Genomic DNA, 72,089 nt, shown 5'->3' with positions numbered 1-72,089 from the left:
TAATCTTGTTACACATACTTGTTTTATCCAGGCTTAAAAAAAGAAATTGCTCAGCATCTCGAAAGAGAAAGACTGTGAGGAGATCCATGATTGGATAAAAAGCATTTCCAACCATTTGTACTGGATGGCGGCCTCTACTCCAAATGCTGATCCTGAAACCATGTGGCAGAAGTGGGCTTCCTTGGAGAAGCACATCCAAAATATCCACGAAGGACACGGAACCAAGTTCCCTCATTGCCTCCATCCCAGTCTCAATGGACGGGAAAGAAGGAGGAAATGGTTAAAACCAGGTAGAATATCTTATGATATTGGAGAAGACTTTATGAATACCGGTTCAAAGATATTCCAATCATTTCAAAAATACCAACATTTCAACCGAATCATAATCTAATCTCAAAGTCAATTAAACCAGGGCAAAATATGAACAAAAGAAAGATTTACACTGAGACTCCTGAAAAAGTGCAAAGACAATAAGACCAGGTGTTCCGAAAGTTATTTTTGTTGGTATAATAGAGTGGATTTTACCATGCAACCTTTTTCAATTTTGATTTGTAACATTTCAAAATTTTATGCTTATTTTTTTTCCTCTTTAATCATTACCAGGGACAAAAAGCATGGTCCAGATAGAAAAAATTATCGACTCGAGGCAAATGAGACTGGACATCCCAATGTTGTCCACAAAATACCAGACATCAGAGGTTGAGGGATACCATTCGGTAATCAACCAATTTGCCCCCAAAATGCATAGGTTTTCCTTCAATGGAATGAAGTGCAGGTAACTACAATTTGTATTTATTTGTTACTAGGAAAATTCCACTACACAATTGTAAAAGAAAGAATGAAGTAAACTATAGATGGTTTAGGATAAAGAAAGACATGGCCATTTCTTTTTATTGAATTATAGAATTTTTCTATTTGTTTTATTTTGGACTTATGCTTATTTTATTTATTTTTTTTTTTTTATTTATTTGAAGGCTCATTTTAGCTGCACTCCATTTCAATGAAAACAGTGGCAGAGAGCAGGCTCAAACAAAACAAGGGGATCTGTGCTATAAGGTTACATTTCCCAAACACAAGAAAGGCGGTTATACCCTGAGGGAAGTCAAAACTGAATCAACATTTAGTAAGCTTAAAATTATTTATTCACAATGAACACAAGCATTTAACAACATATAGAAAATATAGGACATGTATGTCACTACAAATCAAGTAACATTTGTAAATTTACAGTTTATCATTCCATAACCAATCAGAATATAAGCTACAAATACATTGCATTTTCTGTTCACAGATTATGCCAAGGTCCTGATTGACAGTGTTATGTCGAGGACAGAAAATGTGAGCATATTAGTCATCTCGGGAACTTCAAGAAAATGCTCCCCCACCCCTGTGCAGTTCATTTGAAAGACCAGATAAACAGGATGCAGTATGGCTGTTTCAGTCCAGATTTCGTCAATTTGAATAATTGAACCCTGTGTACTTGTCATCTTCAGCAGGAAAAGTTCTCCTAATCAGTGAAACAGCACATGATGGATGAGGAACTCTCACATTTTTCCCTAAGAATCCCCAACACCAACGAGCCAGTTGTCTATAAGCTGTGTATCTGTATCGCCTGGAAAAATAATGTGTTATGTTTATTAATTTAAAAATACATTTATATAAATTGTGATATAAAAAGGCATTAGTAAGATAATAAACCTGATGGCCTTGACAATTTACATTCAACAGCATTAATTACAAACATTATCAAAAGCTTGCAAGTATATATTTGTATATTTGCCTGGTAATAAGCCCACCCATGTCATTTTCATATCCAATGTCCTATATAAACTATATCCCTGCATAAGCCCACCCAAACTATTTATCCAATGTTAAAAACTGAACCCTGTGCTTATTGCAGGTTAAATACGGTAGATGACCGTGAATACCAAACACTTACTTCAAACTTTCTGGTATATTCCTATTGTGGTACTGTCTGTAGCCTTCATATGCTGTTCTCAACACAAAGATGTCCAAACAAATTGTTTGAAATCCTGGATGGTCAGTGATACATCTTATACCATCTACTTCATCACGGACATGCTTTACCTGAGATATCTCCTCGCAACACACACATTCTGATGTAGTTGGCATTAGTTGGCATCTGTTGCATTGGCACCTGAATAATATGAAGACTGGATTGTTACAGTTGTTTCCTATTAAAAAGCATTAAATTGTCACACTTGTTATTTATTGATGTTTTTAGTTATGAACATGTAAGATCTCCAACATGAGATAAATAAGGTATAGACTTACAGATGGCCTAATTATACATTAGGGGACCAATTCCAAGCATGAAATAAATTGAATGGACAAAAGATTTTCTTGGCGACCTCCAACTGTATAAAGGTCACGATCGTGGAAAAGTTATTGAAGTTTACAATTAAAGTTTGTGTTTGATTTCAATATTAAATATTGCACACATGTTTTATGTATTCTTAAAAAAAATGATATGAATGAATTTTAAGTTTGATTGTTGATTAAATAAAAGTATATTTGTTAGTTTGATATTTTGTTATTAATTCTACAACTTAACACAAAATTGACAGGCTAGCCTGTGGCTTTGGCGGTCATTGGAATATTACTCCTTCGTAATCGTGAACGCCTAATACACGGAGTAGGCCTAGTCGTGAATATTTGCATAGTCTTGCACAAACGCGATCTCCCGACATCAGAAACTGTTGATCGAGAGTTAAAGATAGTAAAATTAGTCCAAAAGCACACCCAATTTTATTTTGTTTCTTTGAAACGATGATTCACTGTTAGATGCATACATTCACGACTACTGGTAAGGCCTAGTAAAGTACGTACCAATCTATGTTGGCCAAGCGATCGTCACTTTCCGAAGGGTTATTTTCCTCCTCACTGGATACATCCTCTTGTAATTCCGGTTCAAATCGGTAGGGCTGGATTCCGTCTTCAGAAATATAATCCACACCATAATCAGACTCCTCAAAACTCATGTTTAAATCGCTATCAGATGCGGTGTCGTTGTCACTGTCGATCATGTTGGCTGCCATTTCTGTTGAACTTATGACGTCACGAGTAGAAGAACCTCGATTCCACAGAAATGACGATTCGGCTGATTAGGTCTTGGCGGACAGGTGAAAATCGACAACTTTGAGCTTTAATTACTCGACACTGGGGCGACGGATTTTGACGGGGTTTTCGTTATTATTTTTACGGCATTCTTAACATTATATCTAAATATAAAATTACTCTCAGGGTACACTTTAAGATACGGACCTAACCATTGAGGTTGCAATATCGGACTCTTTCCTACGGTCGGCAATCATTGAGAAGATAAACAACATCTCCAGGGGAATAAGCTATTTCGTTCTTTCGCAGATCGTGATTTTCCTTTTGCAAACGCGCCGCGTCGTTAAGAGCTCTATGTGCCGTTTGATGGCAAGCTTGCAAAGGGTTCTCAAGCTTCTGCACATAATCCTCAATCTCTGGTGGTTCCTCTTTAGGAACGTTTTGTGGTAGCCGGATTTCTCGGCCAAGATCAGTCGATTCGGCGTCAGTCCATTACTGATATGTTGAGTCGCTCTATATGTTTCTGTCAGCAGAGGTAGTTGCTCATCCCAGTTGGACTGGTTAGATTCCACAAAACACCTGGCCATTTGTAGTAGAGTTCTGGTAAACCGTTCTACTATGCCGTTCGAGGACGGGTGGTATGGGTTGTACGCGTTTTGGCCCATCCGAGCAACTGACCTAGCATTTGCATCAATCCACTTTCAAAGTTCCAACATTGGTCAGTGTGCAACTCCAGAGGGATGCCGAAACTAGAAATAAACTCCGAGACAAAGGCTTCAGCAACAGATTCAGCTGTTTGATCAGCCAGGTGATAAGCTTCTGTCAACTTGCTGAACTGATTGATGAGGACAAGGATATATAGAGATTACACAACGAGTGGTTGTTGGATACGGCGTTTATTTCGAGATCACAGGCGGTAGGCGAAGACCAACACATGTTGCTGACGTATGCAAATGTGATATCACTCGGAGTGAACAGGCTCCAATTAATATTCAAAAATATATATGATGATAAATAATTTATTTCTTTATTATTTTCACAATTTTAAAGTTTACATATAATAACACAATGACGATGAGTTGTCTTATGAACTTGAACTGTCCATGTAGTCGTAGAAAATCTCGGACTATATTAGACGCGCTTTTATACAGACACATATAGTGGTGTCATCTGGTTCTGGTAACTTCAAACTCAATCACTGTCACAATCTTAGTACAGCACCCTTGGTCTGGGACGTTTAAAGACGTTTGTGTTGTTAATGTTTATTGTGAACCACCGTGAATAGGACCTGCAAATACTGATGTAAGGGCACCGATGGGATTTGCAGACACAGTTGATTCAGGACTGGAGGTCTGACGATGACTTCGCTTGCACTAGATGTGCTTTTAGCTCTAGTGAAAGGCCTGTCATCAACATGATCCAAGCATGATGGTATCGTTCTTGAAATCGCCCGGTGCTGGATTGTGTTTTAAAGTTGAGTAACTGTTGATACCCTGGATATTCTTGTGCCCGGAAATCTGGAGGATGCAGAGAATTACATAATTAGGCAATGTTTTATAGGACCAATGGAGGTAGATATCTAGTTATTGTCTACTGTAAACATGACAATGATGCATTGCCCTGTATTATGAAAGCAGGAGATTTTTTTTATAAATTTATATTAGCGTTAAACTGTTTGGGATTTAATTTCTTTAAACAAAGATAAGTGTTCATTTACTCGTAACGATTATAAGCCCTAATGATCAAGTTGAGATATTTCAATGTGAAAATAGTTTGAACCTGCATAATCTGATTGGGGGTAATCTTTTGTCATTGAGTTTTTGTACAAGGTACTTCCTGGCACTATGGTTTGTCAGTATTTCCCCGTTATTGTTACTCCCAGACTTGTTCATCAGACCTGGTTATATAAAAAAACAGGCATAAATCTAAACTCTGAATATGAACTGAATAAATAACAAGCAATTTAAACTAGGCCTATATATGCACCATTCCGACATCAGAAATAATTAAAGAAATTTATTACTTTGGGCTGGAATTATGTTCAAAAGATTAATTTTGACTTCAATCGACTAAAATAATGAAACGGCTATAATGTTAGGCCCAGGTGTAAGCAAGTGCAACATTACAAATGCATTGTACTACAATGCATCATTGACGTAAACTAACGTAAAAGGGGCGGAGTATATGCATTTGTAAACATACAGGCTACCGCTGACAGCCGGTATCACGTCGAAACGATACCTGGCTTCTGTAACAGTCATTCCCGAATTAAACGCTATTTGGAAACGATCAAACCCAACATTATTATCTGCTTTTGAAATTGCCCGGATTACACCCTTTTCCCATCACATAGCCTTACTTTATCACCTACATTCACCTCAAGCCTATCCTTTTCAGCCATGCTGACAGCAGACGATATTAAACAAATCGCACGTGGAACAAATCACGCGAGTGAAAAAAGTAGTTCGGGTCAAAGTTCACCAATTATGTATCCAAAAGGCCATATACCACTAGTAGAATATCACTTATATTTATCCAACACCCGCCATATGTACACAATGGCCTGAGAGTGGAATAAATTAAAGTAGAATGGCAGGAACTTGTTTCCTCTGTTGGTCCTATTATATCCAACTGGATTCTGTCCAGTGGAGCCCCAGCGTAGTATATGTGCATTCCGGCTTTCTTTGGACGAGTGCTTTTCTTGCTGCTGGAACATGTATTACAACAAGCAACATATTTCTCGACATCATCCTTCATGGTTACCCAGTAAAAGCTTTCTTTTGCTCTGGCCAAGGTCCGCTTCATTCCAGGATGTCCCGCGAGAACAGAGTCATGACACAACTCTAATAAGTCTTTCTAAGCTCATCTGGAACAAGAAGGAGTTCTTGGTTGCTATAATTAACCAGCCAGCTGTTTCCTTCGTCATTCTGCGGTTTAGCAGATACAACGCGAACACTTCCTGTGTTATCTTTAGCCAGCGGAAGCACATCATCTGCATCTGCTTAAAACCTTGCTCGCTGTTCGTGTACCTTCGACCAGTATTTGCAGCCACCACATGGAAGCTTGTTTAGATCTGTCCCTGCTTTGTAACAGTCGCATGTTTCCGATTCTGATTGGCGAGACAAGTCGTCTGCGTTACAATGAAGGGATCCTGCACGGTGCTGGAGTACCAGGTTAAACTGGCTGAGATGTTCCATCCAGCATGCAAGCTGTCCTTGAACCGACACAGCCAGGTTAAGCACCCGTGGTCAGTGCACAGAATAAACTCACTGTCAAGGAGATCATTTTTAAATCTCTCGAAAAACGTGACAATTCCCAGAAGTTGAAGCTGAGACATCACCGCTCCTATGGCGAAGTTGGAAGCATCAGTATCCAATATGAAAGTCTCTTTTGGTAGAGGATATTTAAGGACTGGAGAATACAGGAGACACTTCTTTATTGTTTCAAAGGCTTCCAGGTAGGTTTGGTTACAAACAAACGCAGCATCCTTCTTGACGAGAGAATACAGGGGCTCTGCGATATCGGCATACCGGGAAATGAATCGTCGATAGTAGTTTGTTAATCCCAAGAACGTCTGTACATCCTTACAGCTTGAAGTCTTCCACTCTTGAATCGACGAGGTAAGGGCAGGATTCTCGTTCACAATATGTCCCAGAAATAGAACTCTGTCTTGGAGAGTGTGTCATTTTTGTGATTTTAATTTCAGGTTGGTTGACTGAAATCTGGATAGGACCTGTTACAGATGGCTCATATGCTCTTCAAATCCATGACTGGCGATGATGACGTCATCAAGATAAATCAAAACTATGTCCCACTGCAATCCTTTCAAGACAAATTCCATGGCTCGTTGAAATGTTCCTGGTGCTCCTGACATACCAAATGGCATACGGGTGTATTTAAAAAGCCCAGATCTGGTTATGAAGGCAGTTTTCTTCCGATCTGATTCATCTAACTCGATTTGATGGTACCCGCTCTGGAGATCAAGGGTTGAAAATATCGTCGCACCAACCAGAGTATCCAGACAATCTTCTACATTTGGTATAGGCCAGGAGTCTTTTTCTGTGATTTCGTTAATTTTCTTGTAATCTATACACCTCTTGAATCCGCCATCTTTCTTTCTAACCAGATCTACAGGTGAAGCATAATCCGATTTTGTCTCGACGACTCTTCCACTCCGCAACAATTTTTCTACATGTTCTTTCTCTTCATCCTTGAACGCAAGTGGTTCTTCTTAATGGTTCTTTGACCAACCTTGACGTGGTGGTGGGAGTCCTATGCTAAGTGTGTGTAAAACATCCGAACTCATCATCGTTGCGAGCAAACACATCCTGGAAGGTAGTCACTAAATTGACAAGTTTTTCGACCTGTTTAGTGTTGAGATTTGCAGTGGCCTCACTAAGCATACCTCGCATATGTGACGGACTTTCAGAAGCAATGTCTGATTTGTTGTTAGACGTCAATGTGTCCTGACTAGAACTTGTTTCCGCCACTGGTCCAGAACAAACAGATTCATCCATCTCGTCCAACTTGCCAAGTTGAGTCCCCTCCTTCACAGCGATACCGTGATCTGTAGGATTAAGAATTCATCACGGAATTTTATGGTTCATACCCACCAAGACCGAACCTGTCTGTGCTCCATTATCAAGTGATGTTGGATCAGGAAAACCTATCAGGTCTTCACTGGACTCATCAACTCTTGTCGCAATTACTGTTTCACTTCAGGGTGGAAGTTTTATGGTTGCATCAACGCAGACCCTGACATGGGGCATCTGGTTTGATTTGTCCCGGGACCAGTGTACCTCGGACAAGAATATGACCTGCCGTGCCATCACAGCAGCAGGTCCATTCCCAGCAGAACATCACTTCGGATTGGAGCAATACATATTGGCCAACTCACCACTGCTTTTCCAATTTCGATTTTTACTGGAATATCGCACGCCGCGTCCATCATTTTGGGCGTTTAGAAGAGTGGCCGTTTTAAAATGGTCATATTGCAAACCGATCCTTTTCGCAAAGTCATCAGATATCACAGTGACATCTGCTCCTGTATCCACGATCTCTTTGGTTAGATGACCATTTATCTTCAGTGGGACAACAATACTTTTCCCCTTTCCTGGCTTTCCAATACCGTATACTGGTTTGTTGTTCAACGCGGTATTCCCCTTTTCGTCCGGCAGAATAAGCTGCAGGTTTCGGCTTGACCACTGTCTCCATCATTTGACGCAAAGTTTTGTTGTCTTCTTGAATTTACTCTTGCCACAGAGTTAACACAGGGATCTTCATCTTCGGATTCCCAAGTTACGCGTCGGGTTTTTCGAAAACTGTCACGCCCTACTGTGGCCTTATAATTGTGTTCAATCTGGGTAACAAGATCTAGTGCTTCGGAAACTGTCTTCGGTTTTAGGTTTAGGGCCTGGTTTGCTACTCTAGAGTCCTTCAATCCCCTAAGGAATGCTTCAGCTGTGAGTTCCTCTCGGAAGTCTAAACCAACTTTGGGATAAGCTAGAGCTGCTAGGCGCCTGGCTTCCTCCGCAAATTTCTCATTTTTTCTCTGATGTCTGTCGGAAATCTACAAGTTTCTTTCGGGCTGTTCCAGCAGGATCTTTTGCATTAAATTTCTTGTCCATATGCTTTATTAAGGTGTCGAAATTATCCTGCTCTTCCTTTGGTAGCATAGACAAGAATTTAACAGCACTTCCTCTGAGACATTCTATGAATCTATCTAATTTATCCACTGGCTCCCAGTTGTTTCGGGTAGCTGCTCGATTAAACTGCAGAATAAATCCATCCCATGCATTGCCATCAGATCCATCGAATAATGGAAGCTTTTGTCTAGGAATGTCCTGCTTAGTGGACCGTCCAAATTGTTGAATTGTATTGGGATTGGAGCGTTGTTTCTTGTGGCCTTGGATGGGTAGCTTCCCAATTTTGAATGCTGTCTAGAAGTGGCTTATATCCATCAGATTGGGAATTGACGAAGGTACACTGTGGGAAAACTCAAGTGAAGAACCAGAAAGTTGGCTAGATGATAACCCATGGGTAGGAGGATATTGGTGACCAACTGCACTATGCAGTGACATGGTGTCTCTTTGACTCTCCGTTAGTTTCTGGAAATTATCATCTTGTTGGTCTCTGGAATGCCTCTTCATTTTCTTGGCGAGCATTCATCATGATCTTTCTTGTTTCCTCACATGTTTGATGCATATATTGTACAGATTCGGCCAACGATCCTGATTAATTCCTTACCTTTTTGTTCTAAAACAAGCAATGCCCTATCATTAAACTGGACATTTGCTGTATTGGTGATGGTTTCATCGAGTTCTGCAAAATTGTCAGTTTCATCCGAAGCTCTTGCGTCTTCCATTTTGTCCATATCGCTAAACTACAAAGACAATAACTCTTGAGGGTCAACCGAAATGGAAAACCTATCTACAATCCAGCACTCCTTGATGACATCAAGTGCCAGTCGGCGGAACTACCTTTTGGCTAGAACTGTGTCTGGATGGATGCCGTCCTCCATTATATGAAAGTTGATGGTTTTCCGGGTCCTAGAACGCTGTTTCACTAAGTCTAGATTAAAATGTGGCGTATTACGTCCAAACCTGTCGTTAAGACGTCTGATGTGAGAGTTCAAATTTTCCGTCTCCTGAATAACTGCAGAATCTGAAAAATGTCCAACGTCCGCGTTTTTGTTACTTTTTGTTTTGTTGTAAATTGAACATGTATATGCTGGCGAGCAAATAAATTTAGTAATTCCACCAGTAGAACACACAGCTGTCACTAATTTTCAAACTGTTCAATAATGCGTTCTGTAGCTTTCCCGTCAGTTTTGTACCGTAAATCAACAATACCCCGAGCGTTTTTTCATAATACCACATGTACCCGTCCACACATAAACAGCAATTTGTTGTTTTGTGTTCTTTACACAATTTTGGATATTCCTTCAAAAATTGTCAACAACAACAACAACAGAAGTTTGTGCTCAAGAAAAAGACAAAATAGTCAATGGAATGTTAAAATCAGACCGACATTTCTTCAAATATCTGCCCTTACTGTCAATTATTAACAGAGCCACACGAACTGATTCAGTTTGCGGTGTACATAATGGATTCTCATCCAAATACGATTTTAAATTCGCTAAAATACAATTGGGTATGAAATGGTTCGTAAAAAAGCTTTTTCTGAAACAGGCTGTAACTAATTTTGTTAACGGTGAGCATGCCTGGTACTACACCAGTAAGAAACAAATAGTGATATGAAACACACTATAGTGCACAATGAAATATCTATGTTAAACGAAAGTAAAATACTAAATGCAAATTTCCGTGTAATTTCTGAAATACTAAGGAACCGTCTCACCCGATCTGTTGATACTTCACTAAAACCGAGGATTTCTACTCGAGGTGTCCTATTGGGCTAGGCGAAGCGTCATCAGCTGTGAAATCGCACGAATGCGGTATCTGTGATAAGCTGCAAGGAAACACAGTAAAAACACAGGTTTTCTGTGAAAGTTCGTGTATATATGGTGTCTTCTCTCTTTGCAGCACCGCTGCCACCAGTGTAATGCCTCACGCTGACAATAGTTTGTCACCGAGGCGATGTGGATCCGTTTTGGCACCACGGTAACTTGACAAAATCGCAACAAAATAGCTGACCATCAAAACCGTCAAAACTTTATTCACTTTATTCACGAAACTCAAGCGCGCGCTCCGCCTCCAAATCGACGAAAACAGCAACCAAGAGTTCCTTCTTTAGAAAAGCCTCACGCAGAAATGTTTCAAGCCTACTCAAATGATCGTTGGTACCTTGCTTAGATCTAAAACCGCTTTGTAGGGGTAATAGTATGCGATTGGATTCCAGATACCAAATTAATCTTGAATTTATCATCCTCTCTAGATTTTTTCAAACGCAACTCGTGAATGATAATGGGCGGTCACTGGGGGGATCTGTCATATTTTTGCCCTGTTTGGGAATACGAACCACAGTTGCCATTTTCCATGACTTTGGGATATTTCCCGATCTAAAATATGATAAAAAATATCAAGAAGTTTTTCTAATGATGACATTGGTAGATGTTTCAGGAACTGATAGTGAATATCATCAGGTCCTGTTGCAGAGTCATGTGATTTTTGCTCGAAGTTCTAAAATTGAGAAAGGTTGATTGTAAGTTTCATAGTTTTCGGAAGAGAATTTCAATTATTTTTTTCACGCGTGGTCTTAAATTTTTGGAATTTTTTGGAATGGTTATTTGCAGATGAATTTTTAGAAAAAGCAAACCCTAAAGCATTTGCAACATCCAATTTCGATGTGGCTAATTTTCCATTAGTTTTCAGATGTGTCATTGTTTTGAATGATGTTTTACCACTGACTATGTTTTTAAGACCTATGGAGTAGGCAAAACATTTTATAAGGATAATATTAGATTGTCACATAAGATTTGTGGAGCTGTTAACTAAAACAATGTGTTTCGAGTAGATCAGTTGCCACACACAGTATTTATTATTGAAGTACATGATGTGGAGGTACTATTTTGACTGTAAACTGGTTCACTCTACATAGAGTAACTGTGATGAGACACATTTAGTGTGTAGGGTAATAAGACTTGCATAGTACATAGTTAACTTGCACGCTACATGCAATTGAAGGTACCACTGCTGGTTAGCTATACATGGAGTATTTTAGAAATTGGAAGTGTAATGTTTCAACTTCCTTTATTGCAGACTCCCAGAGGAGGTAAAAAGCTACAGCAAATCAGAAATAAAAACTAATACTTGATATATACCAAATATAGTTCAATAGTCATCTATACATAAACAAATAGGTCAACCTTTAATAAGCCCAGTGTTTCACATTGAACCAATAATGGGGATGAGCCTGCTGCAGGTATATACCTGTAGTCTATAAAAGGCTGAGAGAAATAAGGGTGGGCTTATTATCAGACATGGGCGTATTACTGGCCAACCACACTACACATCAGTAATGCCTATATATGATACTCAGCACCAGTAAATTACATTTACAGTTAATATACCTACACACTGGACATGTTATGAGGATTTCTCTATGATAAACCTATTCTACTACATGTACATATCACCTATTCTACTACACATTAATAAAGACTTGAAAATACATGTATCATAATCTATGACTCACTAACTGTCCGACTGGCTAATGTTAATATGTGAACGAGATAACTACGAAAAGTTTCATCGTGATGAAATGGAATGAACTGATAGTTAATTAATATAACCAATTAACAAATTATGTTTACAAATGAAATTAAATGTCTTACAAATATACAAGCCAAGGGAATAGGCGCAATACTCACCCTTTGGGGGACAGATTATTTTGGGAGACGGAGCACATTGAATGTTTTTCTTCATAACCACATGTTGAACTACTTCTGGTTCCAATCATTTCTCAACCGGACAACTTGTCATTACAATATAACAGGAATCCGAAAAATTACAATCAAAGGGAGGTAATTCCTCCTGCAACTATGGATCTATGGTAAGTAACAAAACAAGAAGTAACAAGTAAAGCAACGTGAGTTAGTTATTTTGATTTTTTGGGGTTACATTATTAGTGTAGTATTATTGTGATAGCATACGCAGATTTTGTTGTCGAATTTATGAGGCATATGCGACTGGAAGTACAATCATGGATTATGAAAAGTGGATATCTTATGGGGAAAGATTGGGTTTGAAAGATGAGCAGTTACAAAGATTTGTAGCAGCAAAGGAGCAAGAATGTATAGCCATGGAGGAAAGGGCTCGTGAATGATCTGAGGCAAAGGATGAGGCTACATGTATAGAAGCCGGGTCAGAGCGAGAGTTCGAGATGGAGAAACTCAAGATGCAAGCTGAGTTAGAGAGGGCGAGACTTAAAGTTGAGCAAGTTAAGAGTGAGAAAGCTAGGACTAGTATCGAGGACTCCAGGTGTAAGTCCCTTAAGCCAAGATTACCCAAATTTGATGAGCAGAAAGATGATATAGATGCACTTCTACAAAGATTTGAGAAGTTTGCTGGCAAAGGGTGGCCACAAGATAATTGGGCAGTTAGTTTGAGTCCATTACTCACAGGAAAAGGTTTGCAGGTGTACTCCAATATGTCACACGACAATAAGGCTAGACCAAACCATGTCAAGACACATAACCAAGGCAATCAGAAACAACCTGATGACACAATGAAAGCCAATGGTAAGTTAGCTAGACGCTGTTTCATTTGTAATGAGGAAGGCCATATTGCACGAAACAACTTACAGGAGGGGAAGATTGGAGGAATGGTGGACAAGAAACAGACCGGTGGAAGGCAAATGCGTAACCATGGCGATAGCAAGAAAGCTGCATTATGTACAGTGGAAAGGAGAAGTAATAAGAATTACAAGACTGTTGGAAAAGTCACAGAGAGCGACACCAGTGAAGTTGGCGAAGTGCAGGGTAAGGACAAGGGTAACAATAGAAAGACGGATATCGAGACACTGGAAAGTCTACATCCTGTCGACAACAGTGGTATGCCAGTACAGAGAGAATACTTGGAAGTACAGGAAGTGCAAGTGTTGAGGGATACTGGGTGTAGTTGTGCTGCAGTAAGGGAGGATTTAGTCCAGACTGACCAGCTTACTTCAAAGGAAATCACATGTGTACTAATAGACGGAACAGTACGGCGGTTCAAGATTGCTAAGGTAACAGTGGATACACCATATTATGTCTGGGAAATAGAAGTCATTTGTATGAAGAACCTTATATATGATCTTGTCATAGGAAATATAGATTGTGCAAGTCTGACAGCGGACGAGCATTGGAAACCACTCTGTGAAGGAACACAGGTGTCTGCTGTGATGACAAGGGCACAGGTAAAGAAACAGGATCAACCTATAAAGCCATTAGCGGTACAGATAGATAAAGTTGGTGGAGTTGGACTGGATTGTCTTATAGAAACTCAGAAGAATGACAGGTCTCACAACAAATGGTGGAATCTCGCCAGGAAAACGGTTGAGGACCATGGAAACTCTACAAAGAAGAACCGGATGGAAGTGAGAGGAAAAGTAAGGCGTGTTTACGCAAACAAGAGGGAAAAGCTTGGAGGAAGTGAGGCAAGTAGCTGTACCACAGTAATACAGAAAACAAGTTATGGCATTATCTCATGAGTCAATTGTAGGAGGCCATCTTGGAATTCAGAAAACCATAGATCGGATCTCATAAAGTTTTCATTGACCAGGTATTACAGGAGATGTGACACGGTATTGCCAGTCATGTGATATTTGCCAAAAGACAACACCGAGAGGAAGAATTACAAAGGTACCACTAGGGGAGATGCCTCTCATCGAGGAACCATTTCAGAGAGTGACAGTGGATCTAATAGAACCCATACACCCGATGTCAGAGGACAGGAATCGCTACTTATTGACTGTAGTGGATTACGCTACACGATACCCAGAAGCAGTAGCCCTCCCGAGGATCGAGACAGAGCGGATAGCTGAGGCACTGCTTGGAATTTTCTGTCGAGTCGGTTTCCCAAAAGAAATCTTGAGCGACCGGGGCTCACAATTTACATCAGACCTGTTGTATGCAGACTGGTATGTGTGAAACAGCTGTTTACGACGCCATACAACCCCAAGTGCAATGGTTGGTGCTAGCGCATGAATGGTATTTTAAAGAGCATGCTGAAGGAGATGTGCCAGGAGAGACCCAAGGACTGGGATAGGTATTTACCAGCTGTACTACTTGCATACACAGAAGCTCCCCAATCAAGCACAGGATTTGCGCCTTTCGAGCTGTTGTACGGAAGGACAGTCCGAGGGCCAATGCAGGATTTGAAGGAAACATGGACAAAGGCGATGGGTTTGACGTCCGAAGTCAAAACTACATACCAGCACGTGCTTGACCTGAGGAACAAACTTGAAGAAACCTGCAAGATTGCGAGAGAGAGCTTGAGTTCTGCGCAACAGACATACAAGCATCATTATGACAAGCGAGCAAGAAACAGACGTTTGGAGGTCGGACAGAAAGTACTTGTCTTATTGCCGACAGATCACAATAAAATGCTTTTACAATGGAAAGGACCCTACGATGTAGTAGAAGTCATAGACACGATGGACTTCAAAGTGAATGTGGGTGTGAAGGAAAAGGTCTACCACATCAACATGCTGAAGAGAGAAGAAAATGATGACACACCGAAGCAGCAATGAGTCCAACATGAAACCAACGCAGGTATACAATCATTTAAGCAGATAACCAAGATGATGTTGGAGCAGTAGATGATGAACATTTGCTGGAGCTTGGCAATTTATCAGGAGCTGCAACCTACAAAGATGTGGTTATAAGTGAAGATTTGTCAAGGGATCAGCGTAACCAGGCTAACAATTTACTGGAGGAGTTCCAGGACATATTTACAGACATACCGGGTACAACGCATTTACAGGAACACTGTATAGAGACAACTACAGACACTCCTATTCGTGTGAAACCTTACCCCATACCATATGCTGAGAAGCTGGAACTTCAGGAGGAGGTGCGGAAAATGTTAGATATGGGGATAATTGAACAGTCAAACTCACCCTACTGTGCACCTATAGTCATGGTCAAAAAGAAAGACAACACAAACAGAGTATGATTATCGACGACTCAACGCGATTACTAAGTTTGATCCAGAACCGATGGGTGACATAGAGAATATCATAACAAGACTTGATAAAGATGTGTTCTTTTCAAAGATAGATCTCACAAAGGGATACTGGCAAATTCCTGAAGAACCATCACGCCAAATGGCAGCATTTGTGACAGATGAAGGATGTTACCAGTTTCGCAAACTACCATTTGGATTAGTGAACTCAACCGAATGATACGGAAGATGCTAGATGGTAGTCAGAACATTGATCATTATGTTGACGACATTCTCGGACACACGGAACATGGAATGAGCACCTCGAGACTCTCAGAGATTTGTTCACTCGGATCAGGGATGCTTGATTGACAATTCGGCAGTCTAAATGCAATATCGGATTCCATTCTATATGATTCGTCGGGCATACTGTTGGAAATGGAAATGTCGCTATGGAAACAGATAAACTGGAAAAGGTTAGGAATGCTGAACGACTGAAAACCAAGAAGCAGGTCAGATCCTTTTTAGGATTAGCGGGTTACTACCACACAAATGTCGCTGCACCATTAACCGACCTGACCAAAAAGGGACGACCCACCAATGTCGACTGGGGGCCACCTCAGGAGAAGGCGTTCAAGCAACTGAAGGACCTGCTGACGCATGCTCAAGTTTTGCGACAGCCCGATCTGTCGACACCCTTTATCGTCAAGGCTGACGCCTTAGACATAGGTGTAGGGTGTGCTCTGATGCAAGAGCATAGCGATGGTTTATTTCCAGTTGCATATGCCAGCAAGAAGTTACTTACTAGAGAGAAAAATTATTCCGTTATTGAGAGGGAATGTTTAGCGATAGTATTCGCGATTAGATTCCATATGTATTTATATGGTAGAGAGTTCACATTGCACACAGATCACGTTCCACTTTTGTATATTTAAAAGAGCAAAGTAGAGAGTCCTAGAATCATGCGGTGGGCACTTTTTCTGCAAACATATAACTTCAGAATTGAAGTGGTGAAGGTTTCTGAAAATGTTTGTGCTGACTACCTCAGTAGATTATAGTTTTATGAATATATGCCAATTATGTGAATCAGGCTGTAGATCTATAAATGTTTTTTGGTTTTTTAATTATGTGTTTTGAATTTATATATTGTATAGCGGCACACACTATGGTTGTTAATTGATTTATTATTGCTATATATATAAAGTTGTTGATGTATGGGAACGTCTCTGTTATTCATACTACTCAGCGAAAAACCGACCGGTTGAGGAACCTTACCTCTCCCGATTGGTGACTGCCCCCTTCGCGTGTTCGGGGGAGCGCTTTCTTCTGTAAAGAAGGATATGAAGGAGCACTTTTAGTGAAGAGGTTCCAGACTAAGAAGGCCAGTGCCTCGCAGGGGTCAGCGCCTCCGAAGAAGAGGGCGAAGTCTTCGGCTGCTCAGTCTTTTGCACAGCCAACGTCTAAGCCTCGCTTCAAGGGCAACAACGTGAAGGGTAGGAAGGGAAAGAAATCTCCTGGGGGCAGGAAGAAGGGTTCCTGACGCCTTCAGCTCTTTGGCCGCGGCAGACCAAGTGCCGGGTCGGGTGAACGGCGGTCCTCCCGTCTCTCCGCTTTTCGTCCACTGTGGCAGGAGATCACAGAGGGTCAGGGAGGGTCAAGGTATCCCCTCCTTCGGGATCCGCCCCTCTCGCCGCCCAGTCGATTTTCGTACCTCCTCCGGGGGATGCGGAAAAGGCTCGGGCGCTCCAGGAGGAAGTAGAGACCATGCTTGCCAAGGGCGTGGTAGAGGAGGTTCCGATATCGGAATGCACTCCCGACTTCAACCCTAGAATGTTTCTGGTTCGGAAGAAGTCTGGTGCGTGGCGACCGATCATAGATCTCAGTGCCTTCAACGAGCACGTAAATTTTCCGCACTTCTTGATGGAGACCCCACGGGGCATTATCGCCTCTGTGAGGGACGGAATATTTGCAACTTCAGTAGATCTTAAGGATACCTACTTCCATATCCCCATCAAGAAAAGTTTTTTCGTTTCACGTGCAACGGAAAGGTCTTTCAATTCCGGGTCATGCCCTTTGGGCTCACGACAGCTCCATTGGTTTTCAACAAGCTGCTGCAGGTGGTCATGGGATTCCTTTGCTATCGCGAAATAGACGTTCACATCTATTTCGACGACTCTCTGATGCTTCACCTGGTGAGGGAATCGCTAGTGAAAGACACCCGTCTGGTCCTGAAAGTCTTGCTCAGAGTCGGCTTCATTCCTTCCAGAGAGAAGTCAGAGGTTTTCCAATCTCAGGACTTCATATTCCTGCGGAACCGTTTCGACACGGTTCGGAGTTTACTTCTTCCACATTTGGAGAAGTTCGAGAAGGCCAGGGTTCTGGCTCTGACTTTCATCGTTTGGCGCATGTCCATGTGCGTTGGTTCATCAGTTTTCTGGGGTATCTCAACTCCCTGGCAGATGTGGTCCCACTAGGAAGGCTTCATATCAGGCCTCTCCAGATGTTCCTCCTATCCAACTGGGTTCCGTCATCCAGGAAGTGGGAGGCCTGGATTCCTCTTACCCAGTCGGTCAGGGAGTTCACTCGCTGGTGGACCATTCAGGAGAACTCTGCGGGGTGCATCTGACCAAGTCTGTCCCCTCTATGACACTGTTCACGGATGCGTCCATGACAGGATGGGGAGCTTACCTCGGTGGCCAATGTCACTCGGGGGAGTGGTGTGGCGACAACTCTCGGAGCACATCAATGTGCTCGAGATGAGGGCTGTTCCTTTGGCTCTGCAGTCCTTTCGGTGGATCCTGCAGTCCAAAGTGATTTGTGTGGCTACCGAAAACTCTACAGCCACCAGGTCTCACGTACTGTGTACTCTCGCCACTCGCATTTTTCTTCTTTGGCAGGAGATGCAGATGACCATGACGGCGCCGCCAGCCGGTGTTCACGGAATGGCAGCTGTGTTCCTTGAATTCTCTCGATCTCGTCTTTTTCTGCCCATCAAACAGTGACAACGAGATATCTCCTCCTAGTCGGTTTTCAGCTGGGTTTGCAAGGTCATTAAGTTCGCTTAAGAACATTCTGATGATCAGGCCTGGCGAGAGTGAAGGTGTGGGCTCATGAGGTCAGGGCCCTTGCTGCGTCCTGGGCCCTTCTCAATGGGTCCTCTTTTCAGGAGGGCATGTCTGCAGCTTCCGGCGGAGCAGATTTGTATCTGCGATCCATAGCTTCCCACTCTGAAGGCTTGTATTCGTTGGGACCTCTGGTGGTGGCACAGTCAGTGGCCTTACCTCCTCGTTACCCACGGGGCATGTCTTTCCGTACGGCGGCACGTGAGTACACCTACTTCTACACGGGGAACTCCCTTCCAACTATCTGGCACTCTGTTCCCCCTCCCTACTACTTCGGCTGTGCTAGATTGGCTGCCTGGCAGCTAGTCACCACTACGGTATGGTAATTATTACTGAAATGAAATTGAAGCTTTTCATGTAAAACAGTTTTTCATAAGGCAACACTTACCATAACTTTATAAAGTCCGACCCTATCCTCCCATCTTCCTTTTCTGCCTGGCTGCCCTTCAGTGGTGTTCTATAAAGGTTGCTAGAGGAAGGGAGATAACTCTATGTTTCTGCCTTGATGGCTCATGGATCATAGGGAGGGCGGTTTTGGGGATACAAAGATGAGTATAGGTACCATATTTGCATACTAAAGTTATGGTTAGTAATGAAAATGAAAATTGGTTTTACAAGAAAATTGAGAATTGCACCTTACTAATCAAACTACTGACAATTTACAAAAGTCGCTAATATATCTGATGTGTATTTCACCGTTTAAATCTCCCATTGGTCAAATCCGTTAGCTTTATTTAGGTATCAGACTATACATTCACTAATGATTACCATGTGTTTGACATAATACAACCGATGTAATAATTTAATGACTCTGAAAATATAGACAAAAGTAGCTGTAATGGAAGCATGTCTGCCTCAGTCATAATGGTATATTTATTTTTCATATGGGTCATCAGAAATACCATATATCGATACTTAAACTCTGCCTGGATACACAAACGACTGAAAAGACAAACTTCCAATCTCTTTGTATTGATGATAAGATTCGCTCGCGTTTTCCGAATGTGGAATGTACTCAGTAATGAGTACGATTATTTGATAAAATTGGGTATATATATCTGCGATTACTTCATAGGAAGAACAATATCTACCGAAATGACTACTTAGCGTAGTGTGATGTTCGTTTTAATCTCCAAGAACGCAATCGACAATTCTCTCAAGGCTCATCCATTTTTATACTGCTCCTAAATCACCGTTGTCATGGTATCCCGTGTTAACGCCATGACGACGCCTTCGTCACACGGGATGTTTGACCACTGTTTTTTCATATCCACATCACTGTTGTACAAACCTTTTAATTCTGGTACTCTAGTAGTGATATAACATATGAATGGAGAAACGTTTGTAAGTAGACAGTATCGTCAGAGAGGGAAAGATTTGAGGAGAGAGGGGTGGGGTGAGGGGATATTTTCTGGTTTTTTTTTTATGATGACTTTACAGGAACGCTTTGATTCGAGAGAATTCAATATTTATGTATGTTAACTGAAATGCCCAAACATTCGGAATGACCATTGTTTGAGACGTAATATCATGTCATCTTGTTGATCAATTGTTGTCGCTGTGATTTACAATTTTATACTTGTATATATAGATGTAGGGCAATTGTTATGAAGACAAATAAATTAAAATATGCAAGGAAATTACACTTTTCAAAAACAAATTTTCAATCTGAGAAACACGAAAGCCAAATACTAAACTAAAATGCATGTTATCGCTGTTTCGTAATCCTAGAACTCATCAGTGACGTTTAATTCGAAGTCATATTATTTAGTTTGATCCAAAGTTGAACTAGTACGTTTGAGGCATAACAATAAATCCTAATATTTGTGTCTTCGATGCAGTCTGTAAAGTTATGTCAAAACATTGACCGGAAAACAGTCTTACGTGATGACCAGCCTTGTCTGACTGTTAAATTCAGCAATATCCCACAGACGTGCAAATGTATCTTAATCAACAAAACAGCAACCACCGAAAGCAGCTGTATCAATACACATTGAAGATCCTCCGCCATTCTAACACAGAATCAAAATACACCTCGTTTGTACAATAAATAATAGCGGAGATGGTAATCTTAACGTCAAGCCTCTGATTGTAGCTTTACACTTTTAATTGAATTTAGTCTCTGATGGTTTATAGAATCTTATATTCATAAAATATCTCAAAATATTTCAAATTGAACGAAAACACCAAATATCACTTCACAAAAAGGATTTTAAGCATTATCAGGATCTTCGGTGGTAAAATTTCTTACACTTATCATAGTAAAATGAGAATAAACTTCGTATTGTTTTACTTTGTCTGAAACTCTCCATTAGTACACATGATTGAAGGTTAAACTTGGCAACTATTTAATGCATCAACTAACATAATGTAATAAGATATGCAACGAAGTAATGTTCAAGCGTAGTATTTAAAGTTGTGGTCACAGTCTTAGAATAGGTTTAGGATATAACTGTACGTCGCAATGGTAACATAGTTACAATGTACCTCGCACGAATAACATAAATTTGTTCCTCGCACGTGTTCGTTTTGCTGTGTGCACGAATGAAGAACAATATATCACAATTGTAGATATAGAAATCACTGAAGAGTAAGTATGGAATTCGACTTGAATACGCCTACCGTCATAACATTTATTCCCGTAGGAAAAGAATACGTCCATATCAGGTTATCAGTGTATGTATACCTACTTACTTTTCCCTGAATTGTGAAGAATTCCTTTATTGTGGATATACACGAAAATGATAAAGGCAATGTTCATCGACTGGGTAAGTTCAGCAGAGACAAGCCAAGGACTATAATATGCAGATTCACTCACCGAAGGAAAAAGACACAGATTTTCAGCAAGCGCCGGAACCTGAGGGTATTGTGACATTCGAGGTCTTGACCAAAAGGACCAAGAAATTCTAAAGCAAGCGTATAAACTCTAGAGTGTAAACTATCTATATTGTGTTGATAGAAAACTGTTTGTGATTTTGGAAAACGACAAAAACGACGAAGGGATATGACACTGAATTATTGGACGAGAGACAGAAACTTTCAGATCTGGTAATGCTTATTATTAGTGAATGAATTCATATGCGAATTTTGTATGTGTATTTTATCTACTGGCGATAGCGGATAATGGTACGCTATAGTACCACCGGGGAAGGACAGCCTCGGGCTTTGTCAGTCCATTATATACCGTGAATTGTGATTTTGTTCACTTGGAATCTTTACTGAAAATCATATAAACCTGTAAGTGTACATTTCTTTAATTTTTGTTTGTTTTTGTTTTTGTTTGTTTTTCGCTTCACATCGACGATACGGCTATAAATGCAGCTTTGTAATTTTAGATAGCTATATCAAATGAGTGCTGTATTATTATTATCTGTTACTGAGCTTTTGGGCATCTCTGATTGTAAATCCATTTTCTTATATACATTTTTATTCAAATGCTGGAAAATATGATTTCTGTTTTACATAATTAGTATATTACTTCCGTTTTACACTTATTTCACTTGCCCGATTGGGGTTTGTACTTGAAGAAATGTCTAAAGTCAAGCTAGCCCGCGATATAACCCTGCAATAAGATTATCGACTATTTCAGCCTAGCAGAAAGTACCAGAAGTTAATCTCACCCCGTGGTTTTGAAACTTTCAAAGCAATCGCAATACCTTACAGGTTAAGTTTCAAATATAATATATACAAAGTATGATCTAATTAATTCATTATATCTTGTGAAAAAAAACATGAAGTTGACCATGTGTCTTCGCGGTGAAGGTGACAGAAAATATCTTTTTCTGGTGGAGAATCGAATGTCCACCGAAGAAGAAACTTTACCGTATCTACATTGTGGGATCCAGCCACATTGCCAGCATTGTGAAGGATGCATTCGTTTATCGCACCACTGTGACGAACTTTATAGGGAAGGGTGGTGCCAAGGCAAAGAAAATATTAACGTGGCGTACCCAGCTGTTCATGTTTATGGCGGATTTGATTTTTATTGGAGGAAATGATATTGATGGAAATGATTCGGCTGAACACGTGGTTGGCGAACTTCTCGGAGGTTTTCATTGCTTCATGTCTGAAATGCCTCACCTGATCATTTGTATTGGTTCTCAGCTAATTCGTCATCGGATATGAATTATTTCTCCTGGCATGTTCGGGATCAAGAGAAAATCCTTGAACGAAATGCTGGAATACCGTATATTACAGTCATGTACTCGGATTTCTGTGTGGCGACATAAACAATACCTGTTTCATGCTTTGAGGATGGCGGTGTGCATTTGAATGACCGAAGCAACCAGATGTTCTTCATACCTGTTCGGGGGCAGTTATGAAGTTTCTCTCGTGAAGTTTTGAGAATCGCGAATCAGACGATGCAACTTTGCTAAGTTCTTCACCATGATAATTCGCGATATGACAGAAAAGCAAACATTATCCTCATTTTGTTGTTGTTTTCAAATACTTTGGCTGTACTTTTCTAATTCATATATCATAGGAAAGCCTCATTTTGAATAAAATATGAATTAGGTAACATGGACAGTGAAATGCTTTATGATTTGGTTAAAACTTCTCATATGCAGTGTATCAATAACATTTAGTGTGATGGAACCGGGAGTTCTCTCCCTTGAACCGCTGATCGGTGGTGGTTAGCAGAGGTGGTTTGGAGTTGCTGCCCTTGTGTGTCTTCTATTTTTTTCACTTTTTCGTCTGAGAGAAACGGCATGGTTGTTGTGGCAGTGTTTTCTGCATCAACTTTAGACAAATATATCAAGTCAAGGGAGCTATAATGAAGCCCCACACGCCGTAAATGATTCGTTTGTTTAAAACAAAGTGCTAGAACTTTGATGAAACTGTTTGTATGCTGCAATGCGTATTTTTACATGTGTAAAGAAAATAGATGTTGTTGAGATTTGTCGGTGATTATGGCCGTCAGTCCCTTACAGTGTAACTAAGTCGTTGAATTTGCAGAAGTTTAGTTTACTCGTACACAGGTAACTGTATAAATACAATTGTGTAAATTTCTAGTCATTATCACAACTATTCGCAGTATGTTTACATAATAGATACCTATCTACTTGATGGGTTTCCTTTTCGCACACGATTTCGTTTTGGTTAGCTGTACTCAGATGTTATGTGAATATGTACGTATTGTCAACCTGTCTATTAAGACCTCTGTGGCATCCATAAAATCATTCTCCTAGGGGAGGCGGTCTTTGTGGACTGGAGTTCCTGATAAGACAGGTAGTCGCTGTACAAGGTGATCTTTATGGACGCTTTACAAAGATGGTTGTTATAGACAGGTTTCCCGTAAACAAGTCTAATTCTATAGATAGTTACCTTTCACTTACTGAAGTTCATATGTTAATGTTTATTGCATAATACAGTGATATGTTCCCTACTCTGATAGTATGGTTTAAATTTAAAGAATGGTCGGATAATTTGTGATGTTTTTAGTATAAATATACCTGTAAGTTGGGAATTTCTGTGCGAACATATGCGAGACAATATTTTCAATGTAATTAAGTTCCGGTGTCCTATTTTCTTTGTAGATTGGTCGTTTATTCACTTAAGATTGTCATTTCAGCATTTAATACTAGTCAGGGCCAAAAATTGTAACTATAAATACAATGCAGATGTCCGTTCAGAACAAAGAGTCAATGTCTGTACACTAGACTGAATCTTACTTCTGTTAGTAATTCCAGGTTTCTCTGTCAATAAACCACTACAAACCTAGCACCAGGTACTTGTTGTGTTTATGTTAGATTTATGGTAAGATAACACAATGATGAGAACATGACAAATACAAAGATCATTGTACAATTAAGTGATTGGCATAATCAAATTTATCCTTTTTATATTTCAACACTTTGAATTGATGTTTATTTCCTAAACAATAAATTACAATCTATTGAAGACTTCTTGGCACAGATACTGTGCTGTTATAGTGTCTTTCTGTCCATTTATCTGTCGGAGTTAACTTGCGTTAAATATTTAACCAACATATTTTACACGTTATTTGAGAATTATATGAAATTACATCCGTTTGGAGATACATTGACAAGTAGTCAAAATTACTTTTAATGCATTATACGGTACTATGATACATCTTTTTTTATTTAAATGAAATAATCTGGTGGATATTGTAAACGACAAGGTCCTGAAATCATTCAAATAGAAATCCTTGTTGATTGATATTGTAAAAGGTCAATGTCATGGAATCAACCTTTTCTGTGTTTGTTCTGCATATTTATAATTAGTTTTGTGGAGGTCAGATGCATAACTTGTTCCAATTCCTTTTCAGTATGGGTTACGCCATGGCATCACATATTATGCATTATACAAGCTGGTGTGTTCTGTATACTACCAAATACACTGTTCACTTGCTTTCTGTATATATAGTGTTCTTAATAGGTTGTTAAAATGCCAAATTGCTTCAAACAAACCATGATAAAATGTTGTGTTAACTCTAAAAGAACAAAAATGTGTAATCAAGATACAAAACACTTAGGACACTGCATTTACTTGGCTTTGCTTCAAACTCTGATTAAACAATTGTTTTATTTGAATTATTAATCAAGTTGCTGTCTCACTGTCCTATTGTGCTTTGTCATGTAAGACAAGTCTTTCACAACTGGAATAAAATCATAACATTTAATAAGGCAAGGAAAGAGCTTTACAAAGTTGAACCAAATAAGCGTTTTCCAGTATCACAGTTATGTAATACTCAATCATAAGTCTTCTTATCTTCGTGCCATTTTTACGCAATCATCACTGTACTCGCCTTCCTCTCAGCTGTACCATGTGATCATCAACCAGTGCTGAACTTATAACCGTGAAGTGAGCCCCACTTGTTCGGCAGTTAAGAAGTGATTGTTAGTGCTTTTTAAAAATGAAAACAACATTATCCGTTCAGTAATAAGCCCACTTATTTATATGCTGCTGCTCAATAGAATTACAGACAGATGTTCTTTTCTTAAGTTCATCCCCAGACTTTGTAGTAGAAGAAATGTGTTGGACTCCTTAAGATATTGCAGGGAAAATGAAGTATTTACTTATATATATACGTTTAATTATGGTGAATTCTGTTAATCAAACTTTAATACAAATGTAGTGCTATGAAGATATATATACGTGTACACAGTTCGTGGCTCATTATTGATAAAAACATAACACATACAAAACTTCTGTATTTTTACCACTGTTGACAATTTTGTTAAAAAAATCAATAAAGAGGAATTTGAATCTAAAATTTAAACAATAACCAAGAAACAAAAAGTCGATATGTCCAGTAGCACACACTAATTATAAATCAATGTTGAAAATGTAATAATTTTCAAACTGATAAAACTCGGGGAGGAGATATCCAAACCAAGATAAAACAAACAATGCCTAAAAAAGATGGAAAGGGCAATAACTCTTTCAGAAAGTATAAAATCACATTTAGTAAAACAAACTCTATTTCAATTAATGGTGATTACGCCTACCCAGATTGGAATATATTGGTTGAATATTGAGAGAGGAGATATGCAGACAAGATTAACATTATGGAAAAAAGTAAAGAGCAGGAACTCTTCAGTAGCTCTACAGTCAAATCCAACTGCTGTTCAGGAAATCACAATTTAACATTGTGATTAATCATAGCTTGAAATTGATCATTTGAAAACATGAGGAGAAGATCTGCAGACATAAGGATGTTTAAGCGGATAGACAATGTCATAACATAAAATTTACGGTGTAATTTTTAATGGGCCTATAAAAGATAATTTACATATTTTGATTATTTGTTAGAATTTTTTATGAATTCATATCACAAATAAGATAATAAAAACAATTAAATTAATATACGAAATATTAACAATATTGTAAAACAAATCTGCTGGTATCAAATATAAGCAACGTATTATATCTAAAAAAAGTTTATCATGCAATGCCCAATTACATATGTCACAACAACAATTCCAAGTGGTGAAAGTAAGATAAGAAATAAGGGAAAGAGTAGCCTCCATCAATGTTGCAGGTCATAGTCACTGTTTGCTGGATATAATATGGCTAATGTGATAAGGGAGAACAAAGGACCAGCTATAGATATTTACCATGACATGGAAATTTGCAGATAAAAACTGCATAATCGCTGGGAATGACTAACATGATACAGATCGAAACTGCATATTCATGAAAACCATCGATAAATAAAGTAGACGTAAGTGCATTATTTAAGTAACATTTCAAACTTATTGCAAACTCCACTTTAAAATTTCAACTCAAAATATTGATGATCAATCCATCAATAATTCTAATCAAGATTATAAGCGTCCTATCGAAACAGAAAAGCGACTTGCAAAATCTACACCTATACTTTTATATAAACGCAAGTACTGCACAGTGGCAACATCAAGAGAACAAAACGGCAGCAACATGTCATGCCTGCCCTCTACAGGGTCACAACTATGTTCATTGTCAACAATGATGACGCCAAGATTTGGCAACAATGAAGAGGAAGGCATCATGGATCAAATAGACTTGGTAACATTCAGTAATTCGAAAGAGTAGCTTCCAAGGTCAGATAAAAGACGACAGCATATGCCTGCACTGCACAGATAGGATGAATTATTTGAATGAAACTTAACAAATTCAACTCATGCTACGTGTAATAAAATCTCTTCTTTTTTTGTATAACAAACAATTGTCGTTAGCAAGGCATATACATGTTCACCTGGATTACGTTACAAGGCTTGTACTTGCGGCTGTTCGAGTAGATATGTTTGTTACCAGACAAGAATATTCGATAAGAGAACCGGAAGTATGAATAAGTTGATCCGGCTAGAAATTGAGTTATTCCGGGCCAGCTTGATACCAGTGAAGAAATATGTGTGCGTGAGTAGACAGTTGTATTTGATTTTGACCGTTTAGCTTACTTTCACTCTTTTTCTTTCCTTACTCTTTTCTTTAATGCGGGGGTAGTTTATGTGTTTTTGTTAATCGGAGATATAATATGAACTGATGGAAAGGGCATCTATTCTGTCTGCTAACTACGATGATCTCGGAAATATCACTAAAAGAAAAGATGTTTTTTCATACCCGAAATATAAGAGATGTTCCATTTATTGTTTACAAGAAACACACTTTACTGAGGAAAACCAGAAATGTATATTAAAGTGAATGGATTACATTAACCCTTTTAAATCTGATCGTAAAAGAGTTGCTAATAAGCTAAGAAATAGTTGTGAAATTAATGTAGCCGTGTGTGTCAAGTAAATAATCAAACTACTCGTGTTCATCCGCACTTTTTATTAGGACATTCTTGTTGATATTCGTATTACAAAGTATGGAACCTGCAAAACAAATGTAGTGCTAGGAATTAATAAATGAACAATATGATTTAATGAAATAAATATGACTCATATACATGACTAGTTACTTACCGGGGAACCAGGTGTGTGCTGGGTGCCGGACAGGTGAGGAGTAAGTGGACTGGCCAGGTGGACAAGGAATGTGGACAGTGCATTCGCTACTGATTCACTCTCTTACTTACACCACTATCATTCACAGCGCGTGCACAATACGCGCGCTGGCGACATTACATAGCAAGTTCACGCGGTTACATATTCTTCCTCTGTGACAAATGACTCCATAGATTTTTCCCAGTCCTTAATCAACTATAGATCCAGGGTAACTGTGCTACCTACAATGGCCTAAACATAATACTAAAGTATCCAGTAGGTATATGTTCAATAGACTAAGAGTCAAACATATGATCTCCACCGTTACTACAGTGTGGTACCCCTGTATACAAGGCCTTAGGCAAATTTAAACTGCACGTCTATCCAACTACACAAAACATCATACTGCCACTTTTACAAGTAACCGTGAATAAAGTGTCCCCAAAATTGATTTCAGGGGCCAGAGCGCTTGGGCCATGATGACAATGGGAATAAACAATGATTTATAAACATTTAAAACTAATCGGATATACTTGGTATGAGAAACCCGAGATAAAAGATCGGTTATTAACGGAAAAAAGAAACGCAAGTTTTTTTTCCGGTGGTAAATATTTCAAATGTTTTATGGATGACCATATCATTGTTAAGCTGTTTATATTAATTCCTCATTACTGATTAAAGTTTGATAAGTTATGTTGTCTTAACACAGCCGGCGTTGGCATGGATAGCGTTTAAACGTGGATACCCTACGCCATTTCCTGATCAAAATCAATAGCGGGTGTGCCCACCTCGAGCTGCAGTTGCTCCTCTAACTCTCCTTACCATTGACCCCATCAAATTGTTTATGGTCCTTTGTGGGATGTTATTTCACTCCTGCAGAAGGGCCTGCGTGAGTTGAGCAACGTTGTTGGGACGTTGACGCGCTTCCTGAGCCTCCTGTCCAGCTCGTCCCACAAATGCTCGATCGGGTACGGATCTGGACTGTAGGGTGGCCAGTCGAGTACTGGGACATTGTTTTGGTTGAGGAAGTTACGACACACCCTAGCAACGTGCGGCCTCACATTATTCTGCTGCAACGTAAGGTTTCGTGCTTGGATTTGTGGAAGGACGTGAGGAATTAGGACATGATCCCGATATCGGACGGCTGTAAACTTTGCCTTGGATGATCATGAGAGGTGTTTTCACGCCATGAGAAATCCCCGTTCAAACCATAACAGACCCTCTCCCGAATCTGTTGTTTTCTTTAACGCATGCGTCAAAATATCGCTCACAGCGACGTCGATAGCAACGTTTTCGCACATCTGACCTGTACAACGTGAACCGAGACTCGTCCGTGAATAACACACGTCTCCAGCGGGCAAAGCGAAACAGATTTGGTGCATGTGTACGCAGCCATTGCATCCGACGTTAACGTCGCCTGGATGTAAGTTGCGGACCAACGTAGGGACGTCGTGGCCTTAAATTGAACTCCCGCAACCGATTCCTAACTGTCTTGGCGACCATGAGTGCCTACAATATGACTTGCCGTCTCCGTCGCTGTCTGAAATCGGTTACGTTGGTGTGAGAGATGTATGCCCTAATCTTGACGTGGCGTCAGCTAATCTTCCCGTGGCCCTGATACGCCCAACTAATCGAGCTATCATTGACTCATGGACTCCAAATTGCTGGGCGACGAGACGTTGCGATTGGCCCTGTAAAATTCGGGCAATTGCCCTACCCCTATCAACTTCGGACATTCGTGACATGCTGCTTTTTAATCGCATTGGAATGAAATGTTCTGCACTGGATGTGTGCTGTTCAAAACTTAGATTTGGTGTGGTTTTCAAGCTGATAGCACGTGGTAGTGCTACGGACGCACGTTTTGTTGGAAAATCTGTTCAAATCGTGCAGCGTAAGCGACGATTATTTAGACAGTACACTGAGGTATTTATGTGTCACATTTCATAACATTTGGTCTACAGGTAAAAAAGTTATATTACCAAAACTGAATATGCGTTTCTTTTTCCCGCTAGTATAACAAAATTAAAATAACGAATTAAGCGTACATCCAGTATAAAAAATTATATTGGTCTCATACCGACGTCTCCTTGAATCCAGTTCACCTTGCCTGTTGTGCATATGTCCAGTCACCATACCGGTTTGGAGGCTTGTGGTCCCTGGAGTAACGCCTCATAGGAACTGGTAAGGAAGGTTGTACCCCCATTTCCTCCTTTCGGTCCAAACAGAACGTCCTCAGGTGCAGCCTCTAGAGGTGCTGCAGCATCTGTCTCACTAGAAGTTAAGTCACTCTAGGTGAGCTGGGTGCCATCCAAAGCTATGATGTCATTGATATGATCCTCAAGTCTTGGACCTTGGTTTTTTTCTTCGCCTCTTTGGACGTGGGGATGGGTCAGGTGCGACATCATCACCGCTGTCTGCGTCATCAGCTGAAGAAACCTCGACTTGGCTGGGTCAGGCTGTGATGGTGTCACTTTACAGCGATCCATCTTCCTGGGAACGTCTATAGGTATAGTGGTAAAAGGCAGCATGTTTCGGTGAAGAGTCTGTTTGGGCAGCACTCTTGGATGCTTCCGTGCGATCACCTTTATAGGCATATTCCATCCTGATTTAAGCTTGTGGTTGTACGAGGTCGGTTCAGCTGCCCCACCTCTCTTTGGTTCTGTTCCAAAGAAAGCTTCGACTAACGGGTGGGGTGCCACCAGTAGTGACTTCCAGTCTGATTTCAGGTTCATCCAGAGCACCAAGCATCCCCAGGAGAGTATGGTTAAGCCGCTCTACCGGACCATTCTTCCATAGGGTGACATGGAGTGGCATGTGTTTCCGTAACTCTGACAAGTCTACAGAGTTCTTTGAAAGCTCTACTTTCAAAGTTACACCCGTGATTACTATGCTGAGAGGCAAAAGAAACGCAATTAGCAGAAAGTTAATATTGTAAATTAAATCCTTGACGTACACCATTGAAACTTGGCAAATGTGTGCATTTAAGTTAGGTCCCTATGGTACCGTATTAAAATGATGCATAACTAAACTGCGCACGCCGCTTGTACAAAAAATAAGAGATAAAAGCACGATAACTCGAACCGAGTATAAAGGATTGGTTCAAAATCTGCTTAATGCGAATCTTCAGACATGTCCGTCTTGATTTCCCACATCTTAAGCATAAACAGTTCACCGTAAAAATGCTACGACTGTCCGAAGTTGACAGGGGTCGTGCCATTGCACTTCTTATACAAGATAGGTCGCTTATCAATTTGGAGTCCATCCATAGAACATTTGCCGTCTCATCCAAAGACTACATGCCACCGGAAGGGTTGCAGTCCGTCCCCGCAGCGGTCGCCTTCGTGTGACGACGCGTCGGCAGGATTTGGCAATGCGACTTTCGCACCTACGCAATCACTTTCTGACGGCCACGGAAACAGCAAGGAACACAATTGGGCGTCATCATGTTCCAATTGATCCAAAGACAGTGCGTCCTCGACTGCGTGCCTTCGGTCTAAGACCGCGGCGGCCATATGTTGGACCATAGCTTAATGCTCGGCGACGTGCCAGACGAATGCAATGGCTGAATGCAAATTCCGTAAGACGCTTCCCAATGCAACGTTGGAGAAGGGTCCTGTTCTCAGATGAGTCCAGGTTTTCGCTTTACCGAGCAGACGGCCGACGTCGTGTCTATAGACGTACCCACGAGCGCTATGCAGATGCTTGCGTGATAGAGAAAAACCGCTTTGGAGGAGGATTGGTCATTGTATGGGGAGTGATTACGCATGGTATCAAGACCCCTCTGGTCGTTCTTCAGGGAAATCTCACGACCGTCTGCTATAAAGATCAAGTCCTAGCGCCGCATGTTGTTCCTTTAGTAAAGCAGCGTCAACTGACGTTTCAGCAGGACAACGCCCGGCCGCATGTAGAGAGGGTTTGCCATGGTTATCTCGCAGCAAACAATGTCCCCACCCTAGACTGGCCCCCATACAGCCCTGACCTCTCCCAAATAGAACATTTATTGGACGAGTTGGACAGAAGGATAGGACGTAGGCCGAATCCTCCAATCAACGTCGCTCAGTTGGCGTTGGCGCTTGATGAGGAATGGAATCGTATACCAATGAGGAGGGTTAATACCCTGATCAATTCAATGCACAAAAGAGTTCGTGCAGTTACTGCAGCTCATGGAGGGCACACACGATATTGATGGGTTCAGAACGCAATTCATTTTGAGTGGGGTACTCTTGAATCAACGTCAGATTTGAAAGGTTTACATCACGTACACGAATGAAATTCTCGTAGATGAGAGAGTGGTCAACTATCCTCCAGTTACACCATAATTACATTCTAAAACGTTTTCGTTTTCCCGTAGTTGACTTGAAAATTCCCAATTGCGTTTCTTTTTCCTCTCAGTATATGTAAATACTAATTGAAGCTGATACAGGATTTGAAATGCTCATATAAAGCCCTAGCTGTCACGTGCGCCGACTGGTTGCGAAAGGGCACCGCCTGAGCGTATCTAGTGAAATGATCGATAATTACCAAGATATTTTCATATCCTTTGGTTAATCTAGATTGAGAAAATCTATGCAGATTATCTCTAAGGGTTTAGCGCTATGAATGGGAACTAGTTCAGCTCGGGGCTTAACTGGGGTTTTTCGTCTCTGGCAGCGACCACAAGTTTCAAGTCGTTCGTTTACACCCCTCTTCAGACTTGACCAGTAAATCCGTTGCCTTGCCAACCAAAGTGTTTTTCCTTGCCTTCATGACCGACGTCATGGAAGAACGAGAGCTGGTAGATTTTGAAGAATTAGAAACTGAGAAAAATTTGAAATTAGCAAACATCATAGTTGGTAAAGTCAAATGTGTAATTAGATCCGAAGCAAAATGGCATGAAAAGGAGAAAAACCAACCAAATATTTGATTAATTTAGAAACAGAAATTTTGTTTCCAAGATCATACGAAAAATAGAAAAAATGATAGTATTATAACACAATAAGATGAGAGCCTGGATGAGATTCGTAGTTATCATGAAAATTTATATGACGACAATAGTACAGAGACAGAAGAAATGTATTTAGCAGAATTTTAGACACATTTGAAGTTCCAAAATTAGACAAAACTGGGGCAGAAAACCTAGAAGGGGTAATAACACTGTAAGAGACAGCTAGAACACTAAAACATATGAAGAGCAATTAAAGTCCTGGCACTGATGGTTATACCGTTCAGTTTTTAAAAGTGCTTTTGGAAGCAATTTGGTGGTTTTTTTTATTTTTTGTATATCTGTGAAAAATGAGAGTGTAAGAGGAAATAAGACAGATAATCATGACTAGATTTTACACAAAACATGATGCAAACATAAAATCTTAAACTTTGCTGATTTTATCAATTGAAGATTAGTATGTGTGCCAAAAAATACATTGTTTATAACCAAGGGGAAAATTCTAAACAGAAATTTGAGACTGAATGGGAAAAATGGAAAAAAAATAGATTTGTGATTCTTTCTGAACTTTGTACTACTAATATAGTCTGATCTGGTTTTATTGGGGATATCTAATTGATCATACAGTTTTCTTTAAGTTATGAAATTGGAATAGTGTTTTCATTAATATCTATTTTTCCTCATGACCGTATATCAAATATTACTTAAAGTTTTTAGCCCAGCACCTCTCTCTCTCTCTCTCTCTCTCTCTCTCTCTCTCTCTCTCTCTCCCAAGACTTGTTTATAATTGCTTGTTATTATATCATACTACCACCTTGTATATATAATGTGTGTGTATTAATATGTTTTGGGTTCTATATAAGTTGTAAGACCTGTGCGTAATCCTATTGCTACTTATGTACAATACAATATGTTTAAATCCAAACATGAATGTCATGTGGTCCAAATTGTAAATAACAACCCAAATGCACCATTGTTACATCCACGATTTTAAATGGTAATAATTCTTGATATTTTTTCTATCATGAGTTTTTTTTTTATTATTTTGTTACCAAGATTATTTCATCTTTTCATAATATATCAGTGGTTATTACTTATGAGTGTGACACAGTGCTATAACCAGTTTTCTTTTTTTTTTTTTTTTTTTTTTTAATTATTTCTAAATTATCATATTGATTTTAATAGAAATAGAAGACCGGGCGGTCCCGGTTCTAGAAAAAAATAAGATACGAGCGCATGTTTGTGATGTCGGTGATCTCAAATGGTAATAATTCGGTCATTATAAAATAATTTTACATAATTTCTGGATTATGGTATCTATTTTATATACATGAATGTGAATAAGTCATGTTTAACGATACCTGAATAGTAATAAGTAATAAAAGTGGGCAGTCCCGATATTGCAAATAACAAGATGCGAGCGCATTGTTGCGATATCGATGGTTTCTTCCGAACATTATTGAATTTAAATTCCGTTCAAGAAAGCACAATTCAAGCATAGTAGTAAAGTCTATCAAGTTTCAAAGAAATTAATTGAAAACCGAGGGAGGAGATCTCCAAACAAAATTGACATACCGGAAAAACAAAGGAAAATACCTCCTATAAAAATTATTGAATTAATATGATATTCAGAAAACAAATTCAAAATAGGTTTTCATTTCAGTAATAAATACCACAACTTTAGTATGCAAATACAGTACCTACACCCATCTTTGTATCCCAACAACAAAATATTTAAACAATCCCGCCCTCCCTGGTTTACTAATGACTGTGCCAAGCGAAGAAAAGAATTTCACGAAGCAAGAAAGAAATATCACATTGTCAAAAGTTCACTTAATAGGAATGTACTAAAACGATGTAGTAAAAGGTATAAACAAGAATTGAATAAATGCTATAAAGCTTATCAATTTCGTGGTGAAAATGAATTAAGAGAAGCTGTTAGAGACAATCCTAAGAAATTATGGGATGCCCTTAGGGTCCAAAAATTCGCAAAAGGCAAATATTTCAATTAATGAGCTATATGAATATTTCAAAAATCTTAGCACAACTCCAAATCAAGATGACGATATTGATTTTAGTATTATACAAGACGATCAATTTTTATTACGTTTTAATGAGCCTATCTCAGGGGAAGAAGTTCAGAAATCTATTCAAAATTTAAAAATAATAAACCCAGTGGTATTGACGGTATTTTGAATGAGTATATTAAAAATACTAGCCATATTCTTTTACCTGTATATGTGAAATTGTTTAACGTAATACTAAATACCGGAATAGTCCCGGAATCCTGGACAGTTGGTGTAATTAAACCAATTTATAAAAACAAAGGTGATGACACCAATCCAGATAATTACCGAGCTATTAGGCTTGTTTCCTGTCTTGGAAAATTATTTACTGCAATAATTAATGAAAGATTATATAAATATGCTGACGAAACCAACCTTATATCAAATACACAGGCAGTATTTAGAAAAGGTTACTCAACGACAGGGAATATATTTGTTCTACATGCATTAACTTCACTATACTTCTCACAAAGAAAAAAACTATTTTGCATATTCATTATTTAAAAAAAAAACATTTGATACCATTTGGCGAGTAGGATTATGGAAGAAACTAATTGCGTCTAATGTATGTGGGAAAGTTTTAAAAGTCACTAACAATCTATACTTAAATACTAAATCCTGTGTCAAAAACGGAAGTCAGTCATCAGATTTTTCTATTTGCAATGTCGGATTGAAACAAGATGAGAATTTATCGCCGTTTTTGTTTTCATTATACTTAAATGATCTAGAACGATTTTTCATCGAAAATAATATTAATCCTCTACAAGAAATAGAAACAACATGCCTGAGACATATTGGTTTGTATTTGAAATTGTTCATTATATTGTATGCTGATGACACTGTGATGATGGCTGAGACACAAACTAGTCTTCAAAATGCTTTAAATTGCTTTCAAAAATACTGTGAAACATGGAAACTGACTGTCAATATTCAAGAGACTAAAGTCGTCATATTTGAGAAAAGAAAAAGCAGAGGTACTTATTCATTTACTTATAATAATGAGCCCCTAATGGTTGTAAACTCTTATTCATATTTTGGTGTACTGTTTAACTATAATGGTACGTTTGTAAAGGCTACGACCCAATTGATAGAACAGGCTAGAAAGGCATTATATGGTCTATATAAGAAAATAAGAAATATTCCATTACCTGTTGATATCCAATTTAAACTATTTGATACATTTGTGTCACCTATTCTATTATATGCATGTGGAATATAGGGATTAGAGAATGTAACTAGCGTTGAAAAAATACATCTACAATTTTGTAAAAGAATTCTTAAATTGCGAAGTAATACCCTAAATTATATGATATATGGGGAACGTAGTCGTTATCCACTAGAAATTGATATTAAGACTCGAATGGGGACTTATTGGCATAGAATTATTACAGATGAGAATAAACTATCATGTATACTCTATAATTTAATGAACAAACTTCAGTCACAAGATCAAATCGATTTCAAATGGTTGAAGTCCATAAAGTCAATACTAGATAACACTGGATATAGCAGTGTATGGAATAACCAACATATATGTACTGTTGATAGTAGAGCTGGCACGATTCACAGATTCCTGCGATTGTATTCGCCATTGCACGATTCGCGATACTTGAATCGCGGCTATCCCGAATCGCGATACTAAACGATTGGTGGTGTGACACCTTAGCTACTTTAGTGAATAGAGTTACTTCCCCTTTCCGCGCTCTTCAATTACATGAAAATCATGGCCGCCACCGATTTGGAGACAGGGGTCAAGATAGTAAACGCTCCAGCAGCCTTTAAATCCGAGGTTTGAAAAAATTTGGGTTTGTTCAGGGTTCGGACAGAAAACAAGTGGCTTGTAGATTATGCTTTGCTGTTCTGGCTTATAGCAGCAACACCACAAATATGAGCACCCATCTCCGTAGGCATCATGGAATTATGCAGACTGGCAACGTTACGATTACTACGATTGATCCGACCCCAAGTTCGTGTTCAGAAACATTAGCAGTAAAATCAGTAAAGTCGCTGTCTGAAACCCACACCAGTGATAAGGCACAGTCTACGTTGTTCCGGTTTAAATCTAGTACAAGCACCCAAAAACTGACTGTTCCAGAAAAACAACGTATTACATCAGCACTGACTGAGTTTATTGTAGACGATCTCCGTCCCTTTAAACTGGTGGAGTCGGCGAAATTTAAAAAGCTCATAAGTATACTGGAACCAAGATATGTGGTACCAGGTCGGCATCACCTCTCTGAAGTTGAAGTTCCCAATTTGTACGAGGATGTCAAAGTGAAAGTTTTGAACAGTCTACGTGAAGCTACTACTGTAGCTCTCACCACAGATGGGTATGTATTCTGTATTGAGTAATCCAGTAATGGATCATAAAGGTACATGTGTTTGTATTTCAGGATAAATATTAAATAATTAAACATCAGATAATTAAGTTTTTATGATAGCCCAGTTGGTGATATTCTAGAATTACATCGGTATCAAAATTTAATTGAATTAATAATTAGTTTGAATATTTTTTATTTTAGAAATAAAACATCTACTAATATAATTTATTGCATTGCAAATTCATTAACTGTGATTTTTTTTAACTTGTATGTAGTAATCAAAAATATGTTTTCATCTACTATTTTCATGTTTTTTGCGAAAATCTTGAATATTTTCTTCTGATCTGTAAAATGTATTTGTGCAACTCATGTTGTTTCAGATGGACATCGCGAGTGACCGGATGTAACCGTACTGTTCAGTTTATCGGCAAAAACTGGTGAAAAGCAATGTCTTACAGACTAGGCGTATGGATCATACCGCAATATTGCTGGTGTAATTTCAGCAGCCGTTGTCGGGACTAATGGACAAGCATCCGGCTTTGGTATCGGACAATGCAGCAAACATGGTTGTGGCAGCTCGGGAATGTGGACTTACCCCTTTCGTCAGATGTTTCGCCCATACATTGAATCTTGTCGCCCATAAAGGACTAAAGGTACAAACACTGTCTACACTTCTTGCAAAGATTAGGCGAATAGTTGTGTTTTTTTTCACAAAAGTACCGTAGCTAATACCATTCTGAAGCAGAAGCAAAAGCTACTTGGCTTATCAGAACATAAGCTCAAAATTGATGTTTCCACTAGATGGAACTCTGCATACGATATGCTTGAACGATATCTCGAACAACAAGCAGCAGTGTACGCGGCATTGTTGGAGACCAAAGATCTGAGAAAGAGGGAATCTGACCTTTCTACACTTAATGATGGAGATATTTCAAATGCGGAGGAAGTGGTCAAAACCATGGCACAGCTTAAGAAAGCGACAGTGGCTTTGTGTACAGAGAAAGGTCCCACATTATCGCTTATCTGTCCGCTGTTACACAAGCTCTCCACTAGTCTGGTTGCAGCAGCGGGAGACACTACTCTTGTAAAGAATCTCAAGAAAGCAATGCATGACAACCTCGAGACAAGGTACGTTTTAGGTCAATAATATTATTTTAAAAGATTTAAAAATAATGAAAATTATACACGCTTAACTTAGATGTTACTTAAAATGAATAAAATTTTGTGTTAAAAAAACAAAACTTAAAAAATATGTACTCAATCAAATATGCTTTCTTGTTATCCTAGTATTGGCATTGTGTCCACTCCAACATATATAAAGTTATAAACTGAACAAACAAATCATATTGAATATAAATACTATTTTAATTCAATATAAAAAATATCAAATATCAATACATTCATTATCATTACATTGAATGAGCTTGGAATTGTTAAGCCTATAAGCCAGTAGTATTCCGACTTTATTTTTATTGAAGCTACGAGGACGATCGTCTTTTCCTGCAGACAGCCACCTTTCTTGATCCCCGCTTCAAACAAGTACCGTTCCTGAATGAGGAAGAAAAGGACAGGACAGTGAAATCGGTCCAGGGCATGGCATTATCGACAGTACAGCAGGTATTATACAGAAAGTCAAAGTAGGAAATTAATGGTTGTAAATTTTACTGTATTTGTAAACAATTTATTTTCTATATATTTTTTTCCTTCAATATGACATGTTTCATAATAACAAAAAGTTAAAACACATAAATAAAGCAACACTAGCATAAATATGTCCTAAATTTACCACATCTTTTAATTACCCTTTCTATCGAGTGTTTATGAGACATAACGTCATCAACCCAAAAGCCAGAACAGCAAGAAACAAATAATCATGATTTTAGTGTTTGACATTAATGTATTATTCAGGTACCTGCGGTACGTATCAAACAGGAGCCCCCAGATGCTGTTCCACGACCACAGATGCCAACACTTCCAGCGCTCCCCACATTGCCACAGCTTGACCAACTTCCAGCGCTTCCCACATTGCCACAGCTTGACCAGGACGAGCATGTATCAGGCCCAGCACTGCCATTGTCATCCCTGATCTCTGTCTCCAGACGATCCGAGTCTCCTCCTCCAAGGAAAGTGGCAGCGTTGGACGATCTGTTGGGCGACGTCTTTGTTGAGAAGGTGGAGGAGGCAAAACCGCTAACACCCCAGGAAATTATCGAGAAGGAAATATCGATCTATGCAAATGAACAACCAATTAAACTAACTGATAATCCCCTAGTTTGGTGGCGAGAACATTCAATATATTGTCCACATCTGGCAAAAGTTACCAAACATTTGCTTGGTGTACCAGCGACATCCGTACCGTCAGAGAGGGTTTTTTCTACGACTGGGGATATTCTATCGGCCCAGAGGTTGGGGCTGAAGGCGAAATACGTGGATATGATGATTTTCCTAAAGAAGAATATGTAAAGTTTGCCAATGTACAGCCTCGACCTATGGATCGATAGCATCTGAGGGTACTGATGTGGCGGGTGTTCTTCTCTGTGTTTTATTGTCTTTATAATGGTCTAGTCAATGTTTCATCATGAACATTAAATTGTACCAGTTCAGTTAATTTATTAGCATAGATCAAGATTCATTAAATTGTTGTGCTTCTACCAGTCTTTTTGGATCACTAAATACTACTTTTATTATATGCAAGTGTAGTTTGATTACATCCTTAATCCTGACTGTTATAAGTAGCCGGACAAAAGATGTGGGAGCCAAATAACGTTTGGCCAGTTTGATTATTACTGTTTTGTTGTGGAGCTGTAGTCTGATCTAATTAGTTATGTATGATCCCCCAACACTGACATTGTCAGGGTTCCAATATACTAGTGATTTGAACTCATTAATTAATATGAATTCAATTTATCATGAAATACTCAGGATATTAATTTTATTTTTGTAATTGTTTAAGTTTTGATAATTTTTTTGTTTTGTTATTGTTCCCATAGGCAATGGAACTAAATAAAAGTGTTGAATTTATTATTGCTGTAGTTTGCTTTTTATTGCACTTCATTTTGAGCTTCCTGTTCCTTCAGATCTTCACTGTTTCATCACTAGTCTACTGATTGTCATGATATATCGCGATACCTATGGTATCGTCAATCTGTATCGTGATACGTATCGTATCGCGAGATTGGTCGTGATACCCAGCTCTATGTAGCAGTACCTGGACTTAGTGGGGAGTCACTGGCCTGCTTATTATTAGTTGTCCCGGATAGCAGTTATAACTCAACAGTTCCTTTGCTACTTGGCACGAATGTACTGTTCCCTATGATATATGCCTGTAAAGGTAAGTATGGAGCAAGATTTCTACAACAAGCAGATCTTCATTCACCCTGGTATCTTGCATTCAGATGTTTGTCTTTAAGGGAGCGACAGTTAGTCAGGAATGAAAACAGACTCGGTCTTGTTAGATGTGCGGAGACTAAAAGTATTGTGATGCAGCCGAAGCTACGTTACTTTGAAAGGTTACATTGACAAAGCAATAAGCTATCATAGGACCTGCGCCATGCTGCAGCCATCGAAACTGGCTACCATTTCAACATTACTGGATTTGACACCTGGAGTCATAGATTTCGGTGATAAAAATAGAACTGTATCTGTGCAGCTTTCCAATGTCACCAGCCGGACACTGACCATCCATCCAAAGGCAGTGATTTGTGAGCTCCAACCAGTAGTCATGGAGAAACCACCGCCCTCCATGGAGCAAAAGGAGAGACTCAGTATATTGGATATCCTAGATTTTTCCTCATCGAAGGATGTGCCTTTGTCACCGTATCAGCTTAGTGAGGGAATGGAACTGATCAAGAAGTATGAGGATATATTCTCGAAACATGATAATGATATTGGTCATTCCACTATGGTACAGCACAGGATAAGACTTGAAGACGAAACCCCTTTCAAGCAACGTCACCGAAGAATCCCACCATCCATGTTGGAGGAGGTTAAAGGACACCTTCAGCAACTTTTGTCAGGAGGGATCATCAGGAAGTCGCATTCACCATGGACTTCTAATGTTGTGTTGGTGAGGAAAAAAGATGGCAGTTTAAGGATGTGTGTGGATTACCGGCAAATGAATAATCGCACTATCAAAGATTCTTACGCCTTGCCTAGAATAGAGGAGATCTTAGACTGTTTGAGTGGTAACAAGTTTTTCACTGTGCTGGATATGAAGAGTGGTTACCACCAGGTGGAGATAGATGAACCACACAAAGAAAGAACAACATTCACTGTTGGACCGTTAGGATTTTTCGAATTTAACCGTATGCCTTTTGGATTGTCCAACGCCCCAGCGACCTATCAACGTCTAATGGAAGAATGTCTTGGTGATCTTCATTTGAACATTTGTCTTATCTATTTGGATGATCTTATTGTGTTTTCAGATACTTATGAAGAACATTTACGTCGTCTTGAAAAGATATTTCAGAGACTCGGGGATTGCGATTTGAAGTTGTCGCCAAAGAAATGCTGGTATAGAAGCTGATCCAGACAAGATTGCAAAGATTCGAGATTGGCCAGAACCATCAACGCCTGAAGATGTAAGAAAATTTTTAGGATTTGCCGGATATTATCGCAAATTTGTACCCAACTTTGCTCATATTGCCAGACCGCTCACTGATTTACTACCACCTACTCATAAGAAGTCAGCAAAGTCTAAGAAGCAGGAAGAAGTTGAGTGGAAATGGGGCACCCGGGAAAGAATATCATTCCAAAACTTGAAAGAAGCTCTTTCATCACCACCTGTTCTTGGATTTGCCGATTACACCAAACCATTTGAGCTTCATACAGATGCAAGTTCAATCGGTTTGGGAGCTGTTTTGTATCAGGACCATGATGGTACATGCCGTCCAGTTGCTTACGCCAGTCGTGGACTTACAAAAACGGAGAAGAATTACCCAGCTCATAAGCTAGAATTTTTAGCTATGAAGTGGGCCATTACCGACAAGTTTCATGTTTATTTGTATGGAAACCACTTCACAGTTTACACGGATAACAACCCTTTAACCTATGTACTTTCGAAGGCAAAACTGGATGCTGCAGGCCATCGCTGGTAGTCGGCCTTAGCTACATACAACTTTGACATACGCTACAAGCCTGGAAAGAACAACCTGGATGCAGATACTTTATCAAGATACCCAGGACTTGAGGATGATTGTAGGACAGACATCCAACACATTACCAGGGAATGCATCAAAGCTGTGTGCAATGCCATCACTGAGGGATCTCCATTTATGGAAACCATGTGCATGTCAGCTGAGGTCTTAGATGATACCGACATTTGACAAGACTTCGGAGAATACACACCCACACAGATGAGGAAACTACAGAGTGAGGACGGAGCAATTGGTGACATATTGCCCTATGTCAGGAATCATCAGAGGCCAACAAGATTTATGGATAATTGTAATGAGTTCAAGGTCTATGCAAAGAAATTTTACAACTTAATTCTCTCCAGAGGGGTCCTATACAAGAAGACTCGAGATGATATACTTCAGTTAGTATTGCCCTTGTCATTGAGACGGGGGCTGCTTCAGGCCTTACACAATGACATAGGACACCCCGGGCGTGATAGGACGACGTCAAGCATACAGGATCGATTCTATTGGCCTGGAATGTGCAAGGACATAGAGGAATGGGTGAAGCTGTGTGATCGCTGTACCAGAGCCAAGACACCAGCAAGAACCCGAGCCCCACTTGTCAGCATACAAACATCACAGCCAATGGAACTTGTGTGTATTGACTTTCTTACACTAGAACCAGCCAAAGGAAATTATCAATATCTTTTAGTGATAACCGATCACTTCACTAAATATGCACAAGCCATACCTACTCGGAATATGTCGGCTCATACTACTGCAGATGCTCTTTACCATAACTTCTTCATCCATTATGGGATGCCCAAGCGAATCCACTCCGACCAGGGAGCTAACTTTGAAGGAGATCTCATAAAGGAGTTATGTCTGCTATTAGGAATAGAGAAGTCGAGGAAAAGTCCTTATCATCCGCAAGGAAACGGTTTATGTGAGAGGTTTAGCAGAACTTTGCTTGACATGCTTCGCACATTGAATCCAGACCAAAAGAAAGATTGGAAGTCATTTATTGGACCCTTCACTAATGCATACAACTGCACTAGGCACGAGACAACAGGGTATTCATCGTACTACCTGATGTTCGGTCGACACCCCAGACTACCAGTTGATGTTGCTTTTGGCGTTAGGGAGCAGGATGAAGACTCTGATCAACCCTCATATTTTGCATATGTTGAGGAGTTACGTGAACGTTTGAAGCAAGCATATCATTTGGCTTCATTGAATGCTGATCAAGCACAAAGGAAACAGAAAGTGGGGTATGATGTACGAGTACGTGGTGCCACCTTGGAGCCAGGAGACAGAGTACTTGTCAAAGTACTTGCATTCAAAGGCCGGCACAAGATTGCTGACCCATGGGAGAGTGGAATTTATATAGTGGAAAGTCAGCCTAACAATGATATTCCAGTATATATCATTCAACGGGAGGATGGTACTGGAAGAAAAAGAACCATGCACAGAAACCAACTTCTTCCAGTTGGATATTTGACGCCAGATTCCAGGAGCATGGATGATAAAGCACCTACAAGGCCTAAACCTGCGTCAAGGCATAGGAAGTCTAAACCAAAACAAACAGTGAGTGAGGATGTGGAGGTGGAGCCCGAAGATCAAAGTGATACTTCATCAGTGGTAGTCCATGTTTCCACACCGGAAGAAGAATCTGTTACAGTTACAGATATTCCAGTTCAGCAGGATGACGGTCCACATACAGCTGACTGGGATGATGAGGTTGTAGATGACGATCCACCCCAAGACGTTGAGGGTGAGCAACCTCGGGAGCCAGAGACTGAGCTCAGGAGGTCGGAGCGTGTTAGAGCTCCACCCAAGTGGTTCACCTCAGGTGAGTTTGTCATGTCAGGCCAGGAGCCTGATTGGCTGCGTAGAGTCAGATACTTGTTGACACTAGCTAATTCAAAAGAATTTTTAAATCTCTCTCCACAGATGACAGAAGCAGTAGTGTCTCTTGTCACCAAGAAAAACTGACGAGGACGTCATCTTATTTGCAAGGGGAGTATGTGGCAGTGTCAATTTTACTTTTATCTATTTATATATATTTTTATAAATGTACTTGTCCAACCGGTTTGTTTTGTCAGTGTATGTTCTAAGAATTTCTCACCTGTGTTTTGTTATGTAAATGTCTTGTCACGTGATTACATGCTTGTTCGTGCACCTGTATGTTCTGTATCGTTATTCACGCGCTGGACAGAGACATGGACAGTCGCAATTATATGTAGCTACGTACGGACGACTGTGGTGGCAAAAATACATTTTAAAATAGTAAGTATTTGAAATATCATTTAATTATTTTAAATGATAATGTTAGTTAACTTTTACAGAATAAGTATTTTCGTATTTATTGAAATATTTGAAGAAATTGAAATATCTCTTTGTGGTTTTTTCATTATTCCCTTTGTAATGGGAATAGTATTTTTTGCAGAATTATCTTAAAGAAATTTATTACAGATATAGTTAATTACGTCTTGTTGTTTTTCTTTCAACAGAACCATAGATCATTTTATTGTAAAAAAGGATGTTATCTCTTGAGACCCCTGTCAGATTGATAGGGTAGGTATATTATGTATATATATTATTTAACTATTAACTACATCTGTGTAATACAAATGGTAAATCCTATAGTTTATCATGTGTTGGCATTGGATATATATATTTTGATGAATTCGTAAAGTTTAGTGTAACCGTTACGGGAAATATAAATATGTGTAAAAAGTAAAGTTGACTCCATGTCCAGTGTATAACATACAGTGCGTAGTTTGTAATATGTCTTATACATGAACTTATGTTTTATTTGTGTTATTGTAGGGTCTTTTGGTGCGTCTAAATAAACGTATGAAAGGAATGAATCCAGCGTTATTTTATAAAACACTGTAGCATTGGAACCCGGCTACATTTGTAATGCCCTTTACTTCGGAAAGTAACAAAATTTATACAAAAACTAGAAAAAATTCTTAGTAATTTCTGAATTAATTGTATGTATCTAAAATTATATGTAAGTATGTATGGGCATGTATGTACACGTATGTATGTATGTATGTATGTATGTATGTATGTATGTATTTATGTACGTGTGTATATATGTAGGTACATGTGTATGTATGTGCGTGTGTATGTATGTATTCGTTGGGACCTCTAGTGGTGACACAGTCAGTGGTTGTGCCTCCTCGTTAGCCCCGGGGCATGTCTTTCCGTACGGCGGCACGTGGGTACACCTGCTCTTACAAGGGGAGGTCCCTTCCTTCTCTTTGGCACTCTGTTCTACCTCCCTACTATTTTGGCGGTGCTGAAGGGGCTGCCTGGCTTCTAGTCATCACTACGGTATGGTAATTATTACTGAAATGAAATTGAAGCTTTTCATGTAAAACAAATTTTTATGAGGTAATACTTACCCTAACTTTATGGAGACCCACCCTATCCTCCCCTCTTCCTTATCTGCCTGGCTGCCCCTCTGTGGGGTGCTTCATAAAGGTTATTAGAGGAAGGGTGACCACTCTATGTTCCTGCCGTGATGGCTTATGGATCGTAGGGAGGGCGGGATTGTTTGAATATTTTGTTGTGGGATACAAAGATGGGTGTAGGTACTGTATTTGCACACTAAAGTTATGGTAAGTATTACCTCATGAAAATCGGTTTTACATGAAAAAAAAAACAACTCAAATTTCATGTCTTAGTTATAAAATAAAAATCAAGATAATGTCTTGTCGTTTAAAAAGTAAAACCTCTTTTGCACTTTGTCTGTACTGAGACACGGCCTATTCTTCTAAATCAGCCGCTTGCCTCGATCTTGACTTTACAACGCTGTCACAATCCGACTTTATTCGGGTATGTATACGTTTCGGTACGCTCGATACGGTATGTTTGAGCTTCCATACTAGAGCGTCCACCCGGTTATGCAACGATAGACGTGGCATGGAACTGCAGATGCCAGTTATTCCTGTAGAAGCGTGAAATATCAGTCACGGTAAGTACACAAACTATCTTTCAATGTATTATGTGAATGTTTATAGTTTCTGGGTTGAAGGTGACTATCGAAAGATAGTTTAAGTTTGTATTATTGAGTTTGTTAATGTTGTTTACCGGGTACGTTCGTTCACACGTGTGAGCACTGATTACATCGTTTATTACCTGTATACATCTAAATATGGTTAGGGAACGCTTTATATAATGATGATATGTATTAGCTTAGGTTTCATTAGTAGTAGTACGAAGTCATAGAGCTATTTTCATATATTGTAGCTTGCTGTCCCGGGGATAGTAATTGTGGCTTGATTATCTAAATACTTGATTAAAGCCATTCTGGTCTCTAGTCATTATTAATGGTCAAAGGGCAGACAATTCTTTGGAGTTAAGTTCTGGGTATGAATTATCCCTCATTTGTATGAAACTGAGTTTTCGGCAAAGGTCATTATCAGAAATACAAGTATAAGTCAATGTTGCGGACTTTAGACGGATGAAGAAAGGATCCAAGATGAAGAAAGACACATTCAATTATAGAGTAATATTTATTTAACAAAGTCAAAGGGTTTTATTTAAGGAACTGCGCTACCAGGATAAGTGGTTGAGTTATACCATTTGGCTGTTACAATACAGTTGTTTTCCATCATTGTCATATACAGCAAAAATAGATGTGGCAGGTATATTCCGACAATGGCAGTGTCAGTTGCGGGATAAAAATATTATTATCGTGTTTAGTGAAAAATGTGTGAATATACCGGCGAATTTCAAACATCGTTTTATCTGATAACATTGTCACGAAGTCGAGAGGCTTGATGATGATGAAAATAGAATCAACAACCATGAAATAAATTTAACAAATTTATTAACAATTCACTGTGTATATATGTACAAAGTGATAAAAGCAAAAAGAATGCCTCCTGGAAAGGAGTGACACAACATGGGGTTCGAACCAAGATCACAGTATGGTTACACCCTATAGTTACCATTAATCAACCAGAGTTCCGCAAGCGTTACAAAATACGCCCGTCCTAAGTTGAGCAACCATAACTGGATGAATTTCAGGCGGGTAATTTTGGTTTCTAGGTTGTAAGATTGATTTCCAAGATTATCTACTGAATTTCTGTAAAGTTAACGGTGCTTGTGTAAAACTTACTCGATAAAGAGTAACTGAGGTTAAGGTTATCATTTTATCGCGAGTTGTCTCCCATTACACCCTTCCTTCCCCTTTCGCCTGGAGGAGCTACCCACGGCACACAAATTGTTCCTGAAGGGGAATTATGTAATGCGGACCGTAAATGGAACGAATTCAGTAAGTGCGGGGGTAGTGTGGACATCTCTGGTGTGGTTATATTCGATGCCTAATTCTTTCGTGACATTAAAAAGTTCAGTAAATGCACCAGGTGTGACCATTATATTCGGGTATCGTTTCCGAGTTTTAATGTTCTGTTATAATACTTTAATCAGTAGAATCGTCTGAGGTCCTACTTTAATATATAGTTGTCTTTAAAGTTTAATTGAAATAACCTCTCACTTCCGATGAAAATGGCGCCAAATTGGTGCTGATTTCGGTAGCTGCATGACGTCACTAACAGTCGGTAAACGACGTCACAACATGCATACATGGTATTCAATCACAGCATCGAGATCTGCGATGTGAACGTAAAACAGAAAATAAGTCATTTAATATTTAACATTTAATATGAGAACGAAGCATACATTCTTTGCTGAGAGAGAAGAGCGAGAAGCACAGTTGTAAGTACGTGTCAATACTTTAATGACGACTGATAATTTTATATTTTTTTCTAAGAAGGCGATGATTCACAACTGAAAGTGAATAACTTTACAGGGTTTTCGCAGTAGCAATATGTTGTTAAATATGAGATTTATTCAATATCATCATAAACGTATTGTTTTGAAGATGGAATGTTTTTAAGCTTTGTTTTAGTTCTCGGTAAGCATTAAAAGATTCCTCCAGAGGAAAAATAAAAAAAAATACCACCAATCAGCGTAAAAATATGTCAAGTTGAACTACAAAATCTATTAATAAGTAATGAACTTATCGATAATACCGGGCAGCTTGAACATTGTGTGAATCCCGATGTCTCACATTCCCACAACGACTATTTTTATAATTATGGTGTACAGAAACACTGCTGATTGATAACTCTTTTTCGTTCTTCTTGTAGTAGTGTCCAAACATGGACGGTGATCGGTCCATTCGTCCTACTACTGGCCACTCTCAAGAGTTCGATGTTTGAAGACGAGAGTCGTAATCTATACGAATACAGAGTGATCGTACGTAATCATTAACCGTCCATTAGCTCATAATACTAAATAATCTACTACAGAATACTTACTGTCCAACTAAAGTAATCATCGAAACCAGATGCTTTCGCTCTCATATACATTTGTAGAAACAGCTTCCATTCACCCATTGGATTCTACCGTGGCAGCTCGAAAGTTACCGATTGTCAGTGTTTTGTTTTTCATAAATCATCTTACTCTTTGATAGGTAAAATAAGTTATTTAGTCGTTGAACACAAGCTTACTTCCGATATTGCAGTGGTATGTGGCCGAATTTGGACTCATTGTGACCCTGTGGTACACGGTTTACAAGATAGCACATGGTAAGTCAGGGTATATGCACTTACTGTCAATCCATATAATAGTGAAAGAACAAGGGAAAACACATTTGCAATTTATCAGAAAAATACACAACGTCACTGAAAATTCAAAAGCTCTGTATTTTCCCAGATTTTGAACTTGGGCTGGAGAAACTTGACATCGCAGCAGTACTCCGATCCTAGCGCGCATTTTTCTGTCACTGTTCTCATAATCCGAAACATAATTGAAAGGGTTTATATGGTGTCACGGCATTGAAAATCTATATATCGATTAAGTTATGTATACTTATCTGTATGTAATATGTTTTATCTGTATGTGATCGAGACCGTTTTATCTCGGTCGAGGGCTGAAATTCTGCATCTAGTCAATATTAGTGTTTATACCATGGCATTAACAACTAATAAATATAAAGAATTTGTAGATTAAAAGAAAAAAGTGTTAAAAACAAGGGTTGTGTATCAGTAGGCTACAATGTTGCATCTACGTTTCTGTTTGAAATTGTTTAGGGACTGAAAATACCGGGTCTGGTGAGAGAGAATTCTGGAGTGGTATAATGTACGGACAGAAGCTGTATCTATAGTTATCTTTTTTGGTTTGGAAATGTTATTGACAGAGATAAATATAACGAGTTGAGGTGATCTGAGACTTCATCTAAGAAAGTAGATTTATTGCAACTACAATTGTAACTGTTACGTATCTTATATAGCATAGGGAGTCCGATGTCTACGTTTTTCCAGGGATTCCAGATTAAGATGTTGTAACATATCTGACACGCTCTCGGTGTTATGGTGTCTGTTGATAGTGTAGCAGGCTGCTCTTTTCTATATTCGTTCTAAATTGTCCTGTAACAAAATATCATTTGAGTCGAAAGCGAAAATGAGATGTTTCAGAATCTCGTATTCTGGTAATAGAGGTGTTTTTTCGCGTATACAGTGTTGTTAAAGTTGCACAGCAATTTTTTCTCGCCTATTTTCACTTTAAAGTTCTAAGATTTGACGCTATAACCTCCTTTCCTGTCAATAGGATATGACATTGTTTTAATTGTTAGAAATTTCACATTAAAGTATCAGACTATCTCGGACAAAACAGAAAAAATGTAGCATTTAGGAATGGATGGAATCTCCATATTTCGCTCACGAGACCCGCTCTTATCCTTCTAAATTTCTAGATATGTTGTATAAAGGTGACCAAAGTTCCTAGCATTGTTAAGATAAAAAACAAACAAACAACAGTACACATTGTTGGTGAGATAGGGCGGTACCCTTTTTTTTACCGGCGCTAGATTAACAATTTTTTTCATCCATTTGGTGGTGAGATAGTGGGATCTCAACCCGGTGGGAAAGATGATTCAGTTTGTACACACGAGACTTGCCAACTGATTACAACCTAATACTCTTTTCCCAGCTACACTGTAAGTGACCAATGCCATTATGACGTCACAATTAAAAGCATTGCATGCATTGTGATATTTCCAACACTACTGATTGCTATAGATCAGCGTAATGTTCACCAAATATTCATGTAAGAGGTGGGAAATAATATCAACTATATGTGGGCATGTGGAACGTTAGCTATCATAACCAAAGGTATACAATTGTGTTCAGAACCGTAGCAAATTCTCGGTTTGCTGAAATAAGAATTTAAGGAATATCTTCTATTTCTCATCAACCAGGAAAGAAATATTCTAATATCCCATTATCATTGATTTTAGTTTGGTATATACGAAAGTACAATCTAATGTATATACCTAAACCGGAAATACTTTTTGAGGAAAAACTACCACCAGAATACAGTGATACTGAACCGAAAGAGAAATCAACTATTGCGTGCCAGACGGAATCACGCAATCATCCAGAAGAAGCTGAAAAGTTAAAGACAAGATATAACAAGGAAATCCGCACAATCAATAGAGAGATGCGAATGATGAAGAGACGATACTCGGAGAAAGGTAGAAGATAGATACAAGTTCTCGTGTTGTCTATGTGTCATAGGGATTCGCAATTACATGTAGATTGTCAGCTACGTCATTTACCAAGGATTACATAGCAACTTGGTATTGTTTAAGGTTGTGTGTGTACTTTGAAATATATTGATAAGATTTTACATTTCAATTGATATAATTACGTAACGAGAAGATATTTGAATGTTGATTTAGTTGGACTGTGTTCTATCGAAATATGTAGTTCGAAGATCAGAATAATGCTGTCTGTCAGTTAACACGATGCTTTAATTTAGGGTCACGAACGCAGTATATAATTTGTGTCCGGTTTTTTTCTAAGTGTCGAAGGCGCGATATCGGGTAAAGACGACAGACGCCCAACTCTCAAATCTCCAGCTCAAGGTTCCTCAACTTCTTAAGGAAAAGTCCTCCCTGGAAGACGAGAAGGAGGCGATAGAAAAACAACTCCAGGAAGAACGACAACGACACCAGGAACTCCGGTCAAAGTTCAATAAACTTCACAACCAGATGGCAAATCCTCTTATCACTGGCAGGAACTATATCAACTACCATTAAAAATGAACATGATATAATTTTTTACTGGATCAGATTAGTACAAAAAGCGAAGACTTGTCAAGGTTTTATATGTATTGTTTAACATGCGTCACCATACTAATAACAAGCTAGTAATGTGGTACATACGTGTGGAATCCTGCTAGATGTTGAGAAAAACAGAAGCATGATAGAAAATGATAAAAACGCTTTTATTTATGTATCTATCAGATTTTATATACACTGTATGAAGAATAATTTTTCAGATACACAATATGTTATCATTGGTGTTTTGATGATCGCGAACTGTTCTGAAAACTAAAAGCACCTAGATGAACGAATTCCTGTGGAATGAAAAAAGGCAGATACATCACTTAAACCTAGTTAAAATTTCATATCAAATACGATTATGCGTTCAATATTGTTTACATCTCTGTATTCAACAAAATGGACAGGAAGTTCAGATATAAACAAAAGTGTAAGACATACACATACGTGAAGGCAGGCCCTTTTTTTAAATGACGAAATTATTGTAAGAATGAAAGTACAGTTTATATAACGCTTTGAAGGATTCGCTAAATAATCATACTTGACGGGTTTTTTTTTTTTTTCTTAAAATACAAAATCGTTCTATCGTAATTAGTTTAATGATATCAGGCCCCACTTGTATAAAACATCTCAACTTGAGATTTCCTCTAGTCGAGATTTTCCTCAGCTGATATCTCCTCATAAACGGCTTGTATAAAATTTTCTCAAGGAACAGGAGGAAGTCATCGGCTAGGATGTCCTGAAATTCCTCGAGGAATTTTCATACTAGATATTTTCAAGGAGGTATCAGCTGAGGAAAATCTCGACTTGAGGAAATCTCAAGTTGAGATGTTTTATACAAGTGGGACCAGGACACATAACAGGCAATAGCTAAAGCAAACGAAAGCAGTAATTCATTCAAAGTATTTTACAAAAAAATAAATAAATAAAAAGAATAAATAAATGAAAATATCACAATATAATCATCCGTGTGCATGACACAAACAAAATGAGTGATACTTGTTTATGTCGTAATAAATTGCAGAGGAGCATGTATAACACACGGTGTATACTACCATATACAGTTATTTGAACAATTAAACTCGGTTAACTAACCTAAGAAAATGAATTACACTTCAATGAAACATAATACTATTAAAGATGTTTTCTCATTTCTATGCCTTGTTGGTTACTGCAATTACCCTGTTACTTTCAGGAAAGAAACAGCATTTGTTCAATAGAAAGAAATATAAAGTCTACAAAGGAACGCCGTGGTTTTAATATATTACATATTCTATCATATTAATGATATATATACTTCATGACGATGAAAGTGTACGGAAGAGCATTTGTTCACATCGCTTTTCTCCTGTATCAAATTAATGATTGTCATGAAAAAAAAAAAAAAAATGAATGAGAAGAAAGTAGAGATAAAGATGAAAATTAATTACAAAACAAACTTTTAAAGTGAAAATGAAAGTAAAAACGGACAAGAAAAACTTTACCAATGTAAGGATCAACTATGTTTTTAAATTTGTGACTCTCTTTCGATGAAGCTGAAGAAATTTGATATTCCGGAACATGTGGTATTCTGGTTCTATTTCAGGTGTCTCCGTGTAAATCTTTTGTACATCTTTCCCTCCAGTTTCATCGAACCTGAGTTTGAATTAAGATTATGTTGAGATGTCGATAAACACATCATCAACAGATGCAGGCTATTCAACAAGCCTTACATTCCCTGTCAATCAGTAAACAATCCTTGTTATCAACATTTCTTCACAAGCACCCAATGAATCTTAAAGTTCATATGTACGTTCCCCTCGGTTCCCTGTTATACACTTTATTAGAAAATAATGACCTGCAGGTTTTCTTCGATTTTGACGATGACAGTTTGTCATCACTTTCTCTTAAAATGTACATTATTTTTTTCTTTTGTCTGTATTTTATACTATATTTTAGTAGCAACGCGTGGGGGTGACATTAATAGAGTTATTTGCGCCTTCTCATCAAGTAAAAACACAATAAGGGCATTTTTTGGGCATTATTCCAGACATCTTGGTTACCTTGGTCCGAATTCATAACGCCAGTACCACACAGAAAATGAATCATCGGGCTCATTTACTTGATCGATATATTTATCAATTTATTACTAATTGTAATCCAGGCCAGATATGCACACGAGAAAATTATGTCGTGATTTCATTGTAGCAAATTATCATTGGTTGACCAAAAAATGTCTTGTTACTCTACTCTACTTTCAAGAAAATAAAAAAGAATAATAAATCGGCTAGATGTTTTCCAAGTGCTGCAGTTGTATGTTTGTATTTATCTACTTACGTTGTGTCTTATAAAGCACGAGGCTCATAAGACAAGTATCCCTCTCCCGCTTTAGTTGTTTTAAATTAATCGTTTTCAACTAAGGAGAAAGAAATTAAAACATTGATTTAGGTTCTGAGGTTTGGGCTGTTACACAAAACATCCACAATATTCAGGTTGTTAGATTTGGGCTATTACTTCAAATATCCTCGATATTTAGGTTCTTAGGTTAGGACTGTTGCATCAAAAATCCACAATATTTAGGTTCTAAAGATTTGGGCTATTACATGAAACATCCAAAATATTCAGGTTGTAAGGTTTGGGTTGTTATATCAAACATCTACAATAGTCAAGTTGTTAGGTTTGGGATGTAACATAAAAAAACCCACGACATTTAGCTTGTTAGGTTTGAGCTGTTAAATCAAACATCCACAATATTTAGATTCTTCGGTTTCAGCTGTTACATCAAACATCCACGATATTAATGTTGTTGGTCTGTAACATCAAACATCCACAATAGTAAGGTTGTTAGGTTTGGAATGTTAGATCAAACATCCACGATATTTCGGTTCTTATGTTTGGGGAGTTACATCAATCATCCACAATATTTAAGTTGTTAGGTTTGGGCTGTTACATCAAACATCCACGATATTTCGGTTCTTAGGTTTTGCCTGTTACATCAAACATCCACAATTGTAAGGTTGTTAGGTTTGGGATGTTACATCAATCATCCACAATATTTAAGTTGTTAGGTTTGGGCTGTTACATCAAACATCCACGATATTTCGGTTCTTAGGTTTTGCCTGTTACATCAAACATCCACAATTGTAAGGTTGTTAGGTTTGGGATGTTACATCAATCATCCACAATATTTACGTTTGGGCTGTTACATCAAACATCCAAAATATATGGGTTGCTAAGTGTTGGCTGTTACATCAAACATCCACAATATTTATGTTGTTAGGTTTGTGCTGTTACATCAAACATCCACAATATTTATGTTGTTAGGTTTGGGCTGTTACATCAAACTTCCAAGATATATCGATTCTTAGGTTCGTGCTATTACATCAAACATCCACAATATTTAGGTTGTTAGATTTGAGATGTTAAATCAAACATCCACAATATGTAGGTTGTTAGTTTTAGGCTGTTACATCAAACAGCAAAAACATTAAGGTTGTTGAACTGTTACATCAAACATCCGCAATATTCAGATTGTTAGGTTTTGACTGTTACATCAAACATTCAAAATAGTAAGGTTGTTTGGTTTAGGACGTTACATCAAACATCAACGGTATTTCGGTTCTTAGGTTTTGGCTTTTACATCAAACATCAATAATATATTGGTTGTTAGGTGTTGGATGTTACATCAAACATCCACAATTGTAAGGTTGTTAGGTTTGGGATGTTACATCAAACATCCACAATATTTGCGTTTTAGGCTTACATCACACATCCAAAATATATAGGTTGTTAGGTGTTGGCTGTTACATCAAACATCCACAATATGTAGGTTATTAGGTTTGGGATGTTACATCAAACATCCACGATATTTGTATTATTAGGTTAGGGCTATTGCATCAATCATCCACGATATTTCGGTTCTTAGGTGTGTGCTGTTATATCAACCATTCACAACATTTATGTTGTTATGTTTGGGCTGTTACATCAAACATCCACGATATTAATGTTGTTGGTCTGTAACATCAAACATCCACAATATGTAGGTTGTTAGGTTTGGAATGTTACATCAAACATCCAAGATATATCGGTTCCTAGCTTTGTGCTATTACGTCAAACATCCACAATATTTATGTTCTAATGTTTGTGCTGTTACATCAAACATCCACGATATTTCGGTTCTTTGGTTTCTGCTGTTACATCAAACATCCACAATTGTAAGGTTGTTAGGTTTGGGATTTTACATCAATCATCCATAATATTTACGTTTGGGCTGTTACATCAAACATCCACAATATTTATGTTCTAATGTTTGTGCTGTTACATCAAACATCCACAATATTTATGTTGTTAGGTTTGGGATGTTACATCAAACATCCAAGATATATCGATTCTTAGGTTCGTGATATTACATCAAACATCCACAATATTTAGGTTGTTAGATTTGAGATGTTAAATCAAACATCCACAATATGTAGGTTGTTAGTTTTAGGCTGTTACATCAAACAGCAAAAACATTAAGGTTGTTGAGCTGTTACATCAAACGTCCGCAATATTCAGATTGTTAGGTTTTGGCTGTTACATCAAACATTCAAAATAGTAAGGTTGTTTGGTTTAGGACGTTACATCAAACATCAACGGTATTTCGGTTCTTACGTTTGGGCTGTTACACCAAACAGCCACAATATTTAGGTTGTTAGGTTTGGGGTGTTACATCAAACATCAATAATATATTGGTTGTTAGGTGTTGGATGTTACATCAAACATCCACAATTGTAAGGTTGTTAGGTTTGGGATGTTACATCAAACATCCACAATATTTGCGTTTTAGGCTGTTACATCAAACATCCAAAATATATAGGTTGTTAGGTGTTGGCTGTTACATCAAACATCCACAATATGTAGGTTATTAGGTTTGGGATGTTACATCAAACATCCACGATATTTGTATTGTTAGGTTAGGGCTATTGCATCAACCATCCACGATATTTCGGTTCTTAGGTTTGGGCTGTTACACCAAACAGCCACAATATTTAGGTTGTTAGGTTTTGGCTGTTACATCAAACATCCAAGATATATCGTTCTTAGCTTTGTGCTATTACATCAAACATCCACAATATTTAGGTTGTTTAGATTGGTATGTTACATCAAACATCCACAATATGTAGGTTGTTAGGTTTGGGGTATTACGTCAAACATCCAAGATATTTCGGTTCTAAGGTTTGTGCTTTCACATTAAACATCCACAATATTTAGGTTGTTAGTTTTGGGATGTCACATGAAACAGTCACAATATTTAAATTGTTAGGTTTTGGCTGTTACATTAAACATCCAAAATATATTGGTTGTTAGGTGTTGGATGTTACATCAAACATCCACAATTGTAAGGTTGTTAGGATTGAGATGTTACATCAATCATCCACAATATATAGGTTATTAGGTTTGGAATGTTATATCAAACTTCCACGATATTTCGGTTCTTAGGTTTTGCCTATTACATCAAACATCCACAATATTTGTGTTGTGATGTGTTCCCTGCTACATCAAACATTCACGATATTTCGTTTCTGAGGTTTTGGCTGTTACATCAAACGTCCATGATATTTCGATTCTTATGTTTGGGCTGTTACATCAAACATCCACAATATTTCGATTCTTATGTTTGGGCTGTTACATCAAACATCCACAATATTTAGATTATTATGTTTTGGCTGTTACATCAAACATTCAAAATAGTAAGATTGTTTGGTTTAGGACGTTACATCAAACATTAACAATGTTTCGGTTCTTAGGTTTGGGCTGTTACATCAAACAGCCACAATGTTTAGTTTGTTAGGTTTTGGATTTTACATCAAACATCAATAATATATTGGTTGTTAGGTGTTGGCTGTAACATAAAACATCCACGATATTTCGGTTCTTTGGTTTCTGCTGTTACATCAAACATCCACAATAGTAAGGTTGTTAGGTTTAGAATGTTACATCAAACATCCACGGTATTTCGATTCTTATGTTTGGGGTGTTACATCAAACATCCACAATATTTAAGTTGTTAGGTTTGGGCTGTTACATCAAACATCCACGATATTTCGGTTCTTAGGTTTGGGATGTTACATCAAACATCCACAATATGTATGTTGTTAGGTTTGGGATGTTACATGAAACAGTCACAATATTTAGATTGTTAGGTTTTGGCTGTTACATCAAACATCCAAGATATATCGATTCTTAGGTTTATGCTATTACATCAAACATCCACAATATTTAGGTTGTTAGATTTGAGATGTTAAATCAAACATCCATAATATGTAGGTTGTTAGTTTTAGGCTGTTACATCAAATAGCAAAAACATTAAGGTTGTTGAGCTGTTACATCAAACATCCGCAATATTCAGATTGTTAGGTTTTGACTGTTACATCAAACATTCAAAACAGTAAGGTTGTTTGGTTTAGGACATTACATCAAACATCAACGATAGTTCGGTTCTTAGGTTTGGGCTGTTACATCAATCAGCAACAATATTTGCCTTTGGGCTGTTAAATCAAACATCCAAAATATATGGGTTGTTAGGTGTTGGCTGCTACATCAAACATCCACATTATGTAGGTTATTAGGTTTGGGATGTTACATCAAACATCCACGATATTTGCGTTGTTAGGATAGGGCTATTACATCAAACATCCATGATATTTCGGTTTTGATGTTTGGGTTATTACATCAATCATCCACAATATTTAGATTGTTAGCTTTGGGCTGTTACATCAAACATCAACGATATTTCGGTTCTTATGCTTGTGCTGTTAGATCAACCATTCACAACATTTATGTTGTTAGGTTTGGGCTGTTACATCAAACATTCAAGATATATCGTTCTTAGCTTTGTGCTATTACATCAAACATCCACAATATTTTGGTTGTAAAGATTGGTATGTTACATCAAACATCCACAATATGTAGGTTGTTAGGTTTGGAATGTTACATCAAACATCCACGATATTTCGGTTCTTATGTTTGGGGTGTTACATCAAACATCCACAATATTTAAGTTCTTAGGTTTGGGCTATTACATCAAACATCCACGATATTTCGGTTCTTAGGTATGGGATGTAACATCAAGCATCCACGATATGTTTGTTGTGTGGTTTGGGATGTTACATCAAACATCCAAGATATTTCGGTTCTAATGTTTGTGCCTTTACATCAAACATTCAAAACAGTAAGTTTGCTTGGTTTAGGACGTTACATCAATCATCCATAATATTTAGGTTGTTAGTTTTGGGCTGTTACATGAAACAGTCACAATATTTAGATTGTTAGGTTTTGGCTGTTACATCAAACATCCACAATATTTAGGTTGTTACTTTTAGGCTGTTACATCAAACATTCAAAACAGTAAGGTTGTTTGGTTTAGGACGTTACATCAATCATCCATAATATTTACGTTTGGGCTATTACATCAAACATCCAAAATATATGGGTTGTTAGGTGTTCGCTGCTACATCAAACATTCACAATGTTTAGGTTCTTAGGTTTCTGCTGTGACATGAAACATCCACGATATTTCGGTTGTAAGGTTTGGGATGTTACATCAAACATCCAAGATATTTCGGTACTAAGGTTTGTGCTTTTACATCAAACATTCAAAATATTTTTCTTGTTATGTTAGGGCTATTACATGAAACTTCCACGATATTTCGGTTCTTAGGTTTTGGCTGTTACATCAAACATCCACAATATTTAGATAATTGGGTTTGGGCTGTTATATCACACCTCCACGATATTACGTTTCGGAGGTTTTGGCTGTTAATTCAAACATCCACGATATTTCGGTTCTGAAGTTTTGGCTGTTACATCAAACATCCATGATATTTCGATTCTTAGGTTTGGACTGTTACATCAACCAGCAAAAACATTAAGGTTGTTGAGCTGTTACATCAAACATCCGCAATATTCAGATTGTTAGGTTTTGGCTGTTACATCAAACACCCAAGATATAAGGGTTCGTAGGTTTGTGCTATTACATCAAACATCCACAATATTTATGTTGTTAGGTTTGGGATGTTACATCAAACATCCAAGATATTTCGGTTCTAAGGTTTGTGCTTTTACATCAAACATCCACAATATTTAGGTTGTTAGTTTTGGGCTGTTACATCAAACATCCACAATATTTATGTTGTTAGGTTTGGGATGTTACATCAAACATCCAAGATATTTCGGTTCTAAGGTTTGTGCTTTTACATCAAACATCCACAATATTTAGGTTGTTAGTTTTGGGCTGTTACATCAACCAGCAAAAACATCAAGGTTGTTGAGCTGTTACATCAAACATCCGCAATATTCAGATTGTTAGGTTTTGGCTGTTACATCAAACATTCAAAATAGTAAGGTTGTTTGGTTTAGGACGTTACATCAAACATCCACAGTTGTAATGTTGATAGGTTTGGGTTGTTACATCAATCATCCACAATATTTGCGTTAAGGCTGTTACATCAAACATCCAAAATATATGGGTTGTTAGGTGTTGGCTTTTACATCAAACATCCACGATATTGTGGTTCTTTGGTTTGTGCTGTTACATCAAACATCCACAATAGTAAGGTTGTTAGGTTTTGAATGTTACGTCAAACATCCACTGTATTTCGGTTCTTATGTTTGGGGGGTTACATCAAACATCCATAATATTTAAGTTGTTAGGTTCGGGCTGTTACATCAAACATCCACGATATTTCGGTTCTTAGGTACGGGATGTAACATCAAGCATCCACAATATGTATGTTGTTAGGTTTGGGATGTTACATCAAACATCCAAGATATAAGGGTTTGTAGGTTTCTGCTATTACATCAAACATCCACAATATTTATGCTGTTAGGTTTGGGCTATTACATCAAACATCCACGATATTTCGGTTCTTAGGTATGGAGTGTAACATCAAACATCCACAATATGTATGTTGTTAGGTTTGGGATGTTACATCAAACATCCAAGATATTTCGGTTCTAAGGTTTGTGCTTTAACATCAAACATCCGCAAAATTCAGATTGATAGGTTTTGACTGTTACATCAAACATTAAAAACAGTAAGGTTGTTTGGTTTAGGACGTTACATCAAACATCAACGATAGTTCGGTTCCTAGGTTTGGGCTGTTACATCAATCGGCAACAATATTTGCGTTTGGGCTGTTACATCAAACATCCAAAATATATGGGTTGTTAGGTGTTGGCTGTTACATCAAACATCCACGATATTTGCGTTGTTAGGATAGGGCTATTACATCAAACATCCATGATATTTCGGTTTTGATGTTTGGGTTATTACATCAATCATCCACAATATTTAGATTGTTAGGTTTGGGCTGTTACATCAAACATCAACGATATTTCGGTTCTGATGTTTGTGCTGTTAGATCAACCATTCACAACATTTATGTTGTTAGCTTTGGGCTGTTACATCAAACATCCATGATATATCGTTCTTAGCTTTGTGCTATTACATCAAACATCCTCAATATTTTGGTTGTTAAGATTGGTATGATACATCAAACATCCACAATATGTAGGTTGTTCGGTTTGGAATGTTACATCAAACATCCACGATATTTCGGTTCTTATGTTTGGGGTGTTACATCAAATATCCACAATATTTCGGTTCTTAGGTATGGGATGTAACATCAAGCATCCACGATATGTATGTTTTGTGGTTTGGGCTATTACATCAAACATCCAAAATATATGAGTTGTTAAGTATTCGCTGCTACATCAAACATTCACAATGTTTAGGTTTTTAGGTTTCTGCTGTTACATGAAACATCCACGATATTTCGGTTGTAAGGTTTGGGATGTTACATCAAACATCCAAGATATTTCGGTTCTAAGGTTTGTGCTTTTACATCAAACATTCAAAATATTTTTCTTGTTATGTTAGGGCTATTACATGAAACTACCACGATATTTCGGTTCTTAGGTTTTGGCTGTTACATCAAACATCCACAATATTTAGATTATTGGGTTTGGGCTGTTATATCACACCTCCACGGTATTACGTTTCTGTGGTTTTGACTGTTACATCAAACATCCACGATATTTCGGTTCTGAAGTTTTGGCTGTTACATCAAACATCCATGATATTTCGATTCTTAGGTTTGGGCTGTTACATCAAAGATCCACAACATTTAGGTTGTTAGTTTTGGGCTGTTACATGAAACAGTCACAACATTTAGATTGTTAGGTTTTGGCTGTTACATCAAACATCAATAATATATTGGTTCTTAGGTGTTGGATGTAACATCAAACATCAACAATTGTAAGGTTGTTAGGTTTGGGATGTTACATCAATCATCCACAATATTTACGTTTGGGCTGTTCCATCAAACATCCAAAATATATGGGTTGTTAAGTGTTGGCTGTTACATGAAACATCCACAAAATTTATGTTGTTAGGTTTGGGCTGTTACATCAAACATCCACAATATTCAGATGATTAGGTTTGCCCGGTTACATCAAACATCAAAAACATTAAGGTTGTTGAGCTGTTATATTTTCGGTTCTTTGGTTTCTGCTGTTACATCAAACATCCACAATTGTAAGGTTGTTTGGTTTGGGATGTTACATCAGTCATCCACAATATTTGCGTTTGGGCTGTTACATCAAACATCTAAAATATATGGGTTGTTAGGTGTTGGCTGTTACATCAAACATCCACAATATGTAGGTTTTTAGGTTTGGGATGTTACATCAAACATCCACGATATTTCAAGGTTCTTTTAGGTTTGCTGTTACATCAAACATCCACAATAGGTTTGGAATGTTAATCAAACATCCACAATATTTCGGTTGTTAGGTTTGGGTGTTACATCAAACATCCACATATTTCGTTGTTCTTAGGTTTGTGCTGTTACATCAAACATCCACAATATTTAGGTTGTTAGGTTTGGGCTGTTACATCAAACATCCACAATATTTGTTGTTAGGTTTGGGCTGTTACATCAAACATCCACAATATTTAGGTTGTTAGGTTTGGGCTGTTACATCAAACATCACAATATTTATTGTTGTTAGGTTTGGGCTGTTACATCAAACATCCACAATATTTAGGTTGTTAGGTTTGGGCTATTACATCAAACATCCACAATATTTAGGTTGTTAGGTTTGGCTGTTACATCAAACATCCACAATATTTAGTTGTTAGGTTTGGCTGTTACATCAAACATCCACAATATTTCGGTTGTTAGGTTTTGCTGTTACATCAAACATCCACAATATTTAAGGTTGTTTGGTTTAGGACACATCAAACATCCACAATATTTCGGTTGTTAGGTTTGGGCTGTTACATCAAACATCCACAATATTTTGGTATTATGATTTGGGCTGTTACATCAAACATCTAAAATATATGGGTTGTTAGGTGTTGGCTGTTACATCAAACATCCACAATATGTAGGTTTTTAGGTTTGGGATGTTACATCAAACATCCAAGATATATCGGTTCCTAGCTTTGTGCTATTACGTCAAACATCCACAATATTTAAGTTGTTAGGTTTGTGCTGTTACATCAAACATCCACGATGTTTCGGTTCTTAGGTTTGTGCTAATTCGGTTCTTAGATTTTTGCTGTTACATCAAACATTCACAATATTTAGGTTGTTAGGTTTGGCTGTTACATCAAACATCCACAATATTTATGGTTGTTAGGTTTGGGCTGTTACATCAAACATCCACAATATTTATCGGTTTAGGTTTGGCTGTTACATCAAACATCCACGATAGTAAGATGGTTAGGTTTGGAATGTTACATCAAACATCCACAAAATTTATGTTGTTAGGTTTGGGCTGTTACATCAAACATCCACAATATTCAGATGATTAGGTTTGCCCGGTTACATCAAACATCCACAATTGTAAGGTTGTTAGGTTTGGAGTGTTACATCAAACATCCAAGATATTTCGGTTCTAAGATTTGTGCTGTTACATCAAACATCCACAATATTTAGGTTGTTAGGTTTGGGGTGTTACATCAAACATCCAAGATATTTCGGTTCTAGGATTTTTGCTGTTACATCAAACATTCACAATATTTAGGTTGTTAGGTTCGGGGTGTTACATCAAATATCCGAGATATATCGGTTCTTTGGTTTCTGCTGTTACATCAAACATACACAATATTTAGGTTGTTAGGTTTGTGCTATTACATCAAACATCCACAATATTTAGGTTGTTAGGTTTGTGCTGTTACATCAAACAACCACGATATTTCGGTTGTAAGGTTTGGGATGTTACATCAAACATCCACAATATGTAGGTTGTTAGGTTTGGCTGTTACATCAAACATCCACAACATTTAGGTTGTTAGGTTTGGGATGTTACATCAAACATCAGCGATCTTTCGGTTCTTAGGTTTGTGCTGTTACATCAAACATCCACGATAGTAAGATGGTTAGGTTTGGAATGTTACATCAAACATGCAAGACATATCGGTTCTTATCAATTATGCTATTACATCAAACATCCAAGATATTTAGTTTGTTAGGTTTGGGATGTTACATCAAACATCCACAATATGTAGGTTGTTAGTTTTGGGATGTTACATGAAACATCCAAAATATACTGGTTGTTAGATTTTGGATGTTACATCAAACATCCACAATTTCGGTTGTTACATCAAACATCCACAATATTTCGTTGTTAGGTTTGGCTGTTACATCAAACATCCAAAATATTTAGGTTGTTAGGTTTGCTATTACATGAAACTTCCACGATATTTCGGTTATTAGGTTTTGGCTGTTACATCAAACATCCACAATATTTAAGTTCTTAGGTTTGTGCTATTACATCAAACATACACGATAATTCGCTTCTTTGGTTTCTGCTGTTACATCAAACATCCACAATATTTATGTTGTTAGGTTTGGGATGTTACATCAAACATCCAAGATATATCGGTTCCTAGCTTTGTGCTATTACGTCAAACATCCACAATATTTAGGTTGTTAGTTTTGGGCTGTTACATAAAACAGTCACACTATTTAGATTGTTTGGTTTTGGGTGTTACATCAAACATCCAAATATATTGGTTGTTAGGTGTTGGATGTTACATCAAACATCCACAATTGTAAGGTTGTTAGGTTTGTGCTATTACATCAAACATCCACAATATTTAAGGTTGTTTGGTTTGGGATGTTACATCAGTCATCCACAATATGTAAGGTTGTTAGGTTTGGGCTGTTACATCAAACATCCACAATATTTATGTTGTTAGGTTTGGGCTGTTACATCAAACATCCAAATATATGGTTGTTAGGTGTTGGCTGTTACATCAAACATCCACAATATTTAGGTTATTATGTTCGGGCTGTTACATCAATCATCCACAATATTTAAGTTGTTAGGTTTGGGCTGTTACATCAAACAACAACGATATTTCGGTTCTTTGGTTTGTGCTATTACATCAAACATCCACAATATTTATGTTGTTAGGTTTTGGCTGTTACACCAAACATCCAAGATATATCGGTTCTTAGGTTTTTGCTTTTAAATCAAACATCCACAATATTTAGGTTGTTTGGTTTAGGATGTTAAATCAAACATCCACAATATGTTGGTTGTTAGTTTTGAGATGTTACATCAAACAGCCACAATATTTATGTTGTTAGGTTTGGGATGTTACATCAAACATCCACAATATTTATGTTGTTAGGTTTGGGCTGTTACATCAAACATCCACAATATTTATGTTGTTAGGTTTCGGATGTTACATCAAACATCCAAGATATATCGGTTCTTAGCTTTGTGCTATTACGTCAAACATCCACAATATTTAGGTTGTTAGGTTTGTGCTGTTACATCAAACATCCACGATATTTCGGTTCTTTGGTTTCTGCTGTTACATCAAACATCCACAATTGTAAGGTTGTTAGGTTTGGGATGTTACATCAAACATCTAAAATATATGGGTTGTTAGGTGTTGGCTGTTACATCAAACATCCACAATATGTAGGTTTTTAGGTTTGGGATGTTACATCAAACATCCACGATATTTGTGTTGTTAGGTTAGGGCTATTACATCAAACATCCATGATATTTCGGTTCTGATGTTTGAGTTATTACATCAATCATCCACGATATTTCGGTTCTTTGGTTTCTGCTGTTACATCAAACATCCACAATTGTAAGGTTGTTAGGTTTGGGATGTTACATCAATAATCCACAATATTTGCGTGAAGGCTGTTACATCAAACATCCAAAATATATGGGTTTTTAGGTGTTGGTTGTTACATCAAACATTCACGATATTTCCGTACTTTGCTTTCTGGCGTTACATCAAACATCCACAATAGTAAGGTTGTTAGGTTTGGAATGTTACATCAAGCATCAACGATATTTCGGTTCTGATGTTTGGGGTGTTACATCAAACATTCACAATATTTAAGTTCTTAGGTTTGGGCTGCTACATTAAACATCAAAGATATATCGGTTGTTAGCTGTTGTGCTATTACATCAAACATCCACAATATTTAGGTTGTTAGGTATGGGATGTAACATCAAACATCCAAGATATTTCGGTTCTAAGGTTTGTGCTGTTACATCAAACATCCACAATATCTAGGTTGGTAGTTTTGGGCTGTTACATAAAACAGTCACAATATTTAGAATGTTAGGTGTTGGCTGTTACATCAAACATCCAAAATATATTGGTTGGTAGGTGTTGGATGTTACATCAAACATCCACAATATGTAGGTTGTTAGGTTTGGAATGTTACATCAAACATCCAAGATATTTCGGTTCTAAGATTTGTGCTTTTACATCAAACATCCACAATATTTGTGTTGTTATGCTAGGATTATTACATGAAACTTCCACGATATTTCGGTTCTGAGGTTTTCACTGTTACATCAAACATCCATGATATTTCGATTCTTAGGTTTGGGCTGTTACATCAAACATCCACAATATTTAGGATGTTGGTTTTGGGCTGTTACATGAAACAGTCGCAACATTTAGATTGTTATGTTTTGGCCGTTACATCAAACATCCAAAATATATTGGTTGTTAGGTGTTGGATGTTACATCAAACATCCACAATTGTAAGTTTGTTAGGTTTGGGATGTTACATCAATCATCCACAATATTTAGATTCTTAGGTTTGTGCTTTTACATCAAACATCCATTATATTTGAATTGTTATGTTAGGGCTGTTACATCAAACATCCACGATATTTCTGTTCTTTGGTTTCTGCTGTTACATCAAACATCCATAATATTTATGTTGTTAAGTTTTGGGTGTTACATCAAACATCAAAAATATATATTGGTTGTTAGGTGTTGGATGTTAGATAAAACATCCAAGATATTTCGGTTCTAAGGTTTGTGCTTTTACATCAAACATCCAAAATATTCAGGTTGTTAGTTTTGGGCTGTTACATGAAACAGTCACAATATTTTGAATGTTAGGTTTTGGCTGTTACATAAAACATCCAAAATATATTGGTTGTTAGGTGTTGAATGTTACATCAAACATCAACGATATTTCGGTGGTTTGGTTTCTGCTGTTACATCAAACATCCACAATATGTAGGTTGTTAGGTTTGGAATGTTACAACAAACATCAACGATATTTCGGTTCTTAGGTTTGTGCCTTTACATCAACCATTCACAACATTTATGTTGTTAGGTTTGGGCTGTTACATCAAACATCCAAGATATATCGGTTCATATCTTGATGCTATTACATCAAACTTCCACAATATTTAGGTTGTTAGGTTTGGTATGTTACATCAAACATCCACAATATGTAGGTTGTTAGGTTTGGGATGTTACGTCAAACATCCAAGATATTTCGGTTCTAAGGTTTCTGCTTTTACATCAAACATCCACAATATTTAGGTTGTTAGTTTTGAGCTGTTACATGAAACAGTCACAATATTTTGATTGTTAGGTTTTGGCTGCTACATCAAACATCCACAAATGTAAGGTTGTTAGGTTTGGGATGTTACATCAATCATCCACAATATTTGCGTTAAGGCTGTTACATCAAACTTCCAAAATATATGGGTTGTTAGGTGTTGGCTGTTACATCAAACATCCACGACATTTCGGTTCTTTGGTTTCAGCTGTTATAGCAAACATCTACAATAGTAAGGTGGTTAGGTTTGGAATGTTACATCAAACATCCACGATATTTCGGTTCTGTTGTTTGGCGTGTTACATCAAACATCCACAATATTTATGCTGCTAGGTTTGGGCTATTACATGAAACTTCCACGATATTTCGGTTCTTAGGTTTTGGCTGTTACATGAAACATACAAGATATATCGGTTCTTAGGTTTGTGCTTTTACATCAAACATCCAAAATATTCAGGTTGTTAGTTTTGGGCTGTTACATGAAACAGTCACAATATTTTGAATGTTAGGTTTGGCCTGTTACATCAAACATCCACGATATTTCGGTTCTTTGGTTTCTGCTGTTACATCAAACATCTACAATATTGATGTTGTTAGGTTTGGGGTGTTACATCAAACATCAATAATATATTGGTTGTTAGGTGTTGGATGTTACATCAAACATCCACAATTGTAAGGTTGTTAGGTTTGGGATGTTACATCAATCATCCACAATATTTGCGTTAAGGCTGTTACATCAAACTTCCAAAATATATGGGTTGTTAGGTGTTGGCTGTTACATCAAACATCCACGATATTTCGGTTCTTTGGTTTCAGCTGTTATAGCAAACATCTACAATAGTAAGGTGGTTAGGTTTGGAATGTTACATCAAACATCCACGATATTTCGGTTCTGTTGTTTGGCGTGTTACATCAAACATCCACATTATTTGTGTTGTTATGTTAGGGCTATTACATGAAACTTCCACGATATTTCGGTTATTAGGTTTTGGCTGTTACATCAAACATCCACAATATTTAAGTTCTTAGGTTTGTGCTATTACATCAAACATCCACAATATGTAGGTTGTTAGTTTTGGGATGTTACATGAAACATCCAAAATATACTGGTTTCTGTTGGATGTTACATCAAACATCCACAACATTTAGGTTGTTAGGTTTGGGATGTTACATCAAACAGTCACAATATTTAGATTGTTTGGTTTTGGGTGTTACATCAAACATCCAAAATATTTAGATTATTAGGTTTGCCCTGTTACATCAAACATCCACGATATTTCGGTTCTTTGGTTTCTGCTGTTACATCAAACATCCACAATAGTAAGGTTGTTAGGTTTGGAATGTTACATCAAACATCCAAGATATTTCGGTTCTTAGGTTTCTGCTGTTACACCAAACATCCACAATATATATGTTGTTAAGTTTTGGGTGTTACATCAAACATCCAAATATATTGGTTGTTAGGTGTTGGATGTTACATCAAACATCCAAAATATTTGCGTTTGGGCTGTTACATCAAACATCCAAAATATATGGGCTCTTAGGTGTTGGCTGTTACATCAAACATCCACAATATGTAGGTTATTAGGTTTGGGATGTTACATCAAACATCCACGATATTTATGTTGTTAGGTTTGGGCTGTTACATCAAATATCCAAGATATATCGGTTCTTAGGTTTGTGCTATTACATCAAACATCCACAATATTTAGGTTGTTAGGATTGGTATGTTACATCAAACATCCACAAGATGTAGGTTGTTAGGTTTGGGATATTACGTCAAACATCCAAGATATTTCGGTTATAAGATTTGTGCTTTTACATCAAACATCCACATTATTTAACTTGGTAGTTTTGGACCGTTACATAAAACAGTTACAATATTTAGATTCTTAGGTTTTGGCTGTTACATCAAACATCCAAAATATATTGGTTGTTAGGTGTTGGTTGTTACAATTGTAAGGTTGTTTGGTTTGGGATGTTACATCAAACATCCACGATATTTCGGTTTTTTTGTTTCTACTGTTACATACAACATCAACAATAATAAGTTTGTTAGGTTTGGAATGTAACATCAAACATCCACGATATTCCGGTTCTTATTTTTGGGCTGTTACATCAAACAAGAGAAGGTATATCGGTTCTTAGCTATTGTGCTATTACATCAAACACCCACAATATTTAGGTTGTAAGGTTTGGGATGTTACATCAAACAGCAAAAATATATGGGTTGTTAGGTGTTGGCTGTTACATCAAACACCCACAATATGTAGGCTATTAGGTTTGGGATGTTACATCAAACATCCACGATATTTGTGTTGTTAGGTTAGGGCTATTACATCAAACATCCATGATAATTCGGTTCTGATGTTTGAGTTATTACATCAATCATCCACAATATTTAAGTTGTTAGGTTTGGGCTGTTACATCAAACATCAACGATATTTCGGTTCTTAGGTTTGTGCTGTTACATCAAACATCCACAATATTTATGTTGTTAGGTTTGGGCTGTTACATCAAACATCCAAAATATTTAGGTTGTTAGGATTGGGATGTTACATCAAACATCCACACTATTCAGATTGTTATGTTTTGGCTGTTACATCAAACATCCAAAATATATCGGTTCTTAGGTGTTGGGTGTTTAATCAAACATCCACAATTGTAAGGTTGTTAGGTTTAAGATGTTACATCAATCATCCACAATATTTAGGTTCGTAGGTTTCTGCTGTTACATCAAACATGCACAATATTTATATTGTTAGCTTTGGGCTGTTACACCAAAGAGCAACAATATTCAGATTGTTAGGTTTTGGCTATTACATCAAACATCCAAAATATATCGGTTGTTAGGTGGTGGATGTTACATCAAACATCCACAATTGTAAGGTTGTTAGGTTTAAGATGTTACATCCAACATCCACAATATGTAGGTTATTAGGTTAGGGTTATTACATCAAACATCCATAATATATTGGTTCTGATGTTTGGGTTATTACATCAATCATCCACAATATTTATGTTGTTAGGTTTGGGCTGTTACATCAAACATCAACAATATTTTGGTTCTCAGGTTTTTGCTAGTACATCAACCATCCACAACATTTATGTTGTTAGGTTTGGGCTGTTACATCAAACATCCAAGATATATGGGTTCTTTGCTTTCTGCTATCACAACAAACTTTTACAATATTTAGGTTGTTAGATTTGGGATGTTAAATCAAACATCCACAATTTTTATGTTGTTAGTTTTGGGCTGTTACATCAAACGCCAATAATATTAAGGTTGTTGGGCTGTTACAAGAAATATCCACAATTGTAAGGTTGTTAGGTTTGGGATGTTACATCAATCATCCACGATATTTAGGTTCCTAGGTTTGTGCTGTTACATCAAACATCCACAATATTTATGTTGTTAGGCTTCGGATCTTACCTCAAACATCCAAGATATATCGGTTCTTAGCTTTGTGCTATTACATCAAACATCCACAATATTTAGGTTGTTAGGATTCGGATGTTACATCAAACATCCACAATATTTGTGTTGCTATGTTAGGGCGACTACATCAAATTTCCACGATATTTCGATTCTTAGGTTTGGGCTGACACATCAAACATCCACAATATTTAGGTTGGTAGTTTTGAGCTGTTATATTAAACAGCAACAATATTCAGATTGTTAGGTTTTGGCTGTTACATCAAACATCCAAAATAAATTGGTTGTTAGGTGTTGGATGTTACATCAATCATCCAAAATATATGGGTTGTTAGGTGTTGGATGTTACATCAAACATCCACAATTGTAAGGTTGTTAGGTTTGGGAGGTTACACCAATCATCCAAAATATATGGGTTGTTAGGTGTTGACTGTTACATCAAACATCCACAATTGTAAGGTTGTTAGGTTTAAGATGTTACATCAATCATCCACAATATTTAGGTTCTTAAGTTTGTGCTGTTACATCAAACATGCACAATATTTATATTGTTAGCTTTGGGCTGTTACACCAAACATCCAAGATATATCGGTTAAAAGGTTTGTGCTTTTACATCAAACATCCACAATATTCAGGATGTTAGATTTGGGATGTTAAATCAAACATCCACAATATGTTGGTTGTTAGTTTTGAGATGTTACATCAAACAGCCACAATATTAAGGTTGTTGAGCTCTTACATCAAACATCCACAATATTCAGGTTGTTAGGTTTTGGCTGTTACATCAAACATTCAAAATAGTAAGGTTGTTTGGTTTCGGACGTTACATCAAACATCCACAATTGTAAGGTTGTTAGGTTTGGGATGTTACATCAATCATCCACAATATTTGCGTTAAGGCTGTTACATCAAACATCCAAAATATATGGGTTGTTAGGTGTTGGCTGTTACATCCAACATCCACAATATTTA

The 72,089-nt window shown here is 37.8% G+C and overlaps 4 protein-coding genes across 4 annotated transcripts in view; 3 read left to right on the top strand and 1 right to left on the bottom strand.

Annotated features, from left to right (window-relative positions):
* The window catches only part of LOC132557108 (uncharacterized), a 4,174-nt gene extending 2,770 nt beyond the window's left edge, over positions 1 to 1,404 (top strand). The window contains exons 6-9 of the mRNA XM_060221597.1: positions 37 to 290; positions 604 to 775; positions 975 to 1,123; positions 1,292 to 1,404. Of these exons, the coding sequence (XP_060077580.1) occupies positions 37 to 290; positions 604 to 775; positions 975 to 1,123; positions 1,292 to 1,404 (688 nt within the window). The remainder of the gene's footprint in view (positions 1 to 36; positions 291 to 603; positions 776 to 974; positions 1,124 to 1,291) is intronic.
* Positions 1,405 to 1,452: 48 nt separating this feature from the next.
* On the bottom strand, positions 1,453 to 3,059 carry LOC132557107 (uncharacterized). Its single transcript, XM_060221596.1, has 3 exons — positions 2,851 to 3,059; positions 1,940 to 2,158; positions 1,453 to 1,612 (listed from the first exon to the last, which is right to left on the bottom strand). Exons 1-3 carry the CDS (start codon positions 3,057 to 3,059, stop codon positions 1,453 to 1,455), a joined length of 588 nt encoding a protein of 195 aa, XP_060077579.1.
* A 38,032-nt stretch (positions 3,060 to 41,091) lies between these two features.
* LOC132557106 (uncharacterized) lies at positions 41,092 to 42,637 on the top strand. Its single transcript, XM_060221595.1, has 2 exons — positions 41,092 to 41,822; positions 42,034 to 42,637. The coding sequence occupies exons 1-2, from the start codon at positions 41,092 to 41,094 to the stop codon at positions 42,635 to 42,637; spliced, it is 1,335 nt and encodes a 444-aa protein (XP_060077578.1).
* A 5,704-nt stretch (positions 42,638 to 48,341) lies between these two features.
* LOC132557103 (uncharacterized) lies at positions 48,342 to 51,782 on the top strand. The gene is made up of 5 exons (XM_060221591.1): positions 48,342 to 48,394; positions 48,829 to 48,937; positions 49,206 to 49,269; positions 50,979 to 51,215; positions 51,547 to 51,782. The coding sequence occupies exons 1-5, from the start codon at positions 48,342 to 48,344 to the stop codon at positions 51,780 to 51,782; spliced, it is 699 nt and encodes a 232-aa protein (XP_060077574.1).
* Positions 51,783 to 72,089: the final 20,307 nt, after the last annotated feature.

Source organism: Ylistrum balloti, unplaced genomic scaffold (genome assembly GCF_031769215.1).
Source record: "Ylistrum balloti isolate Yb309-2 unplaced genomic scaffold, AGI_CSIRO_Ybal_v1 Utg370624, whole genome shotgun sequence".
Lineage (NCBI taxonomy): Eukaryota > Metazoa > Mollusca > Bivalvia > Pectinida > Pectinidae > Ylistrum > Ylistrum balloti.
This window is presented reverse-complemented; position numbering and strand designations above follow the sequence as displayed.

Excerpts from the sequence above, each read along its gene's own strand:
- LOC132557103 (XM_060221591.1), top strand. The coding sequence starts at position 48,342 with ATGAGAACGAAGCATACATTCTTTGCTGAGAGAGAAGAGCGAGAAGCA. Across the intron at positions 48,395-48,828 it reads GAAGAGCGAGAAGCACAGTT|TAGTGTCCAAACATGGACGG; the intron begins GTAAGTACGTGT and ends TTCTTCTTGTAG. Across the intron at positions 51,216-51,546 it reads GAGACGATACTCGGAGAAAG|TGTCGAAGGCGCGATATCGG; the intron begins GTAGAAGATAGA and ends TTTTTTTCTAAG.
- LOC132557107 (XM_060221596.1), bottom strand. The coding sequence starts at position 3,059 with ATGGCAGCCAACATGATCGACAGTGACAACGACACCGCATCTGATAGC. Across the intron at positions 2,159-2,850 it reads CGCTTGGCCAACATAGATTG|GTGCCAATGCAACAGATGCC; the intron begins GTACGTACTTTA and ends CATATTATTCAG. Across the intron at positions 1,613-1,939 it reads AATATACCAGAAAGTTTGAA|GCGATACAGATACACAGCTT; the intron begins GTAAGTGTTTGG and ends TTATTTTTCCAG.
- LOC132557106 (XM_060221595.1), top strand. The coding sequence starts at position 41,092 with ATGCTGCAGCCATCGAAACTGGCTACCATTTCAACATTACTGGATTTG. Across the intron at positions 41,823-42,033 it reads ACAACATTCACTGTTGGACC|TTGTCGCCAAAGAAATGCTG; the intron begins GTTAGGATTTTT and ends TGCGATTTGAAG.